The 72089-nt window shown below is 42.2% G+C and overlaps 1 protein-coding gene across 2 annotated transcripts; it reads right to left on the minus strand.

Annotated features, from left to right (window-relative positions):
- Positions 1-482: 482 nt before the first annotated feature.
- On the minus strand, positions 483-56834 carry LOC127013123 (amine oxidase [flavin-containing] B-like). Of its 2 annotated transcripts, XM_050891771.1 has the most exons (16): positions 56824-56834; positions 36114-36208; positions 35005-35142; positions 21987-22091; positions 21117-21208; positions 18107-18248; positions 16654-16803; positions 15844-16003; positions 14304-14400; positions 13480-13533; positions 9505-9562; positions 8417-8514; positions 7203-7314; positions 5495-5557; positions 4973-5080; positions 483-4115 (listed from the first exon to the last, which is right to left on the minus strand). In XM_050891771.1, exons 4-16 carry the CDS (start codon positions 22053-22055, stop codon positions 3969-3971), a joined length of 1350 nt encoding a protein of 449 aa, XP_050747728.1. In that variant the 5' UTR covers positions 22056-22091; positions 35005-35142; positions 36114-36208; positions 56824-56834; the 3' UTR covers positions 483-3968. The 2 variants fall into 2 exon arrangements, with proteins under 2 accessions (XP_050747728.1, XP_050747717.1); XM_050891760.1 differs by lacking the exons at positions 36114-36208; positions 56824-56834 and having other exon boundaries at positions 483-1975; positions 4920-5080; positions 35005-35062.
- Positions 56835-72089: the final 15255 nt, after the last annotated feature.

Here is a 72089-nt window from a genome sequence, read left to right on the forward strand (position 1 = left end):
CACACAGTATTTGGTACAAGGTCTGTTTCTTCCCACATTCACTTACAGCCACATACCACCTGCCCTTGACTCTTATGAGCAGCTATAAAACATGTCCCTGCCCATACATGTTCTGGTAAACAAGGTGCTGTGAGAGAGAATTATCATGATGGGGACACTAAATCCACCTACAGCAATACAAACTAATTCTTAAGTGTAAGACAGTTGGCCATCTATGTGTTAGGAAGAATTATTACCAAATGTGGTTTGATATTTTTGGTGTTTGTTTTTGGGGGGGTTGGGGGGTTTTTGGCTTTTTTTGGGTTGGTTTGAGTTTTTTGTCCTTCTCTCCTTTTTCTTTACAGAGCTTTCTTTACTGAGAAAAGCTGAAGATACCTCACTGGCTTTAGTATGAAATGCAAAATGTTGTGTTACTAAGTAATACTCACCATCACAACCAAGCCAAAAGGGGCTTCCACAAAAGAAAAGCCTCAAACAGTAAATGTGACATGACAATATTTATTGATTCTAATTAAGGTTAAAAAAAGTTCACAGCTGTCAGATAAAAATATCTGCAGAGCCTATTGAAAAGGGAACTTAAGAAGGAAACCAAGGGAGACAGTCACCACAGAGGCACTTGAGAAAATGCTACAGTTAGAAAAGGCACAAATTCATCACACACACAGCATATATATTCCTGCAAAGTGAAATCACTCTTTTTTCCAAAACACAGAGGCAGGCATCACTGAACACTGACCTGTACATGACCACAGGAGACACGCTATAAGCGGTAGTCTATGACAACGCCTAAACAATTTGACTGTAGAGATACTTTGAAAGCAAGACTGCTTTGGCCATCTCATTTTTATCTCTATTGAAGAACAGATTGTAAGAGCAAGGTGATCTTAAGGTGATGGAGATGGGGGAGAGAATGTCAGTCCATTTAAACACAGGTCAGGTTTATTTGTGAGCATTTGTAATCTGCGATTTGGGGTTTGCTTCTTGCCTGAGAGCAGTGGCAGATCTGTTGTCATTTAATCCTGGCTTCCTTTTGCATCCAAGTACTTTTGGAGGACATATAATTCCTTCTTCCTCAAAAATATTTTTCCTTCATGTCTCAAAAAAACCCCCAAACCTTAAAATTTCTGCACTTCTGTAAAGTCTACCTCAGTGAAACAATAGTCCCACTGAGGTCAGAGGAAAATTATTTTAATAGAAGTCCCTAGCTTCTCCTCCGGGCCTTGGGGTCCAGTGATGGACAATGCTCAGACATATACTTAATTGTGATTAATGTCTTTGCTGTATTGACAGCAGATATGTTATTTGGAATCAAGATCTGCATTGAGAAAAAAACCGCACTAGTTAAAGGAAAGACAAGGGGCTGCCTCAGATTGCTCACGTCCTTGTTATTGTCAAGTAGTTTATACAATTACCTTTCAAGTACTTTAGTTAACACAGATTTTCATGCCATGACCCAACATCCTTTGCAATATACAGTTGCTATCAGAACAGTGTACAAGCAAGTAAACCTCTTTTTTTTGCAAATTCTTAAGAGCCTTACAAAATATGCATGATAACACAAATCAGTTCATAAGAGACAAATACAATTATTTCCATGGTTGCTCCTATAATACATTTTATGAAGCTGGTAAACTGCTGGAACTTTCATGACAGCAGATTTCTCATCAAACATGTTAATGAATTAAGAATATAGCACAACTGGTTACCCATTAAACCAGACTTCATTCCTCTCTTTGAAGGGCTGGCACGAAGGAATTTTAAAAATGTAAGCCAGTGCTAACAGTTCCCTCTACCCATGGGGAAGCAACTTGATTCTCTAGCTACACTTGTCAATTTTCTCATCACACTGGCATCCAAATAGACAAAGTGCCACATATTCCTTTTATGTGGAAGATGTCGAGAAAACAGCAGCAAATCCTTCTTTTTAATCCCATAGTGGTGATAAGCTCCACAGCATAATCGTAGCAAGACACGGCTGTAAAGACAAAGAGAGCATTCCTAATGCTTTGGCAGGCTGGAAGGAAGAAGACCGAGACTTTCGAGTCCTAATACAGATGTTGCAATTCAGACCTCCCAGCTCCATCAGATTTGGCTAGAAATCTCAGGGGATCCAAATTTAATTTGAGATTTCAAGTCGCACCTACTTTTAGTTGTGGCAGAATAATACGAGAAATGCTTTGTGGGTTTTCTTTTTTCCATTTTTTGTTTCACTGTGAAACTAAGAATAAGAAAGGTTTATAACTATATACACTTTTTTTTTTAAATTAACCAATCTCATCAAAAGCTTTGGTTATGATTCAGTTCAGTTCTAACTATACCTAACTTCTGTTTTTCCTTGGATTTTCTGCCCCTGTGGCACACAACATTTTCTTGTTAGACTGGGAAAAACCTCTGCCAGATTCAGGAGCAAAGAAGAGAGAGATACATTTTGGATGTGAATAAAACCAATTTATCCTTATTAGTCTCATGGATCTGCTCCTCTTTAGAGACGTGCAGAGTATTTCTAGGGCAGAAGCAGGACTTGAATTCCAAACAGTTTTGGCAGAGAAATCATCTGCAAATGCAGCAATTCTTTATATGTTAAGTATGTATTCACCGTCTAGCACTTACAAATATTGGGCCAAGACTTTAAAAATGTCCTCCCAAATTTAGGTTCCTATGTTTATTTCTGGCCTGAGAATCGTCTGAGTTGCAAAAGCTCTGAACTTACACAGTTCCCATTCAGCTTTCGGTTCCTAATTCATTTAGTAAATAAATCAGAGAGAAAGCCACGCAGAAGCACTCTCTGGCAGGCAAATGTCCCAGCCAATTAGTGCTCTATGTGATACAATGAGAAAGGCCATATGTACACTGCTGCACTGTTCTTCCAACTTAAAGATCTTTATGTCTGAAAAGTTCCCCTATGCATTTTAAAAGGCTGTTATGAGGATATTCATTTGTGATAAAATCCAAGCTGCCGCTACAAGAAGATTTTTAACTGGCACATCAAGTTAAAAAGAATGAAACCTAAGGGCCAGAAACTGATGCGCTGCTCACAAATACTACAGCTTTATAAGTAGTTCAGTGGATTTCCATAGGACTATTTGGAGAAGGAAGTACTACTCTGCACAAGCGGGATCAGATGCTAGCCCAAAAAGTCTGCCTGAGACTGGTGACACAGTTCCTCTACCGTCTGCTCACACTAGTTGCTGAATATATTATTATACTTCCCTCCGTGGTGCTTTACTGATTTTTGTAAAAAATTACATCGGCACTGGTTGAAGGGAGAAGTGCAGCAAACAGGCTCAGAAAAATTCCAGACATCTCAAACTTCATGTGCACCAAATCCTGTTCTCAGTTATACCTGTGTCTTCCTGTTTTGTATTGAGCAGATGTAAAACAGCAGAAATACGTAGAACAAGGTACCATCAAGTTGACAGGTAGGCACCTAAGGTTTTGGTGGTTGGGTTTTTTTTGTTTCTTTTTTCTGTTTCTTTTTTTTTCTTTTCTTTTTTTACATTGTTTGAAAGGCACCAAGCTAGGGAGGGCAGAAGCACTTGCATGTGACTATCCTATCCATGGTTCTCTTTGATCTCTCTATCATTTGGATCCTTGATTAGTTACCAAAAGTGCACAGTCAGTACAACACAGCACAGCAGGCAGAAGTGGAAGTGCTAATCCCTTCAATATGGTGGTTAGGAGAGACTGAAGCTCTGAATCAGCTAAGCTGTGTTCAGCATGAAGCAAGTGTTGGGGGGCAGTTAAGTTGGGGTTTTTGTTGTTTTTTTTTTAATGCTAACGCTACATTTTCAAGCCCACTGTGCCCTACCAGGCAAGAGACAACCTCAAGGTGTTCAAAGTATAAATTTAAGCAGATGAAAGAAAGGAAGGAGACAAAAAAATATGTAAAAAAGTTTTTTTTATGGACGGCTTTACAACTTCCTGGGGCAGGCAGAAGTTAATTTGTTCTCTTGCTATCTTGCAGCAACTTAGGGAGCTAAAAGAGGACCTTGGAGGCAAAGAGCTGTCAGACAGGGTGAAAAAGGTTTGAAAGGCTGTGTCTGTATATTAGCACAAGGTTCCCTGTTCACACTCAGGTCCAACAGCCTGATCTGCCATACTGCTGTACACATCAGCTATAGTCTGGAGCCTACCAGTTTTCTAGGCAGAGGAGATCTGATGCCGCACAGGGACGGACTCGACTGGGACACACAAGCTCTGCCATTCCAGGCAGTGTGAACACAGCTGGGGAGCCTGAAATCCAACCACATTGCCAAAGGCAGTAAAAACTTGGTCCTTTAACTCACTGTAGGACAAATATGCCACTGGAAATGCCAACAACCTATGGCCACACTTGCATAGTTCGGATGGATAAATTTAGCCTGACTTGTCCTTTAGGTGCTGCCTGGGCTCTGGACATCTGGGTGAAAAACAAAAACACTAGAAAGATCCTTACCAGCAATTTGCACGAACTAGTTAATTATTCTTTAAGCTATGGATTTCTTTTCTCAGTCTGCCACACAGGAAGGCAGAAATCCTTTGTTTACAACTAGAGATGGAAGTGCCTGTGAAGACTTGGAGTTCAGGATCTGGTTCAGATATATGTGTAAAAACAACTGGAAATCTCATCAGAACAGGCTTTATAGAGGTATTTTGTCACTTCTGTTCTGAGATCTGGATAAAAGCCTCAAGGTGGTAACGCTTGGCAGGGTATCCTAGAAATTCAACAATCAAAAAGTTACTGCTAGAAGTAGGCCTGGATTCAAGGGGTTCTTTTTCAATATGGATCCCTTTCCTTTATCCCTCCCCTCCAGCCTCTTCTCTCTACTGTTTTCTCCTCTTCCCCAGTCCTGATCTGACTTTGAAGACAGGGAAGTACATGCCAAAAAAAAACTCCGATAAAAAGAAAACTGCTCAAGTGTGAGGCTTTGCGTTGGCACCTTTTTCAGTTTCGAACTAGAAGTCCCTTTTTGTAGGCAAATAACCCAGCCGCAGCCACAGAGGTGAAGAAAGTGGAAAATCCAATCAGCTTTAGCAGTCCTGGCACAGACGGCAAGTTCCTCTCCCAGAAGGTTGTAGTGATGGGCAAAGCTGGAACATCCTGCGGGGAGAGCACCCATTATCAACATAACAACATCTCCACCGTGAGAGGCAGGATGTAAATGGAGAGATTCTTGCAGCAGAAACAGAACTGGGTTGAAGCAGTTCATGTTATCAAGAAGCACAGTGTATCAAAATTTTCTGCTCAGTTAAAGGGAAGAAGAGACACATGGAAAGGATTTGCCTGGTTGAAAAGTGCAGTTCTTTCTGACCCCGCATTACAGAGTTGTCAGATGGGTGCCCTCTGTCTGAGTTTCTATCGTGTTCCTGTTTAGGGAAGGGCAGTTTTGGCGAGTAAGGGAAAGTTTATTGTGGCTTTGATTTAGTGAACTTAAATAAAAACAGTCAACAAAATTTTATCTCATCAGCAAAACCACAGGAAAAAAAAATCCATTTAATTTACAGAAAGACTTACAATTGATTCAGGTTCTGGCTTCCAAATTTCAGAGTCTGGGATTTTCCTCATAGCAAACAGTATCTGAAAATAAATAACATTCTCTAGTAAGTACCACTCATTCTTTGAAAGGGAAAAGAGCTGGCTTAAATTTTCGTTTTAAAATGCCGTGATGAAGGTAACAATTGAGCACATAAATCGCTGTGTATTCAAATTTTAAAAGAAAACTCTGCCTTTGTACAACTCATTTCTGGGGAGTCCTGATATTTAATAAGACACTCCTCCTAGTGGAAAATAGAAACAGTAACAGAAAAACCTCTCTATGCTTAGTCCATGCGAGACAGTGGAACTTGACTAGTGCCATGGGAACAGGGTAATATCAATATGACGAAGAGCTAAGTATACACTCATGGCAAAGTGAGGCGTGCATGAACCAGCTACTGCATGGGCAAGCTATATAGCCAGGAGTAGCTTGTTCTGCAAATTTTACCATGATGTAGGAAGAGGAAGAGAATCCTGTGAGTGATGACAGACCACCACATTCAGCCAGAGAAAAGGAAGACTAAAAAGAAAACCTTCACAATGGAAAAGTAACCATTCAAAGTACCAAAGATACCTGAGATCAGTAGGATAGCAAAGATTATCTGAAATGATAGTCATGAAAGACAGCAAGATTAACTTCTTTTACAGTAAAATAAAATGGAGGTGGTGATATTAATGTTTTTCCTATTCCAAGCACTTGTAGATTTAAGATTTGCCATCTTCTATGATGGGCTTTTATTCTAGACAAGATTCATGGACCCCGACAACTTTTCAATATAGGAGAGTGAGAAACACCCTTGCACTAGATTTTAAACATATTTTCCTTTCATAAGTAAATGAGGAAAGAAAAACATCAAAATTTTTACCAGTCAAGCTCACTTGCCAACTTCTCTGCTGAGGCCTATGGAGGTTCTGCTTACATTAGAGAGGTCATGAAGCACTACCTCTGGAGGTTTTCAGGAACAGGTTAGGTATAACCTTCACAAACAGGACAGTTTAGGGACAGTTGATCCCTGTCTTTTGGGGCAGGGTTATGGGCTAGACGAACTCTCCAGATCCCTTCCAGACCAATTTCTGTTCCACAGCTGTAGTTTTTAGCCACAAGGTTCCCTTCACCTCATAAAACAAAGATGAAATTTCTTTTGCTGCTCCATAAACTGTAATATTCCTGAAAATACTTGAGGAATTGCATTCTCTCAGAAGCAAAATATTTAAGTCCTTGTTTAATGACTTTATGTAAGGCTGTCTCAATGGTATATCACTGTGTCAATGGTATTGTTGGAAACGGTTGAGGAAGGGACTGGCTTGGTGTGCAGAGCTGCAGAACTGAGCTGTTCCTAGTGAGGCTAACGGCCATGATCTCTCAGTACGATGACTAACAAAGTGCCCATTTGGGGGAAAAAATGACTAGGTGAGAATTTGGGATTTCTGTTAAAGAAGAAAGGATTTCATTCCTGGAAACAGAGGAGAGTTTGATGAAATAGCCAGAGCCCTTCCTAAGCATTCCAAATCTAAGTGCAAAACCTTCATCCTTTTTGAAGTCTATGCCCCTTGCAGGGATTTGCATCAAGATTTCAGAACGCCTGAAGCTGGCCACACTCAGTCCCCATTTCACCTCCGACCAGAAGATCTTTCATTTTCCACAGGATATTTGACAGTGCCCCCTGTTTTGGGCTTGCATCTGTACCTCTCTGGCTGCTCTTTCTCCAGCCTGTACAGCCCCCTCCATGTAGCCGCTCCACTCTGTGGCTGTCTCTGTGCCAGCAAAATAGATCCTGCCAACAGGCTGCCGAATAATCCTGGAGGGGGACAAGCAGTAAGTCACATCAGCCATATCAGGAAAGATAACTGAAATCCTTGGGTTAATATTAGAATAGAAGTGTTTTAAATAACAGCGAGCACTTAAAGATAGTAACTTTGGGAGAGCTGAGCTGGAGGGGGAGTCTGCATTGCATTTCATTTCTTACAGTAAACACACCAGTGTTCATATTTTCTAAACGTTTACACTGCTCGTAGGTGTAAAGGACAGTTAGTTTGAAACAAGACTTATTCTATCTCACGACTTTAGCCAGTGTCATAAATACCAATGCTAGGCATTACTGGCACAGTGTAGCATTCTGACGTACAGCCCCATGATATCTAAAGTAACAAGCAAATAAAAAAAATAAAAAAGGATTTTATTGGTTTTTTACTCTATTTTTGCCAGAATTTGCAATAATTATAATGAAAATTACTTTAAATACTAAAGCCTCCATATGCTCTTCATTACAACTGCTTTATTGCTCTAAGTTCTTTTTAAATTTTGAAAACTTATACTTCAAAAGTAGGGCCACACATTAAAAACTATGTATCTGAATCCAATCATCAGTCTGACCACTAAGCCTTTTTCTTTTTGGTAAATCTTACTTTCATGCAAAAACTTATGTTGGAGAGGACTGTATACAATGGCACACTGATTACTATATTAAGCTTGACTGCTAAAAGGAAAGGAACAGTCCAAAGAAATCACTCATTACTGTCAATGTTGGCAAAAATTAACTCTCTGCCAGTATTCATAAAATACCAGCTAAAGATGTGCCGGAAACGGTAACACCAATCTCAAATACCCAAAGCCAGTTTTGTAAACAGATTGTGAAAGCTTCCCGACTCCCTTCCAAGAACCTACTCGGCTGTATTTACAGAATAACAAAAGTGAATAAAACCCCCTAATGATATTGTACTCATCCATCATAAAGCCCAACTGAGACAAGTAGAAGGTTATAATATCTGTTTAAAATATTCCCCAGTGATTTTAAAGGTATAAAGTGAACAGTGACAGAGGATTTATGACCCTTTCTGAAGATATTTATTAACTTGGTCTTATCTTACTACTCCGAAGCCCACTATAAATAGACACTGTACCTGCCATACTGAGTCATTATGCCTGGTGGGAAGTAGGCTGTGTAGCAGCCCCCAGAATACTGCTCTTCACACCAGTTCTTCTCTTCATAATGCACTGGCTGTAAAACAGAGATTAATTCACTCAAGGAAAGGACTAAGTCCCGAGGAAGCTAATAAAAGAACTGAGGAGACAGCAGAGAAGAATAGCTTATGATTTGTTGCATGTCAACGTCACAAGACGAGCACATTTAACAAGTCTCTTGATGCAACATGGATCCAAGACAATAAGCCTTAATTTTAGACACTGCCAGCTATTTTTAAAAAAACTAGCTAATCTGGCCACCATAGAACATAATCCTCTTAATCTGTCAATGTAAATTTATGCTTTGAGCCCAAATTTATGCCTTGAGCCATGTAAAGCAAAATTAACCTCTGGTGTACACAGGTATAATACTTGTAATATGTACATTGGATACAAATATATACTGTTAAAAATGCAAAGTATGGCACTTGCATGGTTCTATGTACAATATCGTTGTGTTTAAAGTGATGTAACCTCGCGATTGGTGTCTACAACATTTAACTCACGTAAAATTGCCCCTAAATGATAAACAGCATTGATCACATAAACTAAGTGTGAGATCACACAAATCCTATCAGTTATTTACCATTACAGGGAAGAGAAGGCAAGGGAAAGGTAAAAAAAAACCCAACACATGCAGTAACGGATCTTAGGAACTAGTAAGAGAGAAGGAACATTATGCTCAACGTATACTGAGAGGGAAAGGCAAGCCTGTCACATCTGAAAACAGCTGAGATGTATGGTGGTAAGCACTGTGAATGCCACCCGTGAAGCTGGACAAGAACATATCTGCCTTTTAACCGTTTCATAAGCTCATTCTTATCCTCGCTGTCAAATACAACCCAAGACTAGCCATAACCTTCTCTCCACTCCTCTACAGAGGGCAGCAAGCGCTCCCGTAGCAGGTACCTTTTCCAAAACTCTACGCAGCGCTGTGCCAGAGCACTGCTGCATTCCAGTTTCATTCTGCCCTTCCCCAGCTCAATAAGTCTGACAAGAGACACCGCGGTTTAGATTTTGTGCTTACATGTAAAGCTTCCTCTGATCCCAGAACCTTTGCATAGAGCTCACACAGCCTCGTCTTCCTGCAAGAGAAAAGCAACAGAAGACTTCGGTGTGAGGAAAGAGAAAACAAATCACCTCTAATATGTCCTAGTTTTAAGAGAACAAGTATTAATATCTGCTTGAACTTGAGGTTCCAGCTTTTTGGGATCTATCCTAATTGGTCAGCCTCTGGATCACTAGAAATAACTCACTCAAACTCCTGTGCTGTGTAAGTGCTGGTTTTACCAGCAGTTACGCAAGCCGTTCCCTTAAGATACCTCTAGCAGCCCAAATCCATACGTTATCCAGAGGTTCTCCAGGCTGTCAAGAAAAGGAAGTAGTAAGGCATTGCACTTTTTTGTCTTGGCACATAGTCTAACTTACGGTTTGTTTCTACAAAGATGCAGGTATTGATAGCCTGAGGCTCTCAGGGAATCAGTACTTTATTTCTGTATCTATAAAATTTCCTCCTGTTTTAGTTTATGAGTCTATAAATCCATGAATATACTTCATTCTGTAGCAAACCCCAAGTACAATTAAGTTTGTTCCTACAAGCTTTTGGGTTTTACTGTTTACTGTTAGCCACACTGCACCAATTCCCAAACACAAGAAGATCAAAATGAAATAATAGTTAACAATTATGAAAAAACCCCACACAAACACAACACTGGAAAGACATTTACTTCTGGAAGCAAATCCTGTGCTCCACAGAAAGCCATGCTGAGCACAGAAATACAGCAGTCCCAGCTCTGTAACTGTATGGGCTACACTTGCAGCTATATAAGCACATGAGGAAACCATATCTATACTGCTGTATGAAGCAACCCAGCTATACAGGAGCCCAGCTATATCCATGAGCTGCTGAATTCAAAGAATGCTATAGCAAGGGGATGAGGAGAAAAAAAAAAAGCAGGAAGACCTGAAGGGCCTTGAAGAAGGTGTCCTCCTGTGCAGGTTGGAGCTTGAGCAGGAAAATGAAGGCTGCTACAGTTCAGGAAGAGCCGTGGCCCTGGGGTGATTTTGCTGCTGGCAGGTGTCAAGCCCCGCAGCAGCAGAGGGGAAGGAAGCAGCCCCTTCCTTGTGCCCTGGGGCAGACGACAAGGGTCAGCCTGCTCCAGAAGCAGAAACGCATGGTGACAGTGACCGGGCAGGAGGGCTCAGAGAGCTGCAGGATCCATAGATGAACATCCCTCTGCAGTCAGGGGGTGACATGAATGCAGCAACAGCCATAACAAAAGGGATCATTTCCTCCATCTCTCTCTCTGTCTCTCCCTAAGTGAGGTGACCACCGTGCCCTGCAGACCACCAGCACCTACCCAGTGTCTGAACAGAATGAAGCCGTTTTAACAGCATGATCCAGCAAAGCCTCTGCTGAGGTCTGCCCACCACCTCTCACAAATGCCCACCGGCTCCTGCTTTCAGGGCAGGTCAGTAACACCACGGGGCTCCACAGGAAAGCGAGTTATCGCCTTGGGACCCATCTGCTTCTGCTCCTCCCAGCACCATGACAGGGATGAAAAGGACCCCTCTAGATCTGCCTGTGCCCTGCCCTTTTTCCACACATGACTCGCAGACCCTCCAGGGAGCCTGGAAGTGGCATACCAGAGGCTGGTAGGGATTCTCATGTACGGCCAACTGCAGGGCTCCAAGAAGGTGCAAGTTCACTGCTGTTTGCTAACTACATTGCAAATACAGATAAAGTTAGTTTAAGATAGCCGTGCAAAAGAAAATATTAAGCTTCAGGTCAAGGGCATCTTCAGACTCTTAAGAAATATCAACCTTGGAAGGAATTCTTCATCAATAATAAGGTATTATTTGACAGAAAAAAACCCACAGAAATGCAGTTTCTAAAGGACTGAATTGTACCAACAGTAATCTATCACTGAGGACATTCCCCCTAATAAAAGCAATCCTTGCAGATGTGCTGGTCTCTCTGCAACATCTGCACTTTTTGTCCTACAACAGTTTAAATAAATACTTATTTATGGATTTATAGTTAATGCTAGCATGGAACATACGGAATATGCAGTGAGTAAAATGCTTATTTCTTGGCTTTGGACTCAGCTGTGAAATTGCCACCAGCACTAAATAAGAGGAATGTTATGCCTGGAGCTACCTAGGTAGGGTACTGTTGAGAGTTACACTGTGCCTGGTGCAGAAGTGCACATGCAGACACTCAGCTCTTTTCCCTGATCTCTTATTCCATGGCAGTGTGTGATGCCATCACCTTTGTTGCACAGCTGTGAAAGGTAGGGCACAATCTAACCACTGTAATTTCTCATTGGCACCTGGCCTGGGAAGACCAGCTGGAAGGCAGCAGTGAGTTTTACTCCCTTCAGTCTGGCTTAGGCTGTAAAACGGTTTCCATCCCCTCCCACAACTGCTGTTCCCAGCCATGATTTAGCATAGCTGCCACGGACTCTACATCCTACTCTTTGTATCCAAGGATTACTGAAAACCTTACCCTGTCATCCATGTGATAAAGGGAGAGCCCAGCTTGTGTTGATAGGCAAGCACAGCATCTCAGCGAGATGCATCCTCTGTAGGGTGCCACAGGAAGCCTGTCCTCAGAAAAGATCCCTCCCTGCAAACACCATAGCCCCGTCTAAACAACACAAACTGGTCGCACCCTGAGCATACACTGGGAAAAAGTCCGGGTTCGCGCTCTGCCTTCTCCTGGACCCCGATTTCTACTGGAAGGAGAACTGTGCTTATGTGCAGGAGAGGAGCTGCAGTGCAGCCCAGCGGGTTCCTGCCTTGGCTGGCTGTGGCCAGGACTGCAGGAGCCAGAGAGGCACGCCCACACCAGGGTACATCTATCAGGTACCAACCCAAGCATATTTCATAACCATTCTTTACCAAAGCAAAGTCCTTCCCAGTCTAAGGTTTATTCCTCAAAAGACAAGAGTTCAAAATCCTTTTGTTTAAAACTTGGCAGTAGGCAGCAGCAGAGTCAGGCTGCCATTTGAAAAGACTGGGACACTAACAGCCCCATTTAGACCCATTACCCATAGACTGCTAGACTACCTGCAAAGCTAATCTGAGATGACTATATCTTCTCTAGTTAGACTAGCTATTACTGTAAAAATATTTACTTGGACACAGTATTCCTTGTGGCATGCTTTAAAAACAAATGTATTTTCTCCATATCAAAATAAGGCTCTCCTCATATCCACACTCTCTACTTGTAGCTTTAATTTGATAAGATACTGTGAATCAGTGTGATGGAAAAAACTCATTACTTTGTAAATTCTATTTTAGTAATAAACCAAAGAGCACTACTGTATGCAGAGATTTGTTTCAAGAAGACAATAAAAAAGACCTTCATCTGTGCCTGAAGGGCATTTTTTTTTTCCCACAACTGAGGGTGGAGAGCTGGAAGCAGCTTTTTGACCCCTTCCTGATGCTGAGGTCTTGTTCACGGCAGCTACAGCAGCCTCAAGGTTGCACTAAGTTACAGACACTGAAAGGACCCTCCAGGGCGACTAGAAAAAAAATCAAGCACAGTGGCCAAACCTGTCGCATCTGACAAGGTTTCCAAGTGCTCAGTGCACTTGCAGGAAGCCAGAGAGGTAGCAGTGGCGGTGGATGAGGCTGGCCCTGGACCCTTTCCAGTGAGGGCAGCAGAATCTACACTACTTCCGTATTCAGCAGCTTAGAGCAGTTCTTTTGCTAGAGTTACCTAAGCAGCGCAGCCCTGCTGGAAAATAAGAACCAGGGCCAGAGAGTTTCCAAAGGGCAGGGGCTAGCTACCACATCTGCTGCCGGTTTGTGGGAATTCTGTGGGGCCTTCATCCAAAAACAAGTAAGATATCTTCTTCCTTAAAGTGACATGTCTGCCTACTGTCACAAGGTTACAGACAACTTCCTTCAAATTGGGGCATTTTTTTCCTGCTCTGGTCATTTATAACAAAATTTTCATTCAGATTCCACACAGATCTCCAGTGTTCGTACTTACCTTTCTTCTTTTGTGAGACCTGTCAGTCTTCTACACTTCCGAGCAAGAATGAAGCTGTAGGAAGACCACAAACAATTTACTTCCATTATGTTACTACATATCCTGCATTATTTAAAATGCCAATACCTTATGATGGGTTGCTGTGATTCATAGTATTAGCTTTTGGGTCTCTATCCAAAATATCCATTTCACCTCTCTGCATAATGTTATATGCTCTCCTTGCTGCTTGCAGGACTCACTGTGGAAGGAACCACTCTGAGATTCGTATGAGCTGTATCCCAATGACCTTAATTTTATACAGCAGTGGGTGCAGGCATATAGCAACAAGAGGTGAAGCCTGGGATTGAACTGGAAATTATTGCTTAATAAACTTTCTAAGACTGATCATACTCTCTGGCTGTTTAAAAAAAACAGAACAAAACACAATATAATTCTAGGAAACAAATTCTCATTTAAAGAACCGGAAGATTTGGGGGAGGCAAAACATTTGGAGAAAACTTTACGTTTCTGCAATCACCCCCTTTTTTCTTCTCCTTCCTTTCCTCTTCTCCAGTTTTGTACGTTGCCACACAAAAAGGCAAAAGATGACAGTGAGAAAAAGAAGACAAACAGAATTTCATTTTTTTAAATTAGCAATTAAATCATAGAGAGAACTTTTTTTGAAAGAAAAAAGTCATAGAACATATTCAGCGCACACTGAGAAACTCAACCCTTTAACTATTTTAAAGTATTTCCCTTCAAAAGTAGCAGGTTTTCGGTTTCAATTGTTGCCTCTATGACAAAAAAAAAAGGGGCATTAACTAGACACTTTCTTTGTCTCTTACCCTATTATGGCAGGAAAGCTGCCATCAGGCTTAGTATCGTCAAGTGTTAAACCAATTGCAGCATCCTCATCTTCAATGATCATGGTACCACAATATCCTGTTAAGCACAAGGTGGAAAAGAAGTTAGGATCCATGTATCCAAACACAGGGACGAGCTTCCAAGAAGTTGTGAAATACTCAGAACTTGACTGGAAAAAGCCCTAAACAACCTGATCTAAATTCACTCTGCTTTGAGCAAGGCATGGGACTAGATGACATCCAGAGGTCCCTCCCAATCTCTACCATTCGCTGATTCTACGATTCTAATACAGGGAGATATGAAAACAAAGGAAAGGAGAAGAAAAAAAACAGGTAGAGTGACCCCCATCAAGTGACAAAGATTAGCACACAGCTCCCTTGCTGATCTGTAAGGCGATGTAGTGTAGTGTTGCCTTGAGTCAGAGAAGTGCCAGATCCTCTCTAGAAGAGAAATTTTAGATCTGAGATGTGCTGACAATTAACAATCCTTTTCAAGCATCTTTAAAACAGAAAGTCAGTAAAGGAATCTCCTATTGTTGAATTCATGATAGAAAAATAAATTATTCTGCAATCCGGTTAGCAAGGTAATTATTAATTGCACAGAAACAGATTGCTCTCAGATACTGAAGATGTTCAAGTGCCTCTACCACAGTTGTTTCCATATATGACATATATGTCAGACATAGGAGATATTCATACATTGTTTTGAAAACACAATTGTTCTTAAAAGAAGGGTTGGAAGAAAATCAATTGTTCTTAAAAGAAGAACAATGGTGTTAGCAAAGCACAGTACACAAACTATGGGTTCTATCAGGAAATGGGAGTCACCTCTTGCCAATCCATCCCAAACCTAATGCCAGAATATGCCAGGATCCAGAACTCTTAAAATCATTCACAAAGAGGAAGGGTGGATGACATTTGTAGACAAACACAGATGTGGACTCATTATAACCAGTGATGAGAAATGGGTGCTATTACATTGCAGTTTGTCTTAGATTTGGCAAGTTCTAAAAGAGAGCTGAGGAATCATGATGGAAGTATTCAGCATGTAAAGGGAGTCGAGGATGACTAGCCCAGCTGGGTATGTCTATGTGAAGACACCTTCAATTAATCCTGCCCAGTGTATCCAGAAGGCAGAATTTTTGCAGGCTGATAATTGATGGGATAAAACCTCTTTCCATCACACATCACTTGTACCGTTACGTTACTGTACAAGTGGGAGAGACTCATCTCATATGCAGGTGCCACTGAAGGAAAAGGAGAGGACAACAAAGAACAACCAAGGCAATAAGCAACAGGCATGAGCTCTCCCTTCATGCCTACCTCCTTCTTTTTATTCCCCCATCCACCCTCTCTTCCCAACCGATCTCTCAAGTTTCTCAGAGGAACGCAAAAACGGCATAGAAGTGTATGACGTCTCCTTCTAAGGTCCAGCATCCTCTAAACACAAAGTCTACTCCGTTACCATGCACCCTCTTCCCTCTCTCTGTCACTACTATTCCTTTCAATTAAAACGTAATACCCTTCTTCCTCCAGAAAGTTTCCTTATAGTATACAATGCACTTGATGACTGAGCCCATGGGGATTCGGTTGATGAGCTGGTTTCTCATTGGGGGCAAAGGTGGGTTGAAATGAATCTTCAAACCAAGAGCTGGGGGAATGGCACTGATCACATATTTGCCCTGGAAAAGAAATTATACATAAGTCAAGTACATTCTCCACTACTTCATCCTAAGTACATCACTCTAATGATCTTGGCAGACATCTGGGGAGGCTGCAGGGTGTATCTTCTGAAGGAATTTTGGCATTTAGCATAAGAATTGCAAGACTGAACCCTCACAAAATCCTGCTTGTTAAACAACAAACAAGCGTTATATAAACAGCCATCTGTTCGAATGATGGGCAGCTGCTCTTACCCCAGTGCTTAAAAAAAAGCGCTGTGTTATAAGAGTCCATCGGTCTCTCTTCCATCTAGACTCCTCTGTTACAACTTGGAAGCAAAGCCTGCAATGTTTTTCACGGAAAGTTTATTACTAAGCTACATTTTTGTGTTCACCTTACAATTATCCTTTAATTCAGAAGGTAACTGAACACAAAGAGGAGATGCTAGCAAAGGAAGAGTTTGAATACACACTTTGCTTTTTGGCCATCACTTTAAAGCTCTATCATTGCTATTACTTCAGGACGAGCAGAAAGTGTGACTTTCTGTCATAGTCACTTAAATCTCTGCTACATTTTTGTACAGGATTTTGGAGAAGTCAAAAAGGAAAAGCTAAAGGTTTTCTAGCCATCCCAGCACAAACGGTTGCTTAAATGTTAGAGGTTTCATTACCTCATATAATTCACGATCTAAGGTTTCCACTATGACACTTTCACCCGACTGGTCGATGCGGACGACTGGCTTCCTCAGCTTCACCCGGCCTCCCAGGCGCTCCATTATTTTCTCACTGATCTGGCCAGAGCCCCCAACAAACTTCCTCTCCTGAAACACAGAAAACAACAACTCGGCAAAGCGGACTCAGCAGAGTGGTGCTTGTGAATTGTGTATCATGACAAACATTTTGCTTGGCATTCAAAACAAACCCCATTCTTCTGTTGCTATCAAAACATTTTTGGGGAGTTTGGCAGTCTCACCTGGAAAATGTATCCACATTACTTTCTCTTTCAGTGAACTCCTCAAATACTTCCCATGTTTGACCACCAGCCACAACTAGAAGTATCAGTAACCTCATGAGAAAATCCCTTCTCGTGTTGCCTCCAAATGGATTCCACAGATCTGTGTGAATCAGCAAGACTTCTGAAAAGTGCTTAAACTTTTAAATCTTTCTCTGAGTTCACTCTTATCCCTGCAGAGGTCTGTGTATCAGAAGTAGGAACCCTGATCCTCATAATAAATAACAAGGTATAAGAAGTGATGTAGCTCACACCAAAAATGTCTCCTGCAGTATATAATCTAACCTAACTTAAACTCAAATCACTTCTAACACAATACAGAATTCAAATAATATTTTATTCAACATATTTACAGTTACATTATCTATAATTATTGCTTATCTATGCATATTTATGCATTTTAATATGCTGTAATGTATTTGTATTTTTATTTATTTATGATTAAATAATTTGCATTTCTGTAATGTAATTATTTCTAATACAATTAGTAAAATTTGTATTTCTCAAGTAGAAGACCATAAACAGTCTTTACTTTCCTGAAATGCAGAAGCAGCACTAATGTACCAGATTTCAAACATTTCAGAGCAATATCATATTTAAGCAGGGGTGTTCATTTTATTCAGTGTGATTTTAAAATCTTAACAGGTTTAATCCTTGGAAGCTTGCGTCTTTAGGAACCCAGCTCTGGGCTACAGTTTCAGTATTAATTTGGAGCGCTCTACATACTCGTGCAGCTAGCACTGCCATCTCCATTAAGTGCTTCTGAAGTGGTAAGGTTTGCTTCAGCCTCATGACAGAAATAAGCATAAGTAAAACTTTCTTTTTTCAACATGGATAAGCAAAGTATGTGTTCTAATCAGAGCCCAAAAGGAAGCAGGATACAGATACAAATCTACTGATCCCTCCGCCAATGCCTTCAGCACAGGAACAGCCTTCAACACTAGTTTTGCAAGATCCAGATTAATGTGTAAATGAATAGAACTAGTTATCAACGTGCTACTGGCTCAAGTCATGGACGTCTCAGCTGGCCCTCTGAACTAAAATAAACAAGCAAAAGAATGAAGTTAAAACAGGGCCTGTCACAAGGCGCAGAAGGTGATGGCTGACAGTACCTGTCCTCCGTTGGTGGTTGAGAATATCCTTGTTGTCCCCCCGCACTGCTTCACATACCACAAAAACCAAAGGGCAGAGACCTCATGGGGTTCAGAAGTGACATCCACATTCACAAACAGGGTTGCGAAACTCTTGGCAGCACTGCAACAAAGACAAGAAAGTGAGTTAATTTAAAAACAGAAGAAGGGTGACAAGATTGTTCTTTAGTAGGGGAGAGACTGTCTTTGGCAACCTCTTCTTTCACTGCAGGCAAAGGATTCCTTAACTTCAGTTGAAGTAGGAAACTATCAATTCCTTTTATGCAACATTTTTCAAGTAACCCTGCAAAAAAGTGTTAATCAAGCACTGCTGTATTCCAGCCAAATTAGGGCTTCAGGAGACACAAGAGCCCATGAAAGCTTATGTCACTTTATGCTACTAATGCAAATTTAGCTTGCCATCCTAGACTCAGGATTAAGGGAAGCAAGCCCTCCTGTGTTCACCGGACTCCAAAACCAGCATGTCCTCCCACAGTTCCTGGGTTACATACAAGATCTGCAGCTCTGTTTGCACCTGCTGAATGCCTGTCCCTCAAGCACACAAGCATAGAGATTATTCAACACTTGTCATAAAAAAGTTAGGGATCTTGTCTAAGCTAATTATCTAAGCTCTCTGGATTAGTCAGCATCCCCTCACTGCCCGCTCCTCTGCTGTGCTCAGGGAGGGTGCTGCAGCTGGAACACAACAAGAAAAAGAAATGTAAATAGGAAGCCATAAGTGAGGAGACAGCATATACACATTCATGCAAAAGTCTGGCAAGAAAAGGGAAAGGATACTTTTGCTTGCTCAGCTCAGTATTTTAAACGGTGGTCTGGTAACCAGTGGTGATGAACACAGAAATGGAAAAGTGGCCTGTGTCTGCAAAAGGATCACTGCTTTATGTCCTCCAGTTGGTGCTTTCATAACAGCTCTACTGAAAATTACTGTATAAACCTGTACAAGATTTTGGGGTGCACTAAGACACAGTTAATTAAGGCTCAGGGAAACATTCCTCCTGTTAGAAGTAAATACTTCCTCTGCCCTCACTCTGAGCAGGAGTTTAAAGGGACACGGACAGGACCAGGAGATGCTCAGCTTAACTGCATTGTGATTGACAGGGACTGAGATTCTACAGGTATTTGATATGCCAGGCATCAGGCAATCAATAACTTCCAAAGCCAGTAAAGAATCCACTTTTAGTTGCTTCTTTCTTTTTTCAGTCTTCGAACTTTCAAAAAAAAAAAAGTGAAAAGCATAACTTATACTATTTCAAACAGCTGTAGATCTACATAGAAAAAAGGCATCTTCTGTCCTTTCTAAAAATGCAAAGTCCCGCTGAAGTAAAAAGCTGATCCATTTTCTGAAATACGGGTGCATTCTGGCTTCATTCTTGACAGCAAAAATAATACAGAAAATATTTATCAATTTCTGTCTGTATAAACACATACTGTAAAATATGCTCAACTCAAAGATATTTTGTCTAACAGGAGAATTATTATATGTATTTATTAATATCTCATAAGCAGAAGCTATTAGATGATGGTTAAATTCTCCTAGCTTCTGCCACCTTCTCCCATTGCTTTTCAGCATTTCAGTTCCCCAGTTTCTCCTAGTGTTTTACTTAGAAATGGCAGTATTTCAACCAAGAGCACTCCGGGTATCTCCAGCATGCAACTCTAGCCAAAAGCAAATCTGTACAGTCTGTTAGATGAGAGGAAATAGTAGAAGATTACCCTTCTGGATCATTACCTTCCAGGGTGGGAAGTTTCTATGGCATGTTACCTAAATCTTGAACAAACTGGGCAAATCAAGCTGAGATGCACACATAAAATCTGAAAAGCATCCTGGAATTAAGGGAGGCTGACAGCTATGCCAATATTCAGGTAAAATGTCAAGTCCTATTCCATCAGAGTTTGAAAAAATATGACTGTAGTCACGTGAGCTATTGGATATTGAATGACTACCGATGCATGGCATTTTGCTAACTTGTATAGTTCCTTACCAAATCAGAGGTTCAGATGGCCAGCAGAACTGCCAGCATACATTTCTATTTGGTTTTACTGAATATGGACGGTGATATGAACGAGAAAGGCGTTCTATATGCTTTTGTGCAATTGTCGCTCTTGTTAAAGCAAAACAACCAGAAGACTAAAAGTTTTCAGACAAGACCCTACTGTCCATTAACAATGATCATGTTGCTCTCTAGAGGCTGGCTGAAGCCCTAAAAATGCCCCTGTCGACAACAGTGTCAGCTTGAGTGGGTGCTAGCAGGCTTCTGCACCAAGCTCCTGCAGGCTCGCAGCAGCCGCGTGTCGGGTGCTTAGCAATTCTGAAGAGGTTGCTGTAGAAATCAATCTGCTTTACAGCGAGGCAGAATTAATGTTTTTTTTTTCCTTCAGTGCGAATAAAACCAATCAAACTGTTGTTGAATGGCAAGTAAAGAAAAATTGCTTTGATGTATACATAAAAACAGGAAGCATTTTCAGTTTCCCTAGGTGGTATATAGTGCAGCAGTTAAACAATAGAATGATGGGTGTTAAAGTGATTTAGTGCTATTTCAAGAAAAATGTTATTTTTATAGCACTTTGGTAAAATCAGCTGGTCCAGCACAGAATAAGTGTGTGTTGTTCCATCAAAAGAGTGATTCAAAAACCTGCTGTAGCCAGAGCATTTTTCTCTTAAAGGTTAAACACACAGTAAAGAGAGGGAAAGTGCACATAACAGATGAAGGTACTACCCATCTCTTCAGAAGTAGCCCTCCCCAAATACATTTTCCTTTTATCTTTATTTTAGTCTAAGAAGTTATGGAAATATAACAATCTACTGTGTGTGCTGACAGGTGTTATGGTCCATTATTACAAGATTTTCTCACCCCATTTCTTTAAAAAGCCTATATTCTAGTGGTAGGTATATCTGTTTGCAAAGTAACAATGCTTATTCAGAGCTCTAACGTACATAAGCTATTATATTTCATATTGAAGAGTTTCTTACTTTGTCCAGCAAATTTTATCTATGAAATCTTGCATAGTCATTTTGTCCCATTCTTCTGCATGTGGAGCCTTCCATGGGGCTTCACTGGGAATCTAAGGAGACATTAAAGAGCATTCATCAGCAAATGAATGAGTGGCATAAGAAAGAGACAACACACACACACAAACAATCACAAACAATCTCATCTTTACATGGCAATTCAGCTTGCAAATTCCTGGCAGGTAATACAGTCAACCTAACAGAGGATGCTTTTAGGTTTTTTATTGTTTGTTTGCTTGTTTTAAGATTTATTTTTTTTTTTAGACTGAAGAATAGAGAATAATTTTAGAGTTAAGAACTTTGCCTAGAAAGGCAAAGTACAGTGCTGGGGAACGTCTCTGAGTTATTCCATATCTCTCCCATTCACCTATGCAAGTAACAGCAACCTCTTCTCAAAGTCTTGTAGCTCACTCAATGGAAAACATACACTACTGGTAACAAACTAAAACAGACAAGTTGAATTTGAGGGTGGAGAAGGGCATATGTTTGAGGTCTACAAGCCTCTTAAGATATTATTTACCCAATCATCAGGCAAAGTGCTAAAAATCACATGCATAAATCCCAATGTTCATATATCCAGAAAAATGAAGGTATGACTGCAGACAGCCTCAGCAGCATGGCCTTCAGAAGGGCTTGCCAGGATGCCACTTATACATGCGCTCTGACCATCAGTGCATACCAAAATGCATGGCATGATGCTGCTCTTGCCAGCACCAGGTTTGTTCAAGCTAGAGCAGCTTTGCCTATCTGCATCGTAGTCCCATCTTCACTCAGCCCCTCATGGAGATGAAGCTGAGCTGAGACAGTCAGCTGCAATTCCTTGTGCCATACCTCCTTTCCCATTTCATCCATGGTCCTCCATAGGTTGTTGTAGTCCAGGTAGGCCAATGGATTCCACATAGGAGGGAATGGACCTTTAAAGGGGTAAGACTTACCCTACAAGATGAAAAACAAAAACATCATAAAAACTAAATACAACCATAATCACGGCTTCTACGTGCAGGAAGCTGCACCAAATAGTTAAGTGTTCACTGGAAGAAAGCACAAATTTAATCAATACATGTAACAGCTTCCGACAGACTGTGTCTGTGTGTGCACGCAGAACAAGAGGCAATGGGCACAAACTGAAACACAAGAGGTTCCTTCTGAACATCAGGAAACACTTTTTCACTGTGAGGGTGACCAAGCACTGGCACAGGCTGCCCAGGGAGGTTGGAGAGTCTCCATCCTTGGAGATATTCAAAAGCCGCCTGGACATGGTCCTGGGCAACATGCTCTAGCCGACCCTGCTTGAGCAGGGGGGTTGAACAAGATGACCTCCAGAGGTCCTGTCCAACCTCAACCATTCTGTGATCCTGTTATTCTGCATGTGCAACTTCAGCGTGATACACAGTTGAATTAAGTCAGTCGTGTGCAGAACTGATACTGCCTTGTATCTTCAAAGATTTCTATTGGGCACTTCTGGGCAACAAGACTAATACCCTGTGGTAGAGCCACTAAGATCAGACCAAAAAATATGAGATGGAACAGCACTGCTCAAATGAGAAGAAAAATTGGCTATTTGTTACTGAAAGAGAGAAATACATGTTACTTTTTTTTCCTCCTAAATGTTCACGAAAAGACTGAACTGTTAATTGTATTTAGTGGGAGGTTTTTTCTTTCAAAAACAGACAAAAGCAGCTGTGATGAGCTTTATTATACACTAAAATCATAGCTCAGAGACCTTCCTGGAAAAAAATGGTTTCAGCTAACCTAAAAATCCCCAGTCCTACAGAAAATGGAGCATTTACTAATAATGACTTATTCTTCCAATCCAACACCTCTGGCCATAAATTCCAGAGAGTGACAGTGTGGCCAATGCAAATGTCCTAATTACATCATTGTATATTTAATAGTTAGATTTTATATATCTATATATCCACTACTAGATATTCAGAAAGTCTAGCTTAATTAAGAGTGGAAGACAACAGGTAATTTGTAGAGCTTTTATTTACATGGGATTTCCCTGGCTGCCCATATGGACGGCAGCATAATAGCTTTAAAATTCACAAAGAAATGCTCATTAGCATTATGTGGTTACTCATTTTTTCACAATGCGTTCTGAAGTCCATAAAATAGATAAATAATAAAGGCCATATTGTGTGCCACAGCTGATTTTTCAAAACTTATATTAAATTATGTATTTAAGTGGGCACTGCATCAGCATGAATGTCAATTGGTAGCAGTACTAACTTTTAATAGATATTTGATGCAGTGCCACACCAATCCATCACTAAAAAAAAAATTTACGCTGGCTTCAAAAGAAATACTGCATCAAGATCTAAAATTTAGAACCAGGTAATAACAACGCTGTGTCTTGTTGAGGAGAAGTATCCAAAGACCACTTACACAAAGAAGTGTCAGACTTGATTTAGCCTCTTTATTAATAATGTGAAAGAAGGGACAGAGAGCACATTATTCAAATCTGCAGGTGTTTGCAAGCACCAGAAGAGACAGTAAAAGGGCACAAAGGGATCCTGAAAGACTCAAAACTTGGTCCCGAAAAACAGAATGAGATACAACCTTGAAAAATGCTGGCTAATAACTTTGAGGACTTCTAATTCAAAGAGAGAGATACTTAGACAGCAGTAAGGCCAAAAATCAAACGTTAGGATAAGAATAAGAGAAAATTAGTTTATAAAAAACCCCAACAGGTTAGAGAAAGTGAAGAAGAAACTGTTTTTTCACCTAGTCTTTGTATGGACACAGGACTCTAATGGAATCCTTGTCAGAAACACCAAGGTAACAAAAGTTAGGAAGAAAGCAAAGTGTGGGAGGAAAGGATTCAATTCTTTGGTACACGGACATATGAAGGAGTAGCTGCAAAACAACAGTTTCATTTTGCAGTGCTTTTGAGGAAAGATTATGGTTTGCAAAATGCCAAAACATCAAATTTTAAAAAGTTTTCAATCAGAAGTTTTGTCACAGCCAGAATAGGTCTCCAGTCACTTCATGAGCCAGAGGTATCAAGGTTGAAAACCTAGCATTTCCAGTTTAAGAATGGACATTACAGCACATGTTCACAAATACTCCAGAAAATGGAGGGTTGGTTTTTGGGGGTTTTTTGGGTTTTTTTTTTTCCATTCAGCATGGAACAAAAGCGCATTTCTACAGCTCTTGTGCTCAACCATATGAAAATACATTAAATTGGAATCGGGAAAACATATCCCTGTAGATGGAGATGAACTCAATGAGTTTGTTTCATCAGAAGCATTTGGTCCCAACATGGACATTTGGGTACTATTATGGAATCTCTTAACATGAAATTAATTTGAACTGAGGCACACCTTCATACTCTGCTGCCAAAGGGCTACGAAAGAAGGGCAAAAGCTCTCAGACTGAGTACCTTCCCATCCCTAGTAACATCTGAACCATGTTGGTAATTACCTTTTAGCCTTTTTGGGCACATTAAAATTCTATAACTAACTCCTGTGTCAGCAAGAAGTCAGTTCTACCATGCCTTCTTCTGAACACTGGAGCCACCCCTCACTAGCATAAACACTGTGTAGGTATTCCAGACAGAGCATATCAGTTTGGTTTTAAGTACCAAGCAATTCCCAGATTTAGATTTATGAAACACGTATACTGCTGTGCTCAAGAAAACCAGGACAGCATCAGACTGGGTTATTCCAATTATTGATTTTGTTCTGAGCTTCCTGCTCTGCCAGAGGCAATCCTAACTGAGTTATCCCCTCTGAGTTAACTCAAGTCTTGTGAATTCCCTGTGGTGCTTCCTCACGAGCGCACGGCTAAGAGACACACAAAACATATCTTTGGTTTAGTATTCTTCTATTTCACTGCATTTGAACTGCTGAAAGGGAAATCTTGAGTATGTCTCTTGTGCAGAAATCTGAGGTGACAAGTCTCATAAAGCACAAGAACAAACTTCAACCTGGAAAAATAAAACCAATCATCAAAGTTGGGGAGTCTCCTGTGAAAGTTACTTTCAAAAGCTCCTAAGACATTACCTAAGGCCTGATCCTTATTTCCTGCACAGATAAAACTCCAGGAGCGGTCAATCAGAATTTTGTTTGAGAAGAGAGTGCAAGACTAGGCTTTACACAGAAACAAAAACAGCAGCACCAAAGAAAGACTACACATAGCTCTGAGTAGTTTCCAACAGACTGAAACATTTCAGCTCTACTTCTGATGAATTTGCACTTTTGCAAATACAACCACCTTTCTGGTATTTGGGCAAAATTTGCCTATTTCTATCATACTGCTGGGAATAGCATTCTCCATACCTCCAGGTGCTGTATGATCTCTAAACAAAAACAAGACACAGATGAAAAATATGCCCCAAGATGCACAAAACATTTCCTTTTCAAATATTTTTATACCTAAATCAGAGCAGTATAAAACCAGCAATAATAACCACCCCTTCTGATCACTTGACATGATATTTCAGTACCAGTACTATAATGCTCAGAAGTATTTCTTTTTTTTTTTTTTTTTTTTTTTTTAGGGCTTAGTGGTATTTAATACATGCATATATATATTTTTAGAAACTGTTTCACGATGCCACTTGCAATGTTTCCAAAAGCAGAACACCAGCATCAGCAGTTGGAGGTCTACCTGCTATTGTACGGGTCACCTGCTGCTTACAAAGGCTGTTGGTGCAGTATGGGCTAAAGCATACTGAAGAAGCTGAAACTATAGTGAGGAAACTCATGCAACCCAGCTGTTTTAGGAATAAACAAACAGGGAGACGAGAAATCCAGTGTTTGTCACAAATATTACAATTCCCAATAGATTTTCTCATCCATCTGTTTCATGTCAACCAATGTTTGGCTTAGTTACGCTGGACCCTTGTAATATAAGTAGTATAGAAATAAACTTTCTGCATACATTAGCTCTGTTTCAGGTCAAATAGCTGACATAAGAAGTGGGTTATTGCAGGGGGAAAAAACACAGCATGGCAACTGAATATCAGTAGTCCCTTGAATATCAGCCCCAGTGTCGTGGTTTAACCCCAGCCGGCAGCTAAGCACCACGCAGCCACTCGCTCACTCCCCCCCCACCCCTGGGATGGGGAAGAGAATCAGGAAAAAAAAACCTCGTGAGCTGAGATAAAGACAGTTTAATAGGACAGAAAGGAATGAAAAACAATGATAATGATAATAATAATATGACAATAGCAATACTAAAAGAATTAAACTATACAAAGCAAGTGGTGCACAATGCAATTGCTCACCACTTGTTGACCGATGCCCAGTTAGTTCCCGAGCAGCGATCCCCCCTCCCAGCCAGCTCCCCCAGTTTATATACTGGGCATGACGTCATATGGTATGGAATAGCTCTTTGGACAGTTTGGGTCAGCTGTCCTGGTGGTGTCCCCTCCCAGCTTCTTGTGCCCCTCCAGCCTTCTTGCTGGCAGAGCACGAGAAGCTGAAAACTCCTTGACTTAGTATAAACACTACTTAGCAACAACTAAAAACATCAGTGTGTTATCAACATTCTTTTCCTACTAAATCCAAAACACAGCACTATACCAGCTACTAGGAAGAAAATTAACTCTGTCCTAGCTGAAACCAGGACACCCAGCACTTGAGAGGACATAGGGACCGGATCCCACACACCTTCTCCTGTGAGGGTGAGTGTGAGTGAATGGTTAGCTGAGAAAGGACACTCTTCCAGGAAACATCATCAGTATCTCAAGGCAGAGTGGGATCTCAGGAGAAAGTCTGCTTTTGCAGGCACAAGACAACTTCATGCTCCCCTCAACATTATGTACCCAGGTAGCGCCCAAGTGAGATGCAGTATTGTGAATTGAAGCCCCTGGTGATAATGATCCACGCATTTTTCAATAGCATGGTATAAACATCTTATAAATAAAGCCAGCTTTCATTGGAAGAAATGAGATGGTGTAGTGCATTCTCTGCATCACTGAATGAGCATAGATATTCCCTCAGCTAAGTCATCTAAACCTTGGAGTAATTGATGCTAACTTCACCAAGATGTCACTATGCATGTTAATTCACAGTTACATAGGTTTATAGGCACGTAGTGCCCTCTGCTGATTCACAGCACTGGTACATCACACATACCTTGTTCTCTCAACTTAAAATCCTAGTAATGTCATTCATACAAAGCACAGAAATGATAAGATGCAAAGTTGTGAGAAGGAAAAGGAGAAACAGAAAAGCATCACTTCAGGCTGTAACTCTGTACCTGTCTCAGACACTCAGTTTCTCATCTGCTGCCCTGTGGAAAACTATCCTTTTGGTTTGGTTTGTGGGGGGTGGTTTTGGGTTTTTTTTAATCCATAGCATCTAACAATATGTGTCTCTGGGACTAAGCCTCTTGTGTAATCATCATTCTCAATAAAACGTGGCAACTAGCTGGACCAAGCTGAGAGAGGTATACAGGCCTACTTAGAAAACTGTAACAGTGTTGAGCTTCATTGAAGTTCCCTTCTTTGAGAAACTGTTCAGGAGCTCATACGCTCAGCTGGTTACTATACTGACAGATATCCTAAAGGTAAAAAGATATATAGGTTAGAAAATATAAATGCAGCACAAGAACATCTGGGTAACTAATGGTGCAAAGCTACAATATTAAGACATGCCAAAATATCCTCCAAATATCTTTCAATATCTAATCTGACACCATGAGCTGTGGATGCCAGAGCGTTTTGTGAAATTTGGTCAGCAAAAGTAATTCCATTTTAAGTGTAGCATAGCCAGACAGATTGGCTTGAAACATGCATCCTGAAAAGGAAAGGAGCTAATTGAGAATAATTTGTTTCTGCCATATTATAGAAATAAAGTCTGTCCTTACTCTGCCACATCATCAGTCATACAATTGCTGGAATACTTGTCTTATCTGCAAAAAGGCAGAATGAGAAAAACTGCAACACTGAAGTGATTTAGAAAGGGAAATTGAGGTTCTGCCCTGAATTTAAAAGCAAATATAACTATTTGCTCCAATCAGCTGAGAAAAGAGTTAAGTCAGTCTCCTTTCTACTAGAACAGGATTTTTTGTTTTCGGACACCAAAACACAGCTTTGCAAAAAGCATTCAGGTGTTTTATGAAGCACAGATTTATAGGGACTGTGGTTCTAAATACTCTTTGAAACTGGGCCTGCGTGTGGCTTTCAACACCTCAATTAAACCTGCCAACAAAGTGGATAAAATCAATAGAAAACTTTTCAGTATTTCTAGAATTAGTCTTAAAAAACACCTCCTTCCCCTCCCAAAAGCAGATAAATGGGCAAAAATAAATGAAAACAAGAGAAAAGAGGAATTTCATTTGGGAGAAAGCCATCAAATGAGCTCTGCTCACAGATAACATAACCAAGCACACAGGGCACACATGCTCTCTCACAACTAAAACACTGTCTTTAAAGTAGAAGATAACGTTGGGCTCACTAGTTTTGTTTCTGAGATGCTCCAGGTTATTAAATTTCTTAGCTAAAAAAACCCCTTACATTAAAATTTTAGAGATGTGTGAAACCCAGTATGCTCAGCCAGCTGTTCCTGTACAAAATACACATTTCTCTAATTCTGTTTTTCTGTAGACCTCAATCAACTTCTCAAGGGAAACAAAAATCAGTTCTTACAATCAGATGCAATTGAAGCTTTTCTCCCAGCAGCCTGAATTAAATAAGCTAGGTGGGAGCACAGCTCCTTTTCCTTATCTCCTAGGGAACAGACTGTGGGGTCTGGGAGGGCTAAGACTGGGGAAGTTTATTCCCATTTGGATTGAATTAAGAAATGCATACTTTATTTCCAGTTCATTTTTCTTACTACTATCATCCTCATGCTACCATTAGGTCACAGCTGCCAGTCTTCCAGTCAATCTTCTTCATCAATAAATATCCCTTGCAAGACCTTGCTTTACAGTCCCCTTTGTCAAAAGATCACTTTGCAGATTTGCTGTACATAATCTTGCTTCTTTTAGGCTGCTGTAATACAAATATTATCCATCTTTTAATTAAAAGGGCCTAATTATGAACTTCCTTCTTGCAATTACTGCCAGGTGGCTGGCACAAAAAAAGGAAGATGCTCCTTTATTTACAGGGCAGGTTCAATGAGACCGAAACAAGACCAGCCTTTCCTATACTGCTGCCAATGACTGCTCTTCATTTACAGCGTGGAGGATATCCTTTGTGGGAGTCTGGAAGATGCTTTCACCAACATCAGCCTATTCAATCCTCAGACTCGCTTTTGAGGCTACCAGTGAGTGTGATTAATGACACGGCGTCTTGTGACAGGAATGCCTGCATCCTCGTATCTAGTAAAGAGCTAAAATAACATAGATCTGCATTCCAGTAATGACATGTGAAACTACCAAGGCCCTGTAGTAATTTAAGCATCTTTGAATTTACTTGGCTTCCTTTTCAAGACACCAGATGCCCAGCTTCTTAAAGATTCAGATGTATTCTTCTCAGTTCCCCAAGTTCTTGCTTACAAATCGTCAGCAAAAAGGGGAGAAAACAAAAGATGTGATGCCATTTCGCCTCGCTTAAATTGATGGCAACTGAGTCTCACAGACTTTTCATTCTCTGACTGCGCTCTAATTAAGATATACAAAGAAAAATGAAAGCACTTTTATCTAGTCGTTCAAAAATCCATTTAAGCTGTTACGCTCCGTGCTACAGACTATGCCAGGAGATACTGCCCTTAGATTTGCAGAGAAGCAGGTCAAAAGCTTAAATAAATCATATTGCTTAGTTTCAGTGCATGTATCACTGATATAACAGAAGAAACACCACTAAATTCTGTAACTTTAGATACAGCACTTATCCAGCTGCTAATTAAATCCCAATACAACACGACCATCACATTTTTTATTCATGAACAAGACCACAGCAAACTGCATTTTAATAAGCACAATAGTGCTGAAAATGAATGACACCCAAGAGGGCTGTAAAATTTTTTTCCGCAGATCTATTGTAGATCAGTATGTAACCTGGTAACACTAGTGCAGATTTGTGGTCCTAGTTAAAAGTACTGTGCGTATAAGACTAACCATTCACCTTCAGTGATGTGCTGCAGACAGGGTTCACATTAGCATTCTCCCCAGAGATGCCCATTGTATATACTTGTATGAAAGTGGGACTAAACTTGAAGAGGGCATGGCACGCATTCAGACGCCTCTAGCCAGTGCTGCTGGCAGATGAATGAGTATGAGGAAACTCCATCCTCTTACAGGGAACTTAACTGAGGTAATGAGGTATCGGCAAGTCGCTGTCGAGAACCTGTCTAGTGACTAGGGAGGGGATGCTTCATGTTTCACCCAGCATTTTAACCTGAAAGACGCCCCTGGATGTGCGCAATGCCAAGTGCGCCTTTTGGTGCTAAGGAAACAACTAGCAGGACTTACCTCAATTATAACCACATGAGGAATGTTTCAGGTGCAACACACTGTCACAATAGCCAGCTATTTAAGCCAGCTGTTAGCACTATCCGCAGTTTGCACTGAGACAACACAGAGATTAAAAGGAGCGTTACTACCACTTTCTAGCAACAATGCTATAATCTGGGGAAATTCCAGGAAGGAGCATAGCATTATACCATACAAAGTTCTGGTGGAAAAAACATCTGGAAAAAAATGACAAGGAGCATCAATGGCAGAGGGGGGATCTACCACAGACTAATGACTATATTTTGAGAAACAAGCTTTGTTGGTCTAACATAGCCAGTAAGGAATCTTGTTGCCAGTCTATGTTGCCAGGTTTTCATGCAAGCTCTCCCATCAGCAAAAATGGGATCCGAGGAAGTTCAGCTGGCATCACAGCAGGACAAAGAGCAGATCATCCTTCCTGTATATGAAGGAATCAAGTTCTAAAAAGATTAATTTGGCAAACCAGTCATACAAAGAAGTGTTTCTTTACACAGATTTAGGGTAGCAGAGTAAACCAGTTCCACAGTTATCTTACTTTGCAAAGGAATCTGTGTCACATTCGATAACATTGGTAAATTTGTGTTTTAAAACGCAGGAAGTTTGCATGGCTATTGGGACTGCACAAAAGTGAAGTGCAATTTGAATTAAGGAAGAAAATACTTTGATAATTAAACCCTCTCAATAATTGACATGTTTTCATATTTGAACACTTCTTTCCAGGGTAAAAATTACCTGGACTGTGTGTACTTCGGTTTGTTTTTCTAAGACAAAAGCTGTCATTTTGGTTAGGAAAATAAACACCACTAGTCAAAAGTACCTATCTAAGGCAGGGCCCTGAATCATCTCTTCGGCAGCTAAGGAAAAGTTATCTTATTTTAAGAAGTGTTTTACATCTGCCTACCAGTCCAATGCGAAGACTGTTAGGAGATGATGACTTCTCAGATAGTTCTGCTTTTTCTTCTTAAATCTGGATTTATGAACCTAACTTCAGTTACACTATTGAAAAGCAATGGTGTTCATGCAGCAATTTGTCTACCAAATACTACTTGCAGAGCTATACTAATTTTCTCACTAAGGCTGATGTACCAGTATTTACACAAATGAAAAGAACATGCTAATCTCCTTTCAAAGACCATGAAAAAGGCTGCTTAATAAGTGGAGGGAAAGAAAAGAAGTGTAGGGCAAGAAATATAATTTTGAGTTTCTGTGAAGATATCACACACAATGTAAGCGAGACCAAAAATAATCTCACAATAGAACCTGACATTAAAAAAGATTAAAGTGAAAAAAAAACCCACACAACCCAATCAAGTTGGTAAAGCCTAATTAGCAGAGACCCACCCAGAGATCAACAAAATGTATTCTTTTCATTTTGTAGTACAAAGAAGCTGCATATATTACTTGTATTAAAAAGCCTCTGAAATGAATTTAATTAACTATGAAAGGCTTGATTTTGCCGTTGAGTATATGTAAAAAGAGCAGCTGATTTTACAAGATGCACTGTGATGCCTGATTGTGTAGCAAGAGAAGAATTAAAACCTTAAGGTTTCATTGCCTCTCCGGGTTCAGAGAATTTTGTGGTCCAGAATTTAATTATATTTGGCCACAGTCACAAAGCTTGGGTCAGCATGTGAATTCAAATTCACACGGGGGTGACAGACCTTTGTATGTTTTGGAATCTGGTTTGCAAGCTGACTTGAGAGTACCACTTAGATTTCAGGGAGCACACGAGAGCATTGTCCATTTGCAGGGAAAGCATGGGCAAGCCACACAGCTGAAAGTGAAAGACCTATAAGGAATGTATTACAGATACATGAAATGCAAAAAGCTGAAGATTATTACACTGATTTGGTCACACAACAATGCATATGTCTACTATATAGTGTTCATGTTCCAATTATTTAACTGCAAGTAATTCTTCAACTATGTTAATACTTCTCCACAGTTGTATAAACACAGAAGCAAAAAGGAAATAAAAGATTTAAAATGAATGAAATTACGAGATTCAAAGGAGGTGCTACTGACTGTGGAATATCTCCTCTCTCTACCTCCTTGTTGGCTACCATGGAGTCCTGGCACACACTTCTCCCCCTCCTCTCTTCAGGAGCTCTCCTACAGGCAGCCACATTGGGAGCCTGAGCCTACAAACTCTGCCTGAATCCAACCTGCAGGCTCTTAGCGTGCCTTGGGAGCAGAGCACCTCAGCCAGCAGGTGGGATCTCTCTCTTTGGAGACTTTCAACACTTGACTACGAATGGCCCCAAGTAACCTGACCTAACTATGAGGTAGACACTGCTCCAAGCCCAGCGTGAAGTAGGAACCTCCAAGGGTCCCTTCCAGGGCAGCTTTTTCCATGGCTCTGCGTAAGGCGCAGTGCCAATCTCACACATGCCTGCCAGCACTCAGACCGAGCCACCTGCCTGCATCAAATTGCCATGGATGCTCCATTCCCCTGGCATATGTAAGGGCATAACCTGTCGTCTATGAGCATCTCTCGGTAGGTCTTAGCACAGGCACATGAGTGCTGGAGCAAGCCCAGGCCCTCAGCCTTCCTCACAGCTCCTCCAGGATCTGTTTGCACAGATGCAGGCATTAACCAAAGTAGCAAGCACCCTATATCTGAAGGCTTGGATGGCTTGAATGCCTCCAGGAGCAGAGTGGCTTCCCCCACCTCTGGATTTCTGGATACAAGTCATACTACTGTATAGATTCCCTGGACTTGTGTTCTAATGCCTTAGGTGTCCCAACTCAAGGCCCTTTCTATGCCCAACATACAGACAAAGCCAAGGCATGCCCCTCTCTGCCAGCCTGGGATACGTCCCTGAATGCCAGCAAGTCCTATCAGCGCTGGGTAGGGAGGAAAGCTGAGGGCCTTGACTCACACCAGCACTCACCATCCTGGGCTAAAAGGTATCCATAGGTGACAGTAAAAGGCTATGCACAACGTCCGGCAACTCATGCGGTAAGACACTTGTGGTCAAGGGAAAGACAAATTGTCCTTGACAAGAGCCCAAACTTCTACTTTTGTGCCATTCTCTGTTTTTCTAACTCTAAAAGCCTGTTGGAAAACAAAAGGCTATTTCAACCAGCATAGTAATACCAATTTCCCCCCAGAAGCTGGTTCCTAGAGATCCTAAAAGAAAATGGAGTCTGGCTTACCAAACAAGCAGCCATACTTGACTGGCTGCTGACAATAAATCAGGTCCACATGACAGCTTCAGCTTTGGCTTCAGTGACTTCTGGCAGCATTTTGGAATGCCCCCATGCTAGAACAGCAAGGCTGTCCTGAGAGCTGGTCATCCTGACTGGCCATGTCAATTGTCTTCTATCATTAAGGTTTCTCCTCGTGGCATGACCTCCTATTGCTATTGAGGAGACTCTGAAGGCTAAATAGTGTGAACAAGCAGAAAATTTGGCTTTGGGGATGATGCCAAAGGCACACGAAACAGAACAGTGTGGATGTACCCATCAGTTCTACCACAGCAGTAGTAATTGTGGACAATCACCATAGGAAATCACTTTGAGAACACACTTCTTTTTTGTAACAAGTGAGTGGAAAAAAAATATAGGAAAACATGACAGAACACCTTTTCTCTATTGCTGTTTTTAAATCTGTCAATGTTTTCTTAAACCTTTGATCAAACATCAACTACTATCTGACAAATATTTTGCCAGTCATCGCACAATGGCTTTTCATAAGCATATAATGAAACTCAATGTTAATTTCCTCAGGACTAACATAGAAAGTTTCCCTTCTGTGGGAGTGCAACACTGCTCTATATCAGGAAAGGAGAAAGGATGCTCTTTTGGAGAAAGCATAGTACGAATACTGAGAATACGTGGGCTTTTTAACAGCTTTACCATAGCCGTCCTGTTTCAGATCGTGAACAGATCATTTAGATCTGCCTCCACAAGAACGTTTGACTTCCAGAGCCTTTTGCAATTACAATTACAATGCCTTTTGCTACTCTGCATGTTGGTTTCCCCATCAGCAAAACCAGACTTAACCTCTCACGTTTCTTTCAGTCAGGATAATACTTGTCACTGGTTTAGGAAGCCCATCCTGAGAAACTTTCAGCCTGATTGAAGATACTTCTAGGACTTCTGAAACTTGGGACTTCCAGACACCTTGGGCAGTGTATATGAGAGCTGACCTGTACAGAAGAGTCACAGTTGTACTGCTCATAAACAGTGACACTTTTTGAGAGCTTTTAACTAAGAGCTCAGACCTGAACCAAGGCATCAGCTAACAGGATGTGTCTAACAGGGTACACATGTAGATGTGCGTGCATATAGCAATTTGTATGAGTTCTTCATTATCAACATACTTATTTTTCTTGGAGAAACTCAGATGATGCGTACTTAAACAGGTATACTCCACTGTAGCATGGATGGAAAACAATGAAAAAGGAGATAACTACAACTTGCCTGCCTACAGCAAGCATGCTTGAGAGCATCTTACCTTGACATGGTGGATCAGGTGCTCAACTTCATTCACTTTATACGTCTCTATTCCTAACTCTTTAGATAATCGCAGGAGACGATTTTGTGTTGGCCCCACATAAGCTCCTCCAAGGTCCACATATTTAGCTTGCTTATTCTAGTTTATTACATACAACACACAAAGGGAGGGAAAAAGAAAAAGATTAAGAAAACACAAGCCCTTTGTAAATAGCACACCAGTTAAGAGAGCAATCCAGAGGAATTCTTTGAATGAAACACTCCCAGAGCATTTTGGCCAAGATTCCTCTCCCAATGGAAAACTTCAGTTCTTTGGTAGAGTTCTGGTATGGCGATTATGAAGAATCTCAGATAAGTTCATAACCAGCTTAGCTGGCCTGCATTGTTACATTACAGCCTTAACAAACACAAGAGGAGAGAGCCTGACGGGCAGACAGAGAAGGACAGAGTCAGAGACATCTGTACTGTCCTTGCTCAGTCAGGCATCTCGCCAACAACTAGTTCAAAACAGACTGTCCTAGGAAGTACCACAGGTAAGATTTTCTAATGAGCAGAGTGGTAGGGGGTCTCCCAGGTCAAGGTAGGGCAGAAAGTAAAGGAGTGAAGGGGAACATGCTGGTTCTAGTTCCCAGCCACCCCTGCCATTCCTCTAGCCTACGTCACTCCTCATGGGGCTTGTTATGGTTCAGCTCAAGGCTCTTCACAGCATGGTTGGCCTTACAGGTGTTTTTTCATAGAGATTTCTCCAGTGTCTCTCCCTGGGAAACGATTTTGAAACTTAGCTAATCATGTTCTCCTTCCCAGAGGAAAGTACTGATGACTCCAGAGCCTGCAGATCACATGGAAATATTCTGTCCCCACCATCATGCCAGTCTTTCCCTACTCTTGCTGGTACAATATCAGGAAATTTCCCACCTGCTAGTGCTCTAGAAATTTTCCCTCAAGTAGGTCCTCTAGCAGGAAAGATAAATACATTTACGTACACTATTCATATAGTATATGTGTACTATACATATATATACACATATACCATACATGTGTATAATTATATATATATAGTATATACTATATGTATGTATATGTAGTATAAATGGGTTTGGAGATAATTACCCTCACGGTGAAAGTTCTTCCACCAACCCTGTCATTGGCTTCCAGCACCACCACATTCAAGCCTGACTCAGTCAGCAGTTTGGCTGCTGAGAGACCTAAAAGATAAAAAGAAAAACAATTGAAGAATACTTCTGTATATGCACCCCATGGCTTTTGTGACTTGACATGTGAACACTCACATAGCTATCCATTCAAATCCTGAATTTTTCATTCAAACACTTCGCCAGGGGGGTGAGGTGGAATTAAAAAAAACCAAACAAACAAAAAACCCAATAATCACGAAATGGAACTGAAGCCACATATTAAAACAATTTGTGGTCAAATTTTACATGTGCTGAGCACCTTTTGTACCACATGCTCAGCTCTTCTGATGCATAAGCCAGCACTTGTTATGATAGTCATCCAGCTAGGCAGAGAACTTGGGAAGGATAGCTTTCTGTCTTCTAACATCAGCACGTCATCTTTTATAACCCCAACAAAAAAAGGAAGAAGTGATTTTATTAGGACTGTCCTAAACTTCAAGTTTTCCTGAAGCTTGCTGTACGTGTCTGCTTTCCAGCTCTGAATATTTCAAAGTACATTAGCAAAGTTCCCACACAGTCAGGTCATAGGTTTCTTCTCCTGAAGAACACATGGTCTGACTCAGAAGAGACAGAATGTGCGCTTGTGTGTGGCAAAAAGAAGAAAAAAATATGGATAAGTCTATCCCAAAAAATTGTTTCATTCCTCATTCTCGTGGTTTAACCGCAGCCAGCAACTAAGCACCACACAGCTGCTCGCTCACTCCTCCCCCCACCCAGTGGGGAGGAGAATCGGAAAAAAAAGTAAAACTCGTGGGTTAAGATAAGAACAGTTTAATAATTGAAATAAAATAAAATATAATAATAGTAACAAAAAGGGAGATAACAAAAAAAAGAGAGAAAGAAAACCCAAGCAAGACAAGTGATGCACAATGCAATTGCTCACCACCCACTGACCGATGCCCAGCCAGTCCCCAAGCAGCGATCGGCACCCCCCCGGCCAACTCCCCCCGTTTATATACTGCACATGACATCATATGGTATGGAATATCCCTTTGGCTAGTTCAGGTCAGCTGTCCTGGCTATGCTCCCTCCCAGCTTCTTGTGCACCTCCTTGCTGGCAGAGCACGGGAAACTGAAAAATCCTTGACTTGGGATAAACACTACTTAGCAACAACTAAAACATCAGCGTGTTATCAACATTATTCTCACACTAAATCCAAAACACAGCACTGTACCAGCTACTAGGAAGAAAATTAACTCTATCCCAGCTGAAACCAGGACACTCATCCACTTTCTTCATACACCTTTATTTCCATCTTGCAATTCTTGAAGCTGAGACACGAAGAGAAGGAACAATGGGAATATAGAAGGGAGCATCTCATTTTAGTTCTGATGCCATAATTCCTCATAATTGCAGAGGAAAATATTAGCGTCAGGCCCTGCAGCAAGTGTGTCGAGCCGCTATGGGAATGAAGGGAACTAGGAAGGGTGCACAACATGGAGGGAATACAGCCCGCAACCTCTCAACTTCTTAAGATCATCTCCGCCTTTTACTTCAGTACACAAACTGAGATTTGTATAAACTGAGGTTCTTACTTTGGCCACATGTGAGTGAATTTCTAGTGGGATGACAAGAGTTATATTCTAGAGGGTTGCATCATCCTCTTGAACCGATGGGATGTGTTGAATAAAGTTCAGCACAGGCTGGGCTAGAAGCCACACTCGTACATCATAATTTAGCTATCCTTTCTGGCTCTCTGCCTTGTCACCATCAGAAGGCAATCAGTTTCCTCTCTGTGTCCTAGTACATGTAGTTTTTGAGAAGGAGTCATCCAAGCAGATTGTTCCAAGCATAAGGCAGCCATGGAAGAAACGGCAAAAGCACTGGCAGGAAAAACAGATGGCCAAAGCTAGCATGGCAGGACTGATTGAAATGATAATGAAGAAAATATAGCAGCCCCGGATACAGAAAGAACATTAATGAGAGCTACTAAAGGTGCTACAGAACATCCTGGTCATCAACTAGTGGCTTGGGAGTAGGAGAACCAGGTCCTGTTCCCAGCACTGCAGTGAACCTGCTGCACTGTGCTGGTTAAATCACTTGAGCTCTTTATTTCCCTGTCTGTAAAAAAGAGACAATGGTGTAGACCTATCTATCTAAAGGATTTGACATTTTCTGAAGAAAAGCAGCAGATGTTTCCATTAAAAGATCATACTGTCCTGCTTTTATTTCTAGCTTCATGGGCTTATTTATCTTGGGTTTTCACATAAGTGTTAGTGAGAAAACCAGTAATGACACTGATAAAGGTCTTTCCATACTTCCTTATTGAGGAAATTATATTGCAAAAACACCTGGCTGGATCAGCGGCCTTGACTACACTGACAAATATTTGAAGATACTGAGGAAGAACAAAATACAGAAAACAGTCATGGTATGCAAACACGGACCACCCCTTAAAACAACTTGCAAAAAGAGATTGGCTCCTGAAGGAAAAATACGCAACAAAACTCCTAAATAAATACCACTTATCAGTTAAAGGGAAAAAAAAAAAAGTTGCTCTCCAAAAAAGACAACTATTTCATCAGTTGGGAGAGGATCAATAGCAGTTATTAATAATTTACAGAATGAATACATAATCTGAAGGCAGTTGTCACTGCAGGTTTCTGTTGGTTTATCATGCTAACAGGTATTGACTAACCAATTAATAATATTAAGTTACCAACACTGATTAAGGAATATGAGATTTGACTTTATTAAAATCTAATGAATAAATATTTCAGTACAGCTGGGAACAAAGGCAGTTTATTCCTGAGAGCTGAACAGACAGAAAAGCTCGTGAAAGGATAGCTCTCTCGACTCAACTGAAACGCAACCAATTCACGGTGGTCAGCCCAGATACTACCTCCTGGTTTCCTTACGCACCTTTCATCCACCATATTGCACCTATCTACTATTTACTCCCTACTGTTTATTTTGGGGCAGGTGCCACTCTCATCCCGTCCCGTCCCCCCCCCCATTCACAGATGTACCTATTAAAGATGGGTAACAGTTTACTCTTTCCTGATGCAAATACAAAAAGACAAACCAGTGCTGAGGGGAGGATCGGGCTCATTAATACCTCGCTGCCCCACGCCCATCCTCCAGCAGATCAGATCTCTATCGGGGGAGGGATGTGTCCTTGGGGCTTGACTCTACAGTGGAAGTTGCACTGTACAGGGTTCTCCAAACTAAGCACTGCCTGACCACTTCTCTTCAAGGGCTGGTGGTCCACCCCCTTCTCTCACCTACATGACAGCTCTGTTCTGGTCCAAAGTTTGCTGGACAAATTGTGCAGAGAATTGCTGACAAAGGCAGGGAACACAGCCAATATCTAGCTGCTCCTCTCCCTCATTGCAAACGTGTAACTGGGGAAAAAGGTGGTAGAAGCGAAGGCAGAGGCTCAGGAGAGTCAGATAGCACAGCGAAGGACCAGATTAGGTCTCATAGCACGCACAGTACAGGATAAGGCAAGACTGCTGTCACAGATACCACGTTACAGTGCAGTATTGACAGGCCGGAATGTTGCTATTTTTGGTATCTCACACATTTGGAATCACAGTACTGCCATATCACCCCATACCTGTTCCCTGGAGCTGGACCCAAGACCCCAAGTGGGCTCTTGGACTGTTACTATAACAACAGCGAGAGGACTGGATGCTGCAGAGGGAGAGCTCTGAGCCAAAGTGATACAAGGACAGATAAGGCGCCAGGAACAGCAACAAAAACATATTAAAATGGAAATGAATACTAGCACAAGAATACTGGGGCACAAGGTTGAGGTTTGCTTTTCAGAAACTAAAAATTGCTGCAGGAAACTCCGACAAACCACAACCTCTTTTCTGGGCAAGAGTCAGAGTGGCCTCTCTGTGCTTAATACTCCAGTTGCCACAGACAGAGCATGCACAAAGCCTGCGAAGCAAAGCCTGGAAAAATCTGTCATACATGATGTAAAATCTCCTCTTGAGAAGCTTAACCCTTCACAAGTTTCACATTTCAGCACTGCCTCTGGCTTACCTCTCACTGTTGCACATCACTAACAAAAGGCTGATCCTTAATGTTGTCCCCATTCCTCACAAGTGAGGCAAACAGCCACATTCAAATGTAAAGTTCATGCAAAAACGTGACTGATGCTGTTATTACTCCCATTTCGTGAACAATGTTTTGTCACTCAGTGGCACCTTCCCCTCCTCCCCAGGAGCATTTCAGCAGAATCAGATCTGAATTGCAATATAAGGGCTCAACCACTTTTGCCACCTCTTCGCAGAGGACAGTAATTGGGCCCAGTTTCCATTGCAGGTCAGCTTTCTTCAAGGGGCAAGAGAGAGCCATATATATATATACACACACACACATATGGCAGAAAACATATGGTTAAGCAGCCTCACCTGCAGTTCTGCTTAGAGAATTGATAGGCAGAAAATTAATGCAAACAACAAAGAAGCAAAGATGATAGGTCTTATTTGAAGCCCCAGACTGAAAATACCATTGTGCTTAGAGGATGTTTAACCGGGCAAGCCTTCATCCGTTACCATAGCAACCCGGTACCCAACCACAGCCACTCGGAGATACTGGTGAGAGATTGCCTCCTCCAGAATTTTATAATGCAAGTTCAAGCCACGAAAATCGTTTCTCCATCATGCAGCACTCTGCATTCACACAGATCTTACTCAAGTGTAATAATCACAATAATTATTTCATCTTCAGTTCCAACATATTTCTTTCCTGTTTGATATCTCTGTACCTGCTAAACATCCTAAATTGCACCATTTGATTAAACAGCTTCATTATAACCTCACTTCCTAACATTAACAGCTTTCTTATATTAAGAGAACAACTAATTCAGATTATTTATTTTTTTTTTTTTTTTTTTAAGAGAAAAATCTTAAATCTCTGTGCTAGGGCAGAATCCAAAATCCAAACTCGCATTTGGATTGACAAATGTGACAAGAGTCACATTTTTCATCTGACTCCCATGTATTATGGACTACAATGAAGCCCTACAATCCAACACATCTGACTATCTAAAAAACATTTTAAAGTAAATTTTTAAAAAACTGATTGAAATTTTGTAACACCAGTCTGATTCTGCCTGGAATCAGCAAATCTACTGAAATACCCTTTTAACCTTAGCATTTCCACAAAAATTTCACTAGAAAGCATATGATTGGAAATTGCATCTCTGATATGTCTCTAAATGATACTTGTGTCTTCTTCCATTTAGTTATTTTTTTTCATAGGATACTTCTGTCATTCTCTGGATGGCTAAACAACCAATACACAATAGCAAACCTATCAGCAAGATTTTATTTCTCCCTCAGGCTACACCCAATTCCCTTGCAGTGTACAAGGGACAGGGCGGGTAACTTGGAGGGGGATAGATTACAAAGCTGTAAATAAAGTTTATTTCTGAAGGCATTCCTGCAGTTCCTGATGTACTTTCTCTGTATTATTTACTACTTTATCATGTTGCCCCATATTTATTATCTCCCTTCTAAGAACAACAACAAAGAATCTCTTCTCTTATATATGTAATTATAAAAATAATCTACAAATTCTAAATTTTAATTCATGTAGGGAGAAAACAAAGAGCCTCTAAGCCACTGGCATTCATTTAATAGCTTCTAAGACGGCTGTCAAAAAATTGTTTACTTTATAACCTTAAAAATGTCTTTCTCCAACCAAAATTGTAAGCTGAGCAGGAAGAAAGGCTGCCATCATACTTGTACTGTACTTACTTGCAGGTCTTATTGCAGAACTTACAGGTCTCACACCTGGATTTCCTCAGATTCATGAAATTTGCTGATATTTCTCTCTCCTCCTCTTTCTTTCTTTATTTTGACACCAAGGATATGTTTACAAAGTACTGCCCAGGGGAGTTTTAACATTTGTAACAGATGCCAGACACTTGGGCTCTGCATACAAACACTGGCTGTACATGCAGATCAGAAACATCCAACACTTAAAAGAGGCAAGGAGCTGATTTTTACCTTTGGTATGCCTCCACAACTTGGATATACATGTGTGAACAAGATCTACACTGGCTTGATTAACTGCTGACAGCGTCCCCCTTGACATCATGTGTTTGAGCAGGGGCTAACGCCTGGTTTTCCCAGTGTATTTGCAGGTGCAGCAGCTGCACTGCAAGTCGTCCTCCAGGCAGTCTGCTGAAAGCTCAAGCATGACTGCATGAGAAGTGGCTGCCGTAACATCCCTTGTAAATAAAGCCAAAACCGATGAGTTTGAGGACTTTTTCCTTGCTCTCAACCTGTTCGGCCACATCTAAATCACTGTCTGCAAAGATGTCAGGTAAAACAGAAGCTCCTTTACCCAGAGCCAGCGGGCAGAGCAGCTTGCAGCACTGGAGTCTGAGCACACTGATGGGGTCCAGGGCAGTAAACAAACATAGCATGAGGCTCAACATGAGGATCTGTCACAAAATGCACCTTGGAAATGGCATAATACTTCTTAGCCTGCAGAACAGGCACAGTCCTCTGCCCTGGGGTCAACAGAGAAATTGTGGGATGTAAAAATGTTTCACAAGACCGACAGCAAGAAAAGGAAACATACCATAATTGATTATAGATAAACAAGAGTTGAGTTCAGGGTCACTAAGGTAAATCAACTCAAGTATTTCTTAACATAAGTATTCAAAAATATTAGTCAGACCACTTTTGTCCATGGACATTTAACATCCTGAAGCTGTTATTTTAGAAATCTCAAGATCTGTATTCTTCTTCTTCTTCTTCTTGAGTCCAAGTCTCATTTTGACCAGAAGGGCCAGGAATTTAACTTCTTCTCTCAAGGAAAGCGATGAGTCTGACAAAAATCACAAAACCTGAAGTAGCTGAAACGTTAAGAAAAACCAGCAAATCTGTCAAAACCTACAAAAAGTTACAGAAGCTGGTATTGCTGTGGGATCACATGGGAAACACAACTTCCCTCACTATTAGATGTCTTCACAGTAATGCTTACCTACCATCCCTGATGCTCAGAAATACATACAAAATGCATACAGCAAATAAATGAGTTTGGCCAAAACTGCTGCACTGTACCCAGTGAAACAAAAATCCATCTGTCTTAACACTGCAGAAAACTTTTGAGGAGAACCCCTTTGTTAGTGGTCAACACAGTTGCAGTGTTTGACCTACAGCAACAGGAAAAAATAAAGAGGAATATGCCCCAAGCAGTTGAGGTAAATTGTGGGGGAAGCAGAAAATACACTCCTTCGACCAAGAATACCCTCTGGGTAGGTTCCTAGCATCTAAAAATCAGATCGGTTAATGGAAGAATCCTGTTTGCTGTTGCTTAGACCTAATTACTCTAAAATTCAAATAAAAACCCTCCTTGTTTATACTCAGGGTTCTCCAACCTCCTTTTAAGAGATGTCCCAAAACCATCCTGTTCGTTCAGTGCCATTAGCATAACACAGTTTGCATACCACTGCGATACTGAAGGGATTGGAGGGCAGAACCAGAGAAAAGGCACGTTCTTATCCGCAGCTAAGCAGTCATTTTGCACCAGTGGGTTTTCTCCTTCAAGTCTTCCACAGTTTCTTTATTGCATTACTGTGTTAGAAACTGCAATTTAATAGCACTGGTTTTGTTTGTGTTGACTGCTCTAATGAACACAATCTGATTACTGCTCTGCCGCTGAGAGATTGAACCTGGCGCTGGTCACCTTTACCTCCGCCACTTATCATTAGCCAGCTAAAATGTTTTAATTGAAATAATGGCTTGAGACAATAATGCCTGTAAGGCATTATAGATAAGGACTGTAAGCAAAATAGAAAACAAAACAACAACAACAACAACAACGAAAAAGCAAAACCAACAGTGGCCCAGGGTCTGGGTGAGTTAAGGTGATAGGCAGGTTTTTTTAACTTTCCTCACACTATGGAAAGGTCAAGGGATTTTGCTCTGGTGAAGAATACCATCCCTTTATAAATTCAAGGGGCATGCTCAGAATTGTAACGGGAGCACTACAACAGAGACAGCGAAGAGCACACTGCTTGAAACTCAGTTCACATCAGGCTGGCACACTGCTATCAAAAACGGTGAGCATGAACAACAGTCAGTTTTCCTGCTTCATTGCTTTCTTAGTCCTCCGCAAGACAAGGTATCGAGCATCCAGACTGCTCGAAGAGCTGTCTAGGTGACAATACTTCTGAAAAGCAAAGGGCTACAAGGACAACAAGATACTGCAACCCGACAATACCTTTTAACAACTTAGCCCCTCACCTACATCCATATGCTTTCAGGGAGAAGGTAACCTTTTAACTTCTCTAATTTGGGCCACCTTTACAAAGGTACTTTAGATATCTGACTCAATCTCATGGAAGAAAGATACAAAAATTATAGTTCAGAACCTAAAAACACAGTAGGGCTGGGTCTCTGTAAATTGTCACTCTTGGTTATTCTCAATGCCTTATCTTCACGTGCTGAACAGTACAGTGAAAGGTACCAAGGCAACTCTTTTTTGATGCAAGTATTTTGACCATTGGGGGAGATACTCTCTCTTCCTAACCTGTATCACTGTGCAGCAATGAATGCCATTAAAATGAATATGACTCACCTACAACATTAGAGAACTTAAAAGATAATAAAATAATAAAATTAGAGTTTCAGAAACCCCAAGGAGCAAAAAAAGACATTATCAATCTGCCTATCTGCTTAAAATGTACATTTACTTAAAATATTTGTACAAAGCACATAACATTTCTGCCTAGGATATGGCACTCTATGAGCAAATATAATTTATTTCTGTTAGCATTTCATTGTCTAGCTGAGGCAATGAGTTTTTCTGTCTGAGCGCTGGTTCTGTAACCTTGTCACTGAGGCCAATGTGAGCGTCCCCATGAGTCCCCATTTATGCTCACAACTTTACATGAGCATAAATGCTAGTCCCAACATTCTGTAGTCTCTTCTCCCTGGCAGTGCTCATAAATGATTCATCCACGGTGCAGGGAGCAGTATTTATTAAGCAGAGTTCTTAAAACCAACATTAAAAACATTCAGTCTACATTTGTCCCAGGCATCGCACCTGGTTAAGTGATATAGAGCCTGGCCAGTTATGAGTGAAACGAGCAAAGTGGTAGTGCCTTAAGCTCGAGCCCTACCAAGCACGGCATGAAGACACCTTGTTGTGTTTGGGTGGAAACCCAATGCCGTCAGTGCAGTGGTGCCAAGGCTCAGGCACTGAAGCCACAGCTGTTCTGCCCTTGCCCAGGGCTTCCCTTTAGTTCCCAATGCATTTTCACATTTGAAGTTTCCAGTGAAACTTTAGATTGACGAAACTGGGCACTCCAGCATTTCAAAGGATGAGTATTTCTAGTATCAATCATTTACTCAGTATTCTGTTCATTTCATTGTCATGTCTTGCACATGGAGTGGTACACCCATTCAACGCCCACCCCACACTTCGAAAGAAAGAGTCAGAATTCTGTTTCTAGGCTCCAGTCAGGTAAGAAAAAACGCAAACACATTCTGCATGTCCTTTGTTATGGCCCCAGGATATACTTAAGTGTTAAAGTTAATTGCATTATTATTATTATCATCTGTACTGCAGTATTATCTCACACTTTCAATGCCAGAGCCTCCTTTGGCATAGGTCATCCCTTTCTGCTAGTTTTCAACCTAGGCTGCCTCAAAACACAACAGACAGAGGGAAGAAACAAAGGAGATAAAGAGAACTGAGAGACAAGGTAGCACTACAACAAACATACTGCAGCATTAGAACAAACAAAGCTTAGCACAATGAACTGGCTGAGGCACTATACGGGCAGTTTACTAAAAGCATCCTTTTAGGCATTACTATTACGAAGAGATACACAAGCAAATAAAATGCCAGCCAGATTTACTCTGAAGAAGAGTTTTGCCTTCCATACACAGCAATGTGGGAAAAAAAGACTAAGCTACGTCTGGAAAATTTTGCAAAATTATGCAGCAGTTGCCTTAGAAGAGAAATGCTTATCTGTTTTGCCAAGTCTTGCATGTTCTCAAGCAAAGAAATTTTTTTTTAGTCCCCTGAGAAAAGTAAATGCTCAAAATACATGATCAAATAGAAGATGTGAACTTAAAAAATAAACAGACTATCATTCTCATATCTTGACATTAAAGAGTAACATGTAACTTCCCAGATTTCTCAGTATCTGGTGTCTCACATGCATCCATCTAGAGAAGGTCACTTCTCATGGCAGGTAGCAAAGCCCCCAGCAGAGCCGCCATGCCCTCATTCCATGGCTACCCATTTTGTTTCATGTTTTCCTTGATCTTCACCTAACTATTTTCACCCAGTTGCACCTAATAATTATGGATTTATATTGAGCATATCTCAGTGTCACTTTCAAATATCCACCAAGCCATGCCCCAGTGACTCTCTGGAAATTCTATGATCATCATCATAGCACACGCATACAAGTAGGTAAGTGTACACACACAGGGACACACAGGCTAGATACTACTACCTTGTAAAGCTTACAAGGATTTGTGAAGATTTTATCTATTCAAACAACTGAAAAATGAAGATGAACCCCACCACTTCCCAGCATCCTGTATAATCACTTTACATGCCAGCCAGCTCTTTGCTGATATCCCAAAAAGACCACTTCATTTCTTCATGGCCAGCTCAGGATGAACCATTCCCCGGCTGAGATACCAAAGGCTGAGAACATAGATGTCATCCAGAGAAGCCCAAAAGGGAGCCACTGAATAAGAAGATTTTCAAGTGACTGTCTTCCCTCCATTCTTCCGGCGCTGTTTAACATCTTTGTTGGCAACATGGACAGTGGGACTGAGTGCACCCTCAGCAAGTTTGCCAACGACACCAAGCTGTGTGGTGCGGTCAACACACTGGAGAGAAGGGATGCCATCCAGAGGGACCTTGACAGGCTTGAGAGGTGGGCCCGTGAGAACCTCATGAGGTTCAACAAGGCCAAGTGCAAGGTCCTGCACTTGGGTCGGGGCAATCCCAAGCACAAATACAGGCTGAGCAGAGAATGGATTGAGAGCAGCCCTGAGGAGAAGGACTTTTGGGGGTGTTGGTTGACAAGAAGCTCAACATGACTCAGCAACGTGCACTTGCAGCCCAGAAAGCCAACCGTATCCTGCGCTGCATCAAAAGAAGCATGGCCAGCAGGTCAAGGGAGGTGATTCTCCCCCTCTACTCTGCTCTCATGAGACCCCACCTGGAGTACTGCATTCAGCTCTGGGGCCCCCAACATAAGAAGGACATGGACCTGTTGGAGCAAATCCAGAGGAGGGCCATGAAGATGATCAGAGGGCTGGAGCACCTCTCCTATGAAGACAGGCTGAGAGAGTTAGGGTTGTTCAGCCTGGAGAAGAGAAGTCTCCGGGGAGACCTTATGGCAGCCTTCCAGTACCTGGAGAGGGACTTTTTACAAGGGCATGTAGTGATAGGACAAGGGGTAATGGCTTTAAACTGAAGGAGGGCAGATTTAGATTAGATGTAAGGAAGAATTCTTCTCTGTGAGTGTGGTGAGGCACTGGAACAGGTTGCCCAGAGAAGCTGTGGATGCCCCATCCCTGGAAGTGTTCAAGGCCAGATTGGATGGAGCTTTGAGCAACCTAGTCTAGAGGAAGGTGTCCCTGCCCATGGCAGGGGGATTGGAACTAGGTGATCTTTAAGGTCCCTTCCAACCCAAACCATTCTATGATTGATCTCTAAGTGCAGGCAGGAGAAAGTTTGAGCCAAACAGCTCACAAAAACATCAGTGTTATGAAAGAAAACACACTACCATTAGATTTGTACCACTCTGATAGTAATGCATGGGGAAAAAAAAAGGTGAAAGAAGCATAGAGGAAAGAGAAGTATCTAAGGTGTAAAATAAAAGAATTTACACTCTTTCCTTTCCTCATTTGTGCTCACTATTTATCATAACTCACTGATTCAGCCTCTGGCCAAGCTAGCCTCATAAAAAATTAACTCATATTGGAACAAAAGAGGTGTCTTACTCCAATATTTAATGCATTCAGACATGGATCTATCACTCAAGCAAACAGGATGCAAGTTTATATGCAAGCTATCCAGGTAATCATGATACATAGTATGAACCGGCTGTTTGATCAGCTGTTGCCATGTGCAGTCAACCAAACAGACTGCATTCAATGTTTTATATATGAATTATACCATCAAGATAAAAGACCAGCTGGCTGGGAGGCAGGAGGCTACAAAGGCATCTTTCCTTCCCACCCCCTCACTCCCAGCTGAGTTATATGGTGGAAACTGAAAAACATGAAAAAGTTGAATAGTACAAAGTAATATTTGTAAGATGAACAGGTTTCAAATGAATTAAAACTTCATGGAACTCTTTAACCACCTGAAACATGAAGTGCCAAACAGTGGTCGCCACCATAACCTAATCCTTGTAACTGCAAGATGCCAGAGGCTCTAATGAACCACAGCCAGACTCTTCAGTGTTAAGCCAGTGTTAAAAGTCAGCGCATCTATGGTGTGTTTTGCCATATACACCAGTTACCAGAAGTAGCTCACGAGGTCTCAAACTTTCTAGACTGGACTACCCTTTCTTCCGGGGATGGTCTGCACTTTGTGTTCCCCCATCCTGTCCTCTGCCCTCCCTTATTCTACAAGAACACATGCAGATCCCCTACAAAAATCCTGATGCCCGTCATTTCCTTGAGCAGTTCCCTGCTCTCCATCCACAGCTGCTACTGCTCCTGATGCCATCAAGAGCCCATCCCTCCTTACACTAAGCTCATGCAGCTGAGTCCCGTGGGGCTGTGGGTGGCATGGGGACAGCAGCCCCACATACTTGCTAGGGAGGTGGGAAGATCTGTCTAGCAATGGGGACAGCACGAAGAAGGACACGGGAGAGAAGAGATGGGGGAGAAGAAAATGATGGGTTGAATTCCCTTGGGCAGCTTTGTCCCTGAAAATATTTCACTCTCTTTCTCCTTGGAAGCCTGCTCTCCCATAAGTAATACTATCACTGTTTCTGACTAGGTCAATGCAACTCCTCTGTGGCTTGACAGGCACTTTCCAGCATCTCCTTTTTTGCTAACTTATCCAGAACTCAGGGTCTCCGCAACTGAGATATTGATGCCCATTCCTCTTTCTGTTCCCTTACAGCACTCCAGCCCCAAATACTGGTCATAATAATGGTCTGTGGAGCAAATACAGTTTCTAAGGGAGTTCACACTGACATTACTTTTAAGCAAGCTGGTTGAACAGAAAACTGACAGGACGGAGAAGTCTGTGCAAAAATATAAGTGCATGGGTGAGTTATTTAAAAGAATGCTAGACATTCATGGTTTAAATACCAACGTGCTGTAGTGCACTCTCATTGACCACTGAAATCAGCCAAAAAAAAAAAAAACTTTAAACACGGATCATACAACATTACACAACTATAAACCTTAGACACAAATCAGTCCATAAGGAAATAAAGCTAGCCAATTAGATAAACAATCACATTTTGACAAATCATCTCACAAGGCAGCAAGAACTTTACTGTCTGACATAAGTTTACAAGGATGAAATAGGTTATCAGCCCAGAAGGAAAATCATGTTAAGTTCAAAAATGGCTATATAAAATTTAAATTCTTGAAATTGTAATGAGATGAATGGAATTTCCTCAAGAAATTGAAGCCCGGCTGAAGCTCTCAAGTCTTCAGTACAGGAAAGACATGGACCTGTTGGAGTGGGTCCAGAAGAGGGCCACAAAAATGATCAGGGGCTGGAACACCTCTCCTATGAAGACAGGCTGAGAGAGTTGGGGTTGTTCAGCCTGGAGAAGAGAAGGCTCCGGGAGACCTTATTGTGGCCTTTCAGTACTTAAAGGGGGCCTATAAGAAAGATGGCGACAGACTTTTTAGCAGGGCCTGTTGTGATAGGACAAGGCGTAATGGCTTTAAACTAAAAAAGGGTAGATCTAGACTAGATATAAGGAAGACATTTTTTTACGATGAGGGTGGTGAAACACTGGAACAGGTTGCCCAGAGAGGTGATAGGTGCCCCATCCCTGGAAACGTTCAAGGTCAGGTTGGACGGGGCTCTGAGCAGCCTGATCTAGTTGAAGATGTCCCTGCTCATTGCAGAGGGGTTGGACTAGATGACCTTTAAAGGTCCCTTCCAACCCAGACTATTCTATGACTCTATGATTCTATGACTGATGACTCATTTCAGAAACATAACTGAGAGCTTTGTAAGTGCATCAAGACACATTCTCTGTAAAGGAAAAATAAAGGAAGGTCATATATCCACTATGGCATTGCCCAGCAAACTTTTATAACCATGGTAAACTTCACCATTGTATCAGTGCACTCTGTGAAGTAGCTGCTACAGAACTGAGAAAAACCACAAAGGCAAGCGACTCCTGTTCTGGGCAGGGGCAGTGAGACAATATGGCTTTTTATGTTTAAATAACAGAACTACTTAACTACAGTTGTCAGTTGTGCTACAGAGAAGAAAACTGTGCCAGTGGGAAATGTGCCAAAATCACCCAGATTGTTTACATACAGAACTCCTGAAGAAGAAAGTCTTCTCAGTTGACTAAATTATGCATAAGACCTAATTCATTGTCATTAGCTGCTGTGTAAGATATGTAAATATAGAGCAAACTCTCTGCTGGTTTATGACACAAGCAGCGCTGGAAGTTTACCTCTGGGACTATCAAGGGCTGTGTAAGCTTGCATTGCTCAGGCTGCCTACTTAGGCAGTACAAACATGCCTACTTAGCTTTTTGCCACAGTTCTCCACCCTTTGATAAGACTTCCTCCACTCACCAGTTGTCCTTAAGTCCTCGCGTACTCCTGAGATCACGTTAGACAGCCTGAACCTGCCCAGGATGGAGCCAGAGCAGTGGGCTGCTCCTCACAGCCTCTGGGACTGCAGGCACCAGTGTTTGACCCAGACTCATATCACTGTGGCGACTGACAGCTTGCTGTTTGCTGGAGCCCGACACTATGGTCACTCGCTACAGGGGAGGAAGCACGCTGAATCGTGTGTCTTTAAAATTACTCCTGTCCTTGATGGTGCCAAGGAGTAAAATGAGCAAATCAAAATTCGCAAGTAGACAGAATGTGATCTTTTGGCAATCTCCTGATGCTACAAGAAAATTAAAGAATAAAAGTAGGCAAGGACAAGACACAGAGGATGGAGACAGAGCATGCAGGTGCACATCTGTGGCCAGGACGCCCAAGTAAATTATTTTTAACTGCGTCTTCATGGAAGAAGAGCACGAAATTGAAATGCTTACTCTTTCCATGTTACTACCTTTGATCTGCAAAACTAAAAGTATCCCGAGACAGCAAGTTTGCAGTGTCTATGTTAGCAAATAGTGCAGAACAGCAGAAGATCTGCAGAGTAAAACAGTGTATGCTGAATACCCAGTATCCAATACTAGATGCATGAAAGGGGCTTTATTTCAGACTAGCTCTTGTATGGTCCAACAGGCTGAACATCCCATTAGGGGTTGGAGCTCAAAAGGTGAGCTCCTAGAGCATGTCTTCCCATTTGGTCTCATGCAAAAAGGAATCCAATGCATATGCTCTGAGCCTGCTCTGTGCTGCACACCGTAGAGCAAGAAGTAGGGTCAATCAAGAGATTTGCTCAAGGTACCCACTTCATCCGAACCAATACACTAATGCAGATGAATACCTACCACACCTGCAGTGTGAATAGGTTCTAGGTGAGTGCTAGACCAGACTGACAAATCTAACGAACTAAAAGCACCACTGCAGGTGGCTGTCCAAGTAAATGCAGTGAACTTTCTCGCAAAGAACTCTCTCACAAAGAACTTTCAGCCTCTCCTGTGTCTAATCTTGTTTGTCAAAAAAATACGCAATCAAGCAGTACAGATCAGAAAATCCTGTGGACTTTGCAGTTTGTAACCCTAACATCAACTGCTACACACAAACTTGGGTTCTCCCCCAGTTATTTCCATAATAGCTACCCAAGAATCCCTTGCCCGAAGTTCTGCCATCCTAACTTACCTTTTTTGCCCCTTCCAGGGTGGTGTTCACATTTTGCTGAACGGACTGAATGAACTTTCCCTAATACCACCCTTTCATAATGGTTAAATAAGCTAATGGAAAAGCTTTCCTTAATGATGCATCGCTCTGAGCCTTGGGAGATGAGATGGCTCCTGCAGGTAAACTGGAAAGCTTCTTATCAAATCAACTTTCAGACCAATTAGGAGGTATCAGTCAGTGAATTACAAGTGCTGTCCCTGCTGCCTAGGCTACCAAACTATTTCACAACATTATGCAGCTGCTTTCTGTCCTGTTTACTGTGTACTGCCAAGTTTTTTTGTGAAAAATCTCGAAGTCAAATCGCAGGCTCCACCTAACTGCCTCATACTCCTTTGCAGTAGCCATGAGAGTAGTTGAACACAAAAGGAAGAACCCTCTGATGGCAGATACAGAGACGGACGACTGAAAATGTGAACGAAGAGCTTCATCATGTCAACTGACTGTCCTGGATTCCCTTTGCCCCAGTGTATCCTGGAGAGGGTGGTATCCCTCGGAGAGGGTCACAGTCCTCCCACGGATGGATCCATTCTGTTTCATCATGCACAGCTATTCCATCCACGCCTGCATTTTATTTTGGTCTGGGTTTTTTTCCTCTCCAAATGGGCATCTAGTATAGGACTGCTAGACTAGTAATGTTCTCCAAAAATAGTGTCTCATTTGGCAAACTATCTTTTCAAAGGAGGAGTATTATGACACTGTAAATTATTACCAGAGAGCAAAAAGAAACAAGTAACTAGTGGATGTTACGCATCTCGTATATTTTTCTTACAACATGTCCCAGTTTTGTTTTGGAAAACAATTTTGCCCTCTGCTTCAATCTATTTTAAAACAGATTGAACATCTTCAGATAATAGCCCCCAAAACACCTGATCTGTTTTTGGTTTTTTTTATTTTGTTTTGTTTTTTTAAAGTAAATTGAAACTGGCTCACAGCTACTGTAATTATACAGCATATTAGATCGTCATACAAATACAAAGCAAGGCTTAAGGAGTACAGAGCACAGTGGTATCTCAATAACGTGAGAATAGGTATCTAAATATTTTAAAAACCTAACATTTCAATAGAAATATTTTATCTTACAGTAGGCTTTGGTTCTAAACTTACAGGAACATGACAGTTTGCTTGTGAACAGGAAAACACTACGCATACTTCAAATACCATTCACCATACTTAAGAAAAGGCTTCACCTTTCGGGGGGGAGGGATATCAATTAACCTCACTTTGATTGCAAAATCTATGCACCAGAAATTTAAGAGAAGCATTTTCTCAAGTACTGGCATAACGTTAGGATAAAATTTGATAACTTCTTTGAAAACAAAAAAAAGGAAAGAGGTCCCCATGGCAAAAGCAGGGACAGGAAGGTACTTTTGAAAACATGTGGAGGAAGTTTTTAAATGAAACCTCTGAACAGATTCCAAGATTTGATTTTAAGAAAGTTTCTGTCATCAGTGTCTCAAGAAGACAACCAAGTTTGATGACACGATCTCATAGTTTTCTCATAATCGTTTCCATCCTCGTGCTTGAGGAGCCCTCCAAAGAAAGAGAGACGGCTCTGAGCAAACAGAACCTGTCACGACTCAAGTTCCAGCTCTATGAGGACCTTTCATGTTTCTGATCTAAATATTCTTTAGTATCAGGCATCCTACATACAGTGTGTGGCTAAGCGTTTTCGTATATGCATTTTTAAGTTGGGAAATTTTCTTTTAAAATACTCCTTTTTAATCTACACCATTCACAAAAATTTCAAGGACTTCAGCAGAAGTTTTACCCATAAAACAGAATCTACTCCTTCATAAATCCTCCTGTTCCTCAAAGGTCTTTGCTGTCATCAACTGTATTGAGATGATCTGAAATCTTCAGAGAAGCCACAGACCATTTTTTTAGACTCGAAAGAAATTAATGAAGACTAATTTTGAGTAGATTTTCATTACATAACACTTAAATTAGCCAGCTCTTTAGTTTTATTCTTTGCTTTTCAACAAACCTGCAATAAAGAACACTGAAAATGATTCAGCAAAGGAAGTGGTATCTTCAAAGATACCACCAGCCCTTCAGAGAACAGTGACTGTCAGGGTTGTGAAGGCACTGCTATTCCACTATCAGGTTTTTTACTCTTTAAATTTTAGACCCTACTAGTTAAATCTGGATAAAAAGATGGGCAGAACTGCTGCCAAATTGGGTCAGAGCACTGCAAATGGACAACTTGCATTAACCTAAATAAATAAACAGAAAAGAGATAGGTGAGTGGCTTCTCTGCAACATGTTTGTTTGCATTCTCACATGGACACAGCAACTCTTCGTTTCTTCTGTGATTACCTGCTTTGCTTACGGCTGTAGCAGCTAACTCAAGCACACCTGAAGGTTACAAGAGCTTTCTGCTGTTTTACAGCTGTGCACCGACTGATGCATTCCTCACCTAAAGGCAGTAACAGCAGAGTCTCAGTCGGCTGCGCCTCAGGCGGCTCAAAAACAGTGACCTTCTGAAGGAACGCACATCAAATCTGGAGCAATAACAAACCGGGTCTCCAAGGAGCAATCCATTTTAAAAATCATATACTCCATTCTCCAGTGGACAGGAGAAGAGATCTCTGCAGCAGTTTGGCACATCAGCAGGAGTTTTCAATCAGAGAAAGGAGATATAAAACCACAGTTTCATCACCTGGCTGCAAGGTCAATGATTTACAGAGAAGCATGTGCGCAGAAGACAGAGGTGAATCAGGAGTGGTACATAGTAGCTAAAGGAAAGTGACTGAAGAGAGGCGCTCAGTCATTAGTAATTTTTGTGCGTGTGTATTTTTCCAGCCTCTGTGTGAGGACAGGAGAAAAGTTGCTAAAGCATGAAACCAGAGTGCTTTTGTGAAGATTTGGTGTAAAAGGAAGTAAACAGAAAACCGGTTCCTTACACCGCCCCCCCCCCGCCACTTGCTGCTGTCTGCAGGTAGCAAAGAGCGAAGCACAGAATTTAATACGGCATAGCACTGCTTCTCTGTTCCAACTGCTCTTTCAGAAAAACATATGTGGGCTGCGCAGGCCTGCCATGAAAATATTCCCATGGCAACCATGAAAAACAAGGGTATATTAAAAGCTGTTACACTAACTCTTTCACTGCAACTCATTCAACAGAGGGAACCTGTAGCACTACTGCTGTACAAAGACAGGCCACTGGAAATGTTTTCGTTTAGAAGGCATGAATAGATAGTTACCACTGGTTAATTTTCTGTAATTGATTTTCACTGTGAAACACAGTGTAAGTTAAAAATTAGCCATAACACTGTGTTCAGAATCAACTGGGCTTTGTAGAAAAGCGATGGTTAATTTTTGCTAATCGCATAAACATACTTGAAACATTCCATAACTATTCAGCAGTTTTTTTCAGAGAATCATCCTTAGGAAATAATGCCAATGATTTTGTTTATTGCATTTTGTGTATCACTCAAATTGCACACTGCACACCTTAATATAACGGTTAAACAGACATCTAGAATTATATATAAATAAATAGTGGAAATTAAAAGCCATGTAAAAAAAGGATTAATAAAATCATGTTTTGTAACACATCTTGAGTAATTTGTTTGCAGTTTGGCAAGAGATACTACTTGGATCTGTGGACATGTGCATACTCATTATGCACTGAGAAGATTAACATACAGCACAGGAGCTATCACACCGCATACCTCCCAATGTAAACAGGCCAAAAAGCAACCGTTTGATATGTCAAAGGCACAGGAGAAAAAAAAAAAAAAAAGAAGCTACTGCACATACATACACAATTTATTTGGCACGTGTATCTCAGAACAAAACACACGAGAAAGAGATTCACTCCGGGCAGGCACAGAGGTCTTCTAGCCAGGATTAGGTTAAAAACAGCAGATTGCCACTCAGTGGAAGGCGGCTTCCAGGCCTGCTGTCCATTTCTGCCAGACTGCTCATGCTCTCAAATCCATACCTGTGCTGAATGAGGAACTACAAACTTACTAAACGATCCAGCTGATTTCAGGCATTTTTCCTTTATGCTTCTACCTGCTCTAAACAGAAGGCACCCCAAGATTTAAATTAGTCATGTGTGACCGAGGGCCTCTGCATAACACCCCTGGACTCAGTGCAGAGGATGCAGAGCGCATACAGCCTCGCCTGCCCAAAACTTCTAGGGGCTCCAGTAAGAATTACACAGGTTCAGGGGATGCTGGGGCTAGACAGTGGAAGAACCAGAACAAGAAAAAAAAAAAAAAAATTAATAAAATAAAAAAATAAAATAAAAATTAAAAAATAATAAAATAAAAATAATAAAATAAAATATAAATAAAAATACAGTTAAAAAGATTAAAAAAAAAAATACTGCCTCCACCATGTGGCATTCAGCCTGAATTATGGGCACTCCACTCAGCCAGCGTTAGCGAGCCAGCCGGGATGCGCTCGCACCTCGGCTTCCCGGAGGAGACCCGCTCAGGCCGAGGAGGACTGTCACACCGGGCCCGCCGCCTCCCCCCGGCCGGGCGGGCCGGCGGCTGTGCGGGGCGCTGGGCGACGGCGCCCAAAGCAGGCTGCGCCCCGGCTGCCGCCACCCCGCCCGGCGACCGGCCGCCCAGGCTCGGCGCCTCAGGGGCTGACACGACCCCCCCGCCCCGGGCCGCCGGACCCACCTGAGATGCCGCCCCCGACCACGACCACGTCGTATCTCTCGGCCATGGCGCTGCCCCGACACCGACCGCCCGCTCCCTCCCGCGGCGCCTCTGGCCCGGCTCTGGCGTCCCCGGGGCGGGTCCCGCCTCGCCCCGCCCCCGCCGATGGGCACCGCCTCCCGCCGCCCCGTGCGGGGCCGAGGGCTGGCGGCCGGCGCGCCCCGACGCGCAGCCGGGACTGCGGTGGGGCCCGCCGGGGGAGGGGGCCGAAGAGGGCTCCTGCTGAGGGGCCGCTGGCCCTCCAGATGATGGCTGACCCCTCGCATCGGCCCCACTCACCCACAGCGAGAGCCGTGCGTGTTGCTGTTTTCTCTCCTACCTCCCAGAAGGTTTGGGGAGAGAGCATGCCCCTGGTTGAGGAGCACAGCCCCCGCGGCGCAGCAGCCCGGGGCTTGCTGCCCTCTGCTCTCAAAAGGCCATGGAAATGTTGGAGTCTACTTCTGCACCCTCTGCGGTCACCCCGGGGCCGCCAGAGGGGAGCTGTGGCTGCCAAGGCTGGTGGTATGGACTCTGGAAGACCAGTTAGTGCTTTCCTTGAGAGCGCCTCAAAACGAGCAGAACCTTGTGCCAACCGCAGTTTGTGCTGTGCGACGGTGGCATGCATCAATGTTCCTCCAGATCGGCCTCCGCACTGGGAGTGGTCTGCTGAGACCCCCAAGAGACTCACGTGCAGGGAAAAGGACTGGCTCGTGCAGAAACAACAGTGTCATCAAATTCACCTGGAACCTTTAGGCTGGTCCCCTACACACCCAGCAGGGTTTTCCATCGCTCGGGTTTCTATTTTACCATGAGGGTAGCTCCAGGAGAAGTGGCTTTGGGGATGGTCGAAGCATGCAGACATGTTTCGTCAGGTGTGTCTGTGCAGATCACATCCAGCAGTCACGTCAGTCATACCTGACCTTCCACTCTCAGTGGGCTCAAGGCAGAAGGTACCCAGCTCCAAGACTCCTCTGAGCCAAAGACACTTGTTCAGTCTGTGTCATTCTCCGTTTCTTGGAGCCGTACATCGGAAGAAACAGGCCACGAGAGTCTGGACAGGATTCCTTGTCCCTCTTCCATAATGCCTCAAGTGATAGTTTATGGTGTACAGAGACAGGGGCACTTGTGATGGGAGTCACAAATATTGACTACAGCAGGTGCGGTCCTGCCTTTTTAGGGAGAATGGGAGCACAGAAAATGTAGGGGTCAGGAAGCAGAATAAAAATAGGTCTAGATCAACTGCGAAGCTAATAATCATTCATGGATCCATCCTTTCTTTCACTGCTGGGAACAGTTCCTGCTCCGTGCCATTCCCTGTGTCCTGCCCAGGCATTGTGTGGCACTGTGCTAGTTGGCATGGGCCAAACAGCGCTGGGAGGTGCGCTAACATTTAGACAGTAAGATGATCACAGGGCACTGCCTGAGCACGTGTCCTGGACATGCTTAGTCTGCAAGGAGACCTGTATCCTGTATCTCATGCACAGTGGATGAGACTTTGTTCGTAGGCACTAAGTTTAATGTCCAGGGCTAAGGCTCTAGCATCTTCATGACATCCCAGGATGAAATACCCTTCATCTTACAAGTATACTGCCTAACAAGCATTCTCTGTTCCCTTACATTTTTCACAGAATTACAGAACGGTGTAGGTTAGAAGGGACCTTTGAAGATCATCTAGTCCAACGCCCCCTGCCAGGGGCAGGGACATCTTTCCCTAAATCAAGTTGCTTAAAGCCCCATCCAACCTGACCTTGAAGACTTCCAACAATGGGGCATCCACAACTTCTCTGGGCAACCTGTTCCAGTGTTTCACCACCCTCATCATAAAAAGTTTCTTCCACAAAAAAATATTTCCATATGCGTCCACCTCACTTTTCTCCCTATCTCTGCTTCATCTCTCGTTCCCTAAAGATGTGCTCTCCATACTTCTCCTGCCCTTTTTAAAATCCTTTTTCCAGCCCTCTTCACCTGGATATGTCCTCTCCTTGTATCTTACCTACTCTTTCTCCAAGCTGTGTGCCAATTGACAGATGAAGTCTAGCCTTTAGGATGAAAACCTGAAGAACTAGGTGACTAAACCCCATGGTTTCAGCATAAGGGGAAGTTTGAGTTAAAGGAAAGATTAAATTTAAAAAAAAAAAACCACAACAAAAACCTAGAGAAAGAGCAACATCTAGCTGAAACTAGTTTATCACAGTTCTCAATATCTGAAGTATGAAATTTTCGTTTGATTTGCCTGATATCTTTATTACTTTGTCACTATTCGATTAATAATTGCAGCAGTGATACCCAGAGAACATGTGCAGCACTTATCTTTCATGGGTATGCGATTCCTCCATGATCATGAGTGTTTTCTGTTTTGGCTGGGAGAAGGCATGCCAGAGGGGCAAGGGATGTCAGAGTGCTAGGGATTGAGCCATCATCTGGAGGGCCAGGTCACCTCTTGGAAGATACAAGGAAATTCATTACAAGGCAAGGGATGTGTGGTACTGTTTCTGTTTATATGCTTAGCAGAATGCTACATTTATATTTCTGAAGTTCAAGCTGGTTGCTGGTAAGAGGAGAGATCAGGGTAGATAAGGGGAGAAGAAAAAGGAATAAAAGAGGAAGAGGAGAGGGCAGCGGCCCTAATTTATTTGCCTTTTTTCTGTGCACATTTTTTTCATTCACTTTTAATTTTCTGAATGTGAGGAATCAACCAATATACTTCAGAACCTGAACTGGATTTCTTTCTGAGGATGCTAGTCCTAAGAAGTAGTTAGCTAGTACATATATTCCTTTTGATGGGGTCAGCAATAAGCTGCATTGCCATACCTAATATGTTTAATGTCTAGGATTTTTTATTGTATATGAGATTTGGGTCTCATTTCATCACTGTAGTTATGAATATTGTAACTGCGGTTAGGTGCTGTATTGGGCGGTTAGGTTCTGTATCTGGAACTGCGGTTCCAGATAATTTTAGACATTCAATTCTGTTTTGCACTGGTGAAGTCCGCTTTGATCAAACTGATCTTTTGCTTTAAAAAATTATGAAAATTTGTGAAAAAAAATTATTGCTCCTTACCCCATTTTTCTCTATTGTTCTCATTCCTTATCCGAGATCTGTTCTCTAGATCTTTGCCTAGCTGCTTGCTTAACCTTTTTGTGTGCTTTTAGATGTGATCTCTTCCTTGTTAAGGCCATATATGTATCAACTTCTTACAAAAGAAAGCAGTCTAATGAGACCATCTACATTTTTACTTTTATTATTGCATTTCTACCTAGAAGATATGTGAAGACAAGAACCTTTGCCTCATTAAAAATGTCATAAGTATCTCCCTCTCAAAACAGTTTTTCTGAGTGATACTTGCCCTGCCTGAAGCAATGCTACATGATTGATCATTTACAGGGAGAAATTCCTTATCTTTAAGAGAAGTGGTTAATGGAGAAGGCAGAAAGAGGTCTCTCCAAACAGCCTGAATAAAAAGTTATTGGGAGACTGATGAGGCTGAATTAATAGAAGATGCCATTTTTCAGTTTCTGCTCAGAAATACGTATTCTTACTCTGATTAAAAGAATCTGTCTGGTTGAAGGATGGTTAACTCAAACTCCAAGACCTCTTCATACCGAGAGACACATAATTATCAAATGGCTGTCAGAAATAACGGTTGTAGAGATTATTTCAAACCCCATATGAAACATTGAAAGGTATGGGAGAGTATTCCAAAAGCAGAAGTGGGTAATTTTATTTGGGCTATTGGCAAGGGTAGCTATGGTTACATCTATGCACTTAATGCCAAGTGCCACAGATTCCCAATGTCCACAATATGTAACACTTATTCCTGGGATTCCTCTGGTCCCTATCTTCCTCCTTTGGCTCTAAGGAATAATAATTTTTTTTTTTTTTTTTAATGTGAGCGTTTGAAACAGAGGGCTGTATTGCCTGCAATTTAGGGTATGTGGTGCATGCCCTAGAGTCACATGAAGGTCCATGGGAATGTTTGAGGGCACAAAGCCCTCAAAGGGCTGCTGTTGAGATACAACAGAGCAAACATCTGTGTCATTAAGTCTGGTTTTCTATCAGCATGGACACATTATGATGCCTTCTAATGAATAAATCTAGCTCTGTCTAGAGCAGGTCAAACCTCTCCCAAAACCAGGCTGGTAGTTTTTCCCTCCTCTCTCCCACAGTAAGTCTGTTTCAAAGGTTCATTTTTTTCATCTCAGTAGCTTCTGCTTCCAAAATGTTTACACCATGATGCATTTAAACAGATACCATATTCCCCTTTCTGCTTTTCTTTTCGCAGTGTTGATGCTTGTCAAGCACTTTAGTATCCTCACATACTGGGATACACATTTGCTGATCCTAATAGCTCTTTTATACACCTGTCTCAGTCCAAAAGTATCTGTCTTCAACAGGTATGACCAGAATGGTATACATAATCCTAATAAAGCCTCTTTGATGGCATAAAGATTTTTTTTTTTTTGTCTGGAACCTCTCTTCTAATCATATTAGGATTCTGTTTCTGTTTTTTATGGCCCCATTACTTCTCTCATCCCATGTGGTTCTGACTAATTAAACAGATAAAGAGTCTTCTGCCTGGATTTTGGTGCATCATCCTTTGAATGCATAATGTTAAAAGCAAAGCAAACTTTCTGAGAAAACAGAGCAACTGAGAGCCTCCACATTTTCTCACCTTGGAAGAGAACTCGTCTGAGACAAAGTGTATTGTTTTCATAAACTTTGTTAGGCACTTAGACACTGTAGCAATGAGATGGCATAAATAGCTATACTGTCTGGTAGAAAATGTACTGACAGCCCTGGACTAAATTTTGAGAAATTAGTGGAAAGTTGATGGAGTAAGGGTCAACGCTAAAGATCTCCAAATTTACAAAGACTAAGAGGTAGAATTTAGGCACATGATTCATGACTGTCTGGTCAGTGGCTGGTAAAAACACAGTGTGGCATTTTAAATTACACATCCTCTCAGCTTCTGCTCCTTAAATAGCAGTGCGTTTAATAAGCCAGCTTTTCGTTGTTTGTTATGTGTTGCAGTCTCTCTTCATCATATTCAGTTGGAAAGTCCCTGCTTCAGGACAAGCCAGTTTTCACTGCTGAAATTTGCTGCTGGCAGGTAATACATGTTGACATCACCTTTAATCAAAGTGTCAGAGTAGATTCCTCTGTTACTTGCCAGCTATATTAGCACCTGCATCGCTAGGGTGCTTCAGCGACAGTGAAATGATCAGAGCCAGGAATTGTTCTGAATTCCTGGGTCTGGATGCAAACTCCCAGTGCACCAGGTCCACATCAGCGAGCTCTGGGTGTTCATCCTGCCTCCCACCCTTCCCCGCCACTGCCACCGTTCCCTACCGCACAGGGAGGAAGCCCGGGCACACATGCTAGGTGGACACCATGGCACACCACAGTGGGTCCCCGACCTTCGTAACTGGGGTCAGGGCACAAGGACCTGACAGGTTTTAGGCTGTTTGATGGTCAGAGGTTCAGGCTCAGGAGCACAGGTAAGTCTAGACACAACCTCAGGGCATCACCGTCACATATGGAGAAACTGCGAAGAGAAAGATAACGAAGAGATTGGTTGTGAAGAGCAAAATTGCATCTTCCATCAGCCACGAGCATACAGTGAGACTTGGTGCTTTCAGGCACCTAATGAATTTGGTGCTTGTACTTCATTACTGGTTTGGGGAGGAGAATCCCTTGAAGGTAGGATGAACATGACTGGCTACCTCTCTAGTCTGCAAGCAGGTCATGCTGTTCTTCTGGTTAGTACCTTTGTGTCTGCTGAATACTGATGTTACAGAAGACAGGCAGGTTTAAATACATTTTTAAACATATATTTTACATAATTTCAAATTTTCTAAAGCAATCAGTGCAGAAATTGTGAAAGCACATGTCAATGCTTTTGAATACTGTATAATTAAATAAGCATAAGCTCCATGCCAGGCTTTCCACTAAAGGAAAACTGCTGCAAGGAGTCTCAGGAGGTTGTCTAGTCTGTCCCTTCGCCCTACGGCGGCATCAGCCATGACCGAAATGTATCTTGATTAGCAGCGAATGTTAACTGGAGAGGCTAAATGTTAATAGCCAAGATTTTTAATCCAACATACAACAGTCTGACATTAATCAAGAGCTAATAAGCAAAAATTGAATATTTTATCAGTCAGATTCCATTCAAAGTAGAACTGATCATTAAATGTAAAACCTACAAGATTAAGCCCATTAGTAAAAGCGATGAGTGAATATAAACACGTTACTCCTGAGCACACAGAGTCATAGCGCAAGAACAGAACAAGGGTCCGAGTGCCATGGCGCAGCCAGGCCAGCAGCTGCCTGGGGCTGGGGCTGGGATTGTGGGGGCCCCCTATGGGAGGGCAGCAGGGCATGCCCTGGCAGCCTGGGCCCGTCGCACCCCCCGTCAGGAGCAGCCAGGGGGCACCGGGGCAGCCCCAGCCCCAGGCATCAGGCACATCCCTGAGGATGGGATGGGCTGAGGCTGGGCGAGACCATAGGCCTGCGGGTGGGCCCAGCTCAGCTGGGCCCATGGCCGGGCAGGGCAGGGCTGTGGGGAGCTGGAGAGCGGCCCTGCTGTGGTGTCACTGGGGCAGGGGCTGATGGCCCCGGGGGGCTGACATGGGCTCCTGGGCCGTGGGCAAGTGGGGGGAGCCCTGAGGGGCTGCCAAGGAGCAATCAGGGAAGTGGAAGAAGAGAAGCAGAGTGGAAACTGCTTTGCTTATTTTCAGGTTAGTCAGAAAGACCAGCAAAATTAGGTCCCTACTGATACCATAATCATTAAATACAAGTGCACAAGTTTCTAGACCACAGCATTGTAACACCAAATAATTTTGGCTTTCTTCTTATTAGCTCTTTGTCTATTTAGACTTAAGGATCCTCCTCGCCAAAACATCTGTAATGGGCAGCCTCCCATTCAGTGGAGGGAGGCCATGTAGGCTCTAACACAACAAGGAGTCAATCACATGTCAGCTTGTTAGATCTCACGGAGAACCCATTCATCAAGACTGATTGTGTAATGAAACCCCAAGAAGGAGTGGAGGAAAGTTGATGTGATGTCTCAAACCATTGCAGCTACTCCTACTTCATAGCCTCTAGTTTCCTTTCTCACTCTTTGTGCTTGTATTGGGTTTGCGTGGCAAGGTTTTGGAAGCGGGGGGGCTACAGGGGTGGCTTCTGTGAGAAGCTGCTAGAAGCTTCCCCTATGTCCGATAAAGTTAATGCCAGCGGGTTCCAAGACGGACCCGCCGCTGGCCAAGGCCGAGCACATCAGTAACAGTGGTAGCGCCTCTGTGATAACATATTTAAGAAAGGGAAAAAAGTTACAGGGGAGTTGCAGTTGCAGCCAGAGAGAGTGGAGTGAGAAGATGTGAGAGAACAACTCTGCAGACACCAAGATCGGTGAAGAAGGAGGGGAGGAGGTGCTCCAGGCACCGGAGCAGAGAGAGATTCCCCTGCAGCCCGTGGTGAAGACCATGGTGAGGCAGGCTGTCCCCCTGCAGCCCATGGAGCTCCACGGTGGAGCAGATATCCACCTGCAGCCCGTGGAGGACCCCACGCCGGAGCAGGTGGATGCCTGAAGGACGCTCTGACCCCATGGAAAGCCCGCGCTGGAGCAGGCTCCTGGCAAGACCTGCGGACCCATGGCCCCGTGGAGAGAGGAGCCCACGCTGAAGCAGGTTTGCTGGCAGGACTTGTGACCCCAAGGGGGACCCACGCTGGAGCAGTCTGTTCTTGAAGGACTGCACCCTGTGGATGGGACCCACGCTGGAGCAGTTTGTGAAGAACTGTAGCCCATGGGAAGGACTCACGTTGGAGAAGTTCGTGAAGGACTGTCTCCCGTGGGAGGGACCCCACACTGGAGCAGGGGAAGAGTGTGAGGAGTCCTCCCCCTGAGGAGGAAGGAGTGGCAGAAACAACGTGTGATGAACTGACCCAAACCCCCATTCCCTGTCCCCCTGCGCTGCTCAGGGGGGAGGAGGTAGAGAAAATAAGGAGTAAAGTTAAGCCTGGGAAGTAGGGAGGGGTGGGGGAAGGTGTTTTAAGATTTGGTTTTATTTGTTATTATCCTGCTCTAATTTGACTAGCAATAAATTAAACTAATTTTTCCTTAAGTCGAGTCTGTTTTGCCCGTGACGGTAATTGGTGAGTGATCTCCCTGTCCTTATCTCGACCCACGAGCCTTTCATTTTATTTTTTCTCCCCTGTCCAGTTGAGGAGGGGGAGTGATAGAGCGGCTTTGGTGGGCACCTGGCATCTAGCCAGGGTCAACCCGCTACAGTCCTGATGAGCCTGCTTTTACAAATCTGTGACTGATGTAAGGATTAATAACAATTATGGTAATTATGCAAGTATATGCATACTTACTAATATAGCCAACAAAGAAAAAACAGTGAAAAAACCTTAAACTAGCATAAATTATTTTCCCAACGTCAAGCTCATCCTTGCACTATGCTAATCCCTTCCTGACCATTAACTACAGTTCAGGCTGGACCGATTTCCTATTACTTTTCTCTTTTGCAAAATTTTCCTCCGAAAGAAATACACCGTCAGGTTTGTGGTCATGTTCACGATTGGTATTAGCATGCGTATCTGGCAGAGGTGCCTGGTACTGCCACGGCATCTGTGACATGTACTTCTACCAATTTCAAAAGATGCTTTGCATTCATTCACAGGCAATGCCAATTCCCACCGCACAGAAGTCCTAGCAGACAGGTCCAAAGGTGACCCATACAGACAAGGATAATGACACAATGGAAAGCAACATTTTAATTAGATGTGAAGGCGTTAGAAAAATTAATAAGTCTCTTAGAAGGTAACAAAGATGGAAAAGAAAAAAAAAATCTCAACAGCAGCAACTAAACTGAACTCCCTGTGTACATCATGGCAAGCTGGAGCACTGGCCCCCATTGTCCATGTTGGAGAACTAGTCTGAATTGAGGTGCTCCCAAGCCCTCCAGTTCACCTATAGCCTAAATGCCACAAAAGAGACTACCAGGCAGGGCATGATCTGGAATGGCAGAGAACAGTCCAAATGAGTGTCTTCCTGCTTCAGACAGAGCCAGACTTAAGTTTGCAATCGAAGGGTATTTTGCCAAAATAATCAGTGTTTCGTAAGCAGTGACCAGAAGACATATGTTCTGAACTGAAAATCAACAGTCATTGTTATGTAATGCCTATTTTTTTTCTCACCCTTGTTCAGAGTCTGTTTGAGCTGAATTTTTTTTTCTTGAACTAGATGAGCAAAGACTAAAGATGCAAAGCGGATGATAGCAGTGAAATTCCTTCTCATAACTCTAAACAGACAGTGCCCTGTGTAATATGCATTGGCATACCTCAGAACATGTAAGGAAATAAAACACTGTCATCCTTTTAACAAAAATGACTGCCATGTCCTTCACCCATAACCTGATCTGAAGAGTTCCTGTAGGGACAGGTTATGCCTCTCACTCATGTCAAATGCTTTCTTAGTGAATAATGGCAGGTGACCTTTTACTTAATCATGCTGGTCCTGCTGCTTCGCATCTACGGAAGTCACAGCACACCGTTTCCATCTGTCACTTGAAAGACAGCTCCCTTTCAGTCTGGCCACTGCCAGCCTTCATTAATTCACTGCTAACCTGTTTGACCTGAACTGCAGTCAAAAGTAGTTCCTAGGTTTGGATTCCTCTGGTTCCTCATTCTCTAATTATGTCTTTTCCCCTGTGTTTCTTCTAATGCCTCATTCCCTGATTGTTAGCTGTGGTGAAGTAGACCAGCATCAGTAGCAAAACTCATGTTCTTCTGCAGGAAAAAGCATACAGGAGGATACTCTGGAAGCTCCTACAGTGCAAACTTAGGAAAGAATTTAAATAATGAACAACAGGCTATCATGTATTGATAGGGAGATTATTATCACTGTGGAGGCTGTTATGCATGTATTATGTATTACTATGCGTGTGTATGGTAATGCTGCTGTGACTACTAGGGGTATGTCGTTCACACTTCTGTGCACACTTCCATAGTCCAAGATGGTCCTGTATAAATTGAAGTGGCTTCAGTGAAGAGCCTTGAAAATAATTAACAGATTGGAAATATGCTTGCCAGTGAAATATCTAAATTTAAAGAGGAGAAGGTTAAGAGGTTGTCATTTTTACACGTGGGATTCATTTCATCTTATGTTGACCATCTGCACTGGCCAACAAGCTCCCTTCTCTGGGCAATGGAAGAGAGGTAGGTCTAGAGACTGATTTATACTATATTAGGATAGTTAATCAAAGAGGTGGGACAAGTTTCCTCCTGAGATGCCTGGCTCTCTCCAAGGACACTTAACTAATTGACTTATGTACTTAGGGAGCAAAGAGCTACTCAGAGAGTTCTTCAGTGAAGGTGACAGAAGTGCTAACTAATACTTCTAACCTAGAAGAAAAGGAGAAATCAATACAAATGATCCCTGGAAACTTCCCCCTCAGGTTATTTTGTACAGACCATAAGATCTTGTCTTTGCTTCTGAGAAGCAGCAGGAGGTTGTAACTTCAAGATGAACTGGCTCCTTGCTCTTCCGTGAAGAGCAAGGACTACCTCTGCAAAGGCCTGTGTTGTCCTGCTCATCCTCCGTGCCTTTCGTTAGTGCCCCTCGGTGCCCTGAAGCAAAGCTGATACAGCGTCCTGAATGGGCATGGAGAACCCCTTTACACAGCAAGACTGGGGCCTTGCTAATTATTAACGTTGTAGCACAGATTTTAAGCACTCATAGACACAAACAGCATTAGCTGTATGCTGGACCAGAATGAAGTTTTTATCTTATAATTGCCCTTTGCACTCTGTTTTTTCTAAACGTTCAAAATCCCGGCATTGCAAAGTGCTGAGTTTAATCCAAATCTTTCTGTGCTAAATCCTCTGGGGTCAGGACTTGATCCTGTTCTTTGAGGCTTGGGGTAGATTTTCCATACTCCTGTTATTTTTTCTTTTTATTGTACACACAGTTTTCATTCTTTTCAGGCCTAAACTTTCTCCAAAATCTTTAATTACCCTATAAATTCCCAAGTCCAGCTCCTTATCAACTTTTCCTTGTATGGTTCCTTTAACTCATTTCCATAAAAGACAAACCTCCTCCAGAGAACTAAAAAACCACATATGTATCCACTTACTAGATGTACAATAGTTTAAAATCCGTAGAATCTGGATCTAAAAATAAGCAGGGCTTTTCATATTGTCTTCATGCTATTTTTTGCCTCTCTAAGTATTTAGGTCTGTCTTCACTTAAGGTCTTCCATTTTGTAGCCTGCTTCTTTTGAAACGCTTGGTTATTTTAATAAGCCTAACTTGCAAAGGTGCTTTGTTTATATTAGCACTTCTCTACAGTGCAGCTAGGATCAGTCATAAGTCTCCTTGTTTTCTGCAAAATGAGCCTGCTGCATTCACTTGATGTTTACAGACCTCCTACCAAAGCCAATCTTCTAGTTTCAATGAAATAAAAATATTTTGAATTTAGGTACATCAGAATTTTAACTACTGTCTCATACAGACACTGAACAATAGTTTTCAGATAAAAATATTATTTGATCTCTTCTCACATTTCTCATGATCAGTATTTTGGTTTCATGAGGTAGCCAGCATGTAGTTAGTGTTACTGTGGGTTGTATTTCACAAAACATAGATTTTAGAGGAGGTCAGTACTAGACAGGATATTTTAAAATGCTGTTACTTTACAGAGACGAGCAACCAGCCGGACAGCCCCAGGGGACCTTGTCTCTGTTCCATTCCTCAGCTCAAGGAGATCTAGTTTCTTTTTGCTGGTGACTGCATTGAATGGAGTTGTCAGAGCTGTGAGCAACTTTAACTATTTTACCTAAAGACTTCACCTGGTCCTGGCTCTATTTACATGAACTAGATTCTTGAATCAGAATATCATCTAGAATTTAGAATATCATCAACCATCTAGGTTGCGGTGTGAAAACAGAAGCTTATCATGTTCAAATACCTGACCCTACTGTCTGCATGCTTCGAGAAGAACTGCAGTGATCCTTCATCTTCTGGCAGTTATCATTTCACAGCAAATGGCAGAAAAAATCAAGGTGAGCCTTCTGCATTTTCTCTGTTGGGATTAAAATCTCGATCCTGAGCCATCATGTGCATTTGACTGATTGCCTCCTTTCTGTATGCAGTGGCCATTGCTTTCTCATGCCCTTCTGGGGAATGGTTGATACCTGATGGTGATGTGTCAGACGTTTGTAACTCATTGTATGCAGGTACTTGCAGTAGAGTACTCTGCAAGGCTATTTCCATCTGGTTTGCTTGTTCAGACAGGCATGCTTTTATTTTAAATGTTCTATTAGAACTCCAAATGATGCCCTGGGATCAGACCATGCACTGATTTGAGTCTGTGCTCTTTTTGAAATCTTACCTGCTTCCCTAACATCCTTTTGATCTGTCTTGTTTTGCATTATTTTCTTCTGGTTCCCCATTGTTGGCATTCTCTACTGTGGCTGAGTGAGCCTGAACTTCCTCAGTCTTTATTCCCGTTACCTGCATGTATCTGCAATATAAGCATAGTGGTCAGGGAAACTGCTATGATGTCTTTCTGAATACAGTAGCACTGCTTACTGCTCATTTACATTGTGTGTATGACTAGTTCAGCTGTGGGTTGGTTTATCCGCTATGTTTCTCCGCCAGTTTGGAGATAGGTCACAAAATAAGTTTAATTGTTTGGATTTTTTTAGTATTGCAGACTTGCGGGGGGGGGGTGTGTGCTAGTTTATAGCCATCTGCAACTTCTGCCACATTTTTTTGCTTGGTGTAAAGCTGATCACCAATGTATTTTGTGATCTTGTTCTGGTGACTATCGGAGTCAGTGGAGAGATTCATACTGATGTCAGGAACTGTTTTCTGAGAGCCTGTGTTATGGTTTTTATTGCTATTCTAAAGTTCCTGGGTTTGAAAAAACTGGTTTGCTTTTCATGCATGATTTTAGATGAAAAGAACATTAACGTGTGCAAGCAGTTCACTGAAGTTAGACAGATTTTTGACTAAGCCACACAGGTTTCTGGAACTGGTACCTGTCCAGAGATACCTGGACAAAGGTACAAGAAATATCTCATCTGGTAATTCTTCTGCCAAATAAATGTGAATTTTAAGTTATGTCAGTCACGTGAAGCAATTGAAGCAATTCTGTCAGTCAGGTCTTCCGAATTCACAGTCATAAATGCCGTAGCACTGATGTAAGATTTTAATAAACCAAGTATATTTGCATACTTTCATACTTGGAGAATATGTCTAGACAATACCAGAAAGAAATGGCCTTTTGAATATTGGTTAGTGATTTCAAATACCCTGAGTTCATTAGAACAGTCAGCGTTTCATCTGGGATTGACTGACCAATAAAAATAGTAGAGATAAGCAAAGTAAGCACACTATGATTAATTAGCAAATGTATGTGGTATTTCTGAAAAAAATCATGACATTTTCATAGGAGACTCCGGTACTGTAAAGATTATATAACCATGAGGCTTGCTTAATGAGGGAATGTATTCTGAAGTGAGATTCTTTGATGTACCTGTATCTTTTAAACTGGCACTCAGTAGCCATATCCCCATGAACACTGGCTTTTACTGCATTATAAAATATCATTCCCTTGAGAAACAGGTATAGGTTTTCCTCTGAAGAAGGTGTTGCACAGCATGGATTAGCACTCCGTTGCACAGCTGCTGGGGTCTGGGCTCTGTAGACTTGGTCCCGTGGTGAGTAGTGAGAGATCTTGCAGAAGCTAGCCAGTAGCCACTGAATTATACACCCAGGAGTCAAACTCTTAAAACCCTCTGTTCTGCCCTTGAGCTGTCTTCTGGGGAAAGCCAGCACCATTTTCACGCCCCTAGGAGATCACTATGCATAAAACTCTCTTCTAGGTTCAGTGCTACTGCAAACTGCGTTGCAGAGCTGGGCTGGCTGGTAGTGTCAGTATTTACTCAGGTTGATCAAAAGGTCAGAGATAAACTCGCAGGTTTCACATGAGCTCCATGTTGATGGAGGGACAGAGAGGCCTCCTGAAGCCAGGAAGGTAGCTGCATTCACACTGTTTCAGGCAGTGCTGATACTGAACACATTGTTAGTCCACGTGAGGAAATAGTGAGACTTTGGCCTAAGAAGCTGTAGAGGAATCTAGCAAAATAAGCAGTGCTGTTGTTCACTTGAACAGTTTTTCCGGCCACTCTGAATGGGAAGGGAGATGGCAATCATGCCTTAAACCACAACAAACTCCTTCCAGGGAACTCTGCTCTATCTAAAAGTTTGATTTATGTCTCCCGAGATCATGCCTGGAATTTTCCATGTCATGTTTTCCTTTGCATAAGCCTTTGTAAAATAAACAGTGTTCATGCCTTCTAAACTGTGTTGTGAAATTTTGTGTCTAGTTCTCATCTTGTTGTGATATGGCAGTGTGGGGGATTGACCCTGGCTGGACGCCAGGTGCCCACCAAAGCCGCTCTATCACTCCCCTCCTCAGCTGGACAGGGGAGAGAAAATATAACGAAAGGCTCATGGGTCGAGATAAGGACAGGGAGATCACTCACCAATTACTGTCACGGGCAAAACAGACTTGACTTGGGGGAAAAAAAAAATTAATTTATTACCAGTCAAATCAGAGAAGGATAATGAGAAATAAAACCAAATCTTAAAACACCTTCCCCCCACCCCTCCCTTCTTCCCAGGCTTAACTTTACTCCCAATTTTCTCTGCCTCCTCCCCCCCAGCAGCACAGGGGGATGAGGAATGGGGGTTTCAGTCAGTTCATCACACATTGTTTCTGCCACTCCTTCCTCCTCAGGGGGAGGACTCCTCACACTCTTCCCCTGCTCCAGTGTGGGGTCCTTCCCATGGGCTGCAGTTCTTAACAAACCACTCCAGCGTGGGTCCCTTCCATGGGGTGCAGTCCTTCAAGAACAGACTGCTCCAGTGTGGGTCCCCCGCGGGGTCACAAGTCCTGCCAGCTCCAGTGTGGGCTCCTCTCTCCATGGGGCCACAGGTCCTGCCATGAGCCTGCTTCAGCACGGGCTTTCCATGGGGTCACAGCCTGCTTTGGGCATCATCTGCTCCGGCGTGGGGTCCTCCACGGGCTGCAGGTGGATATCTGCTCCACCGTGGAGCTCCATGGGCTGCAGGGGGACAGCCTGCCTCACCATGGTCTTCACCACAGGCTGCAGGGGAATCTCTGCTCCGGCACCTGGAGCACCTCCTCCCCCTCCTTCTTCACTGACCTTGGTGTCTG

This window comes from Gymnogyps californianus, chromosome 1 (assembly GCF_018139145.2).
Source record: "Gymnogyps californianus isolate 813 chromosome 1, ASM1813914v2, whole genome shotgun sequence".
Taxonomy (NCBI): domain Eukaryota; kingdom Metazoa; phylum Chordata; class Aves; order Accipitriformes; family Cathartidae; genus Gymnogyps; species Gymnogyps californianus.

Excerpts from the sequence above, each read along its gene's own strand:
- LOC127013123 (XM_050891771.1), bottom strand. The coding sequence starts at position 22,055 with ATGTGGAATCCATTGGCCTACCTGGACTACAACAACCTATGGAGGACC. Across the intron at positions 18,249-21,116 it reads GATAAAATTTGCTGGACAAA|TGCTGCCAAGAGTTTCGCAA; the intron begins GTAAGAAACTCT and ends TCTTTGTTGCAG. Across the intron at positions 9,563-13,479 it reads GGTCTCACAAAAGAAGAAAG|GAAGACGAGGCTGTGTGAGC; the intron begins GTAAGTACGAAC and ends TTTCTCTTGCAG.